The 72,089-nt window shown below is 39.4% G+C and overlaps 2 protein-coding genes across 5 annotated transcripts; one reads left to right on the top strand and one right to left on the bottom strand.

Moving 5' to 3' along the window:
* The first annotated feature begins 10,865 nt into the window (after positions 1-10,865).
* Positions 10,866-13,318, top strand: LOC140805485 (uncharacterized). Its single transcript, XM_073161758.1, has 4 exons — positions 10,866-11,126; positions 11,285-11,491; positions 11,852-12,183; positions 12,436-13,318. The coding sequence occupies exons 1-4, from the start codon at positions 10,866-10,868 to the stop codon at positions 13,316-13,318; spliced, it is 1,683 nt and encodes a 560-aa protein (XP_073017859.1).
* Positions 13,319-47,089: 33,771 nt separating this feature from the next.
* On the bottom strand, positions 47,090-53,307 carry LOC140828956 (uncharacterized). 4 transcript variants are annotated; one of them, XM_073191871.1, is made up of 4 exons: positions 52,898-53,307; positions 52,203-52,276; positions 50,803-51,910; positions 47,090-47,367 (listed from the first exon to the last, which is right to left on the bottom strand). In XM_073191871.1, exons 3-4 carry the CDS (start codon positions 51,908-51,910, stop codon positions 47,327-47,329), a joined length of 1,149 nt encoding a protein of 382 aa, XP_073047972.1. In that variant the 5' UTR covers positions 52,203-52,276; positions 52,898-53,307; the 3' UTR covers positions 47,090-47,326. The 4 variants fall into 4 exon arrangements, with proteins under 4 accessions (XP_073047972.1, XP_073047963.1, XP_073047956.1 ...); XM_073191862.1 differs by having other exon boundaries at positions 52,761-53,307; XM_073191855.1 differs by adding an exon at positions 52,761-52,793 and having other exon boundaries at positions 50,803-52,276; positions 52,898-53,302.
* Positions 53,308-72,089: the final 18,782 nt, after the last annotated feature.

Genomic DNA, 72,089 nt, shown 5'->3' on the forward strand with positions numbered 1-72,089 from the left:
ATCTTTTTGAGTTGGATTAACTGTTTTTTCTAAAATTTGTTTTATTTCTCTATTTACAAGTTCAACTTGACCATTACTTGAGGATGATATGGGGTAGATACTTTATGTGTAATGCCATATTTTCTTAACAAAGAAGAAAATGATTTATTTATAAAATGACTTCCCCCATCACTAATTATTGCTCTAGGTATTCCAAATCGGCTAAAAATATTTTCTTTTAAAAATTTTATAATAACTTTATGATCATTAGTTCTACATGCAATTGCTTCAATCCATTTTGAAACATAATCAACAGCGACTAAAATGTTAAATCCAAAAGATAATGGAAATGGACCCATAAAATTTATCCCCCCAACTATCAAATATTTCAATAATTATGATTGGATTTAAAGGCATCATGTTTCGTTTTGAAATTGATCCCATCTTTGACAGTTTTCACAAGATTTGCAAAATAAATGCGTATATTTGAATAAAGACGCCCAATAAAATCCACATTGTAAGATTTTTGTAGCTGTTTTATTGGATGAAAAATGAGCTCCACATGCTTTAGAATGACAAAATTTAATAACATTACTTACTTCATTGTCGGGTATGCATCGTCGAAAAATTTGGTCAGGACAATACTTAAACAAGTAAGGATCATCCCAATAAAATTTTTTAACTTCTATCAAGAATTTATTCTTATCCCGTGAATTCCAATGAGAAGGCATTTTATTTGTCACAAGAAAATTTACAATGTTGGCAAACCACGGCATAATAGTAGTATAAAACAATTGATCATCTGGAAAATTTTCATTTATTGGTAATTCATTATGATATGATTTAGTCATTATTCTAGATAAATGATCTGCTACGACATTTTCTTTTCCTTTTTATCTTTAATTATAATATCAAATTATTGTAATAATAAAATCCACCGTATTAATCTTGGCTTAACATCTTGTTTATTTGATAAATATTTTTGGGCAGAATGATCAATGTAAACAATAGTAGTAGAACTAATTAAATAAGATCGAAATTTATCTAATGCAAATACTACTGAAAGTAATTCTTTTTCTGTAGTTGAATAATTTATTTGAGCACTATTTAAGGTTCTACTAGCATAATAGATTGCATAAGGTTTTCCTTCTTTTCTTTGTCCTCACACAGCTCCTATAGTATAATCACTTGCATCACACATTAATTCAAATGGTAAAGACCAATCTGGAGGTTGTAAAATAGGTGATTTAATTAAAAGATTAATTATTTTTTTAAAATCATTTTCACATTTCTGAGTCCATTCAAATTGTGTATCTTTTGTTAAAAGATTTGAAATTGGTTTAGATATTACACTGAAGATTTTTATAAATCTTCTATAAAATCCTGCATGACCCAAGAATGATCGAACTTCTTTAACCGTTTTGGTGATGTTAAATTAGCAATAACATCAACTTTGGCTTTATCAACTTCAATTCCTTTTTCAGATATCACATGTCCTAAAACAATCCCAGATTTAACCATATAAGACAGTTTTCAAATGAGTTTCCAAAAACAGTTATATCATCCATAAAAACTTCTACAAATTCTTCAATCATATCACTGAAAATACTTAACATGCATCTTTGAAAAGTAGCCGGAGCAATACATAAACCAAATGAAATTCTTTTAAATGCAAAAGTTCCAAAAGAACAAGTGAAAGTAGTTTTTTCTTGATCTTATAATGATATAGGTATTTGATAATACCCTGGATACCCATCAAGAAAACAGTAATAAGAATTATCTGCTACTTTTTCTAGAATTTGATCTAAAAATGGTAGTAGGAAATGATCTTTTCTAGTTGCATCATTTAATTTTCTATAATCAATACACATACGCCAACTAGATGGAATCCTAGCTTGTAATAACTCTCCTTTTTCATTTTTTATTACAGTGATGCCTGACTTTTTAGGTACTACTTGTGTTTGACTTACTCATTTACTATCTGAGATTGGATAAATAATTCCAGCATCTAATAATTTTAATACTTCATTCTTAACAACTTCCTTCATATGTGGATTTAACTTTCTTTGTAGTTGTTGATATGTTTTAGCATTTTCTTCCAAGTGAATTCTATGTGTGCAAATTAAAGGATTTATACCTTTTATATCTTTCAAATTCCATCCAATTGCATTTTTATATTTTTTAAGTAAGATAATTAAATCTTCTTCTTGATTTGGTAAAAGAGTGGAAGAAATTACAACAGGGCATGTTTTATTTTTACCAAGAAATACATATTTCAATTCTAATGCTAAAATTTTTAATTCACGTTTTGTATTATCATCTTCTGTAAAATTATTTTCAGACTCAAAACTTTCAATTGAAAAAACTCAGATTTTTGATTTCTTTCTTGTATATTTTCTTCCACAATTGTTTCTATTTCATTATCATATTAATTTTCATTTTCATTTATACTTGGTTGTTTACATAAATTGAACACATTAAGTTCTAGAGTCATATTTCCAAAAGACAATTTCATTATTCCTTTTTGACAATTAATTAAAGTATTTGAAGTTGCTAGAAATGGTCGTCTCAATATTACTGGAGTTTCATTATGTACTTCTATTGGTTGTGTATCCAAGACAATAAAATCTACAGGATATATGAATTTATCAACTTGAACCAACACATCTTCTACAATACCTCTAGGTATTTTGATTGATCTATCCGCCAGTAAGAGAGTAACAGAAGTGAGTTTTAATTCACCTAAATTAAGTTTTTTCATAAACTGAATAAGGAAGTAAATTCACACTTGCTCCCAAATCTAACAAAGCTTTTTTAATTTTATTTTCTCCAATAAAACATGAAATTGTTGGACAATCAGGATCTTTATATTTTAAACTTGAATTATTTTGTAGAATAGAACTTACTTATTCAGCCAATAATGCTTTCTTTTTCACATGCAATTTTGTCTTCACAGTACATAAGTCTTCAAAAATTTTGCATAGGAAGGACTTGTTTAATAGCATCTAATAATGGAATACTATCTTTACTTGTTTAAAAACTTCATAGATATCAGAATCACTTTTTTTGTTTTTTATGATTTGTTAATGCTTGAGGAAATGGTGGAGGTTTATTTGACTCATTTACTATTTCAGATGATTTATCATTCACCATATTATTCTTACAATTTAAGGTATCATCATTTTCAAAAGCATCAGGATTATCATCCTTACTCTTTGATTTTAAATGATCCTTGTTTTCATTACTATATGGATCATTAACTATTTTACCACTTCTAAGGGTAATAACAGATTTTATTTGATCAATTTTTTCATTTTTTAATTCTTGATTTTGATTTTTAGGATTAGGTTGAGGTTGAGATGAAAATTTTCCTTTTTCATGAATATTAAGTGCAGATGCAAATTTTGCAAGAGTTTCTTTCAAATCACTCATAGATTGACTGTTTTGAATATTGATAGAATCTTGCTTTTGGATAAATGCATGAATTACATCTTCAAAGTTTTTTCTTGGAGGTGTAACATAAGGAATATAACCTTGATGATTTTGATTATTTTGAAAATATTTTTGTAAGGGTTGTGCATTATTATCATTCCTCCAACTAAAATTAGGATTTCATTCAAGATTATATGATTGTGAAAAATGATCTAATATTGGTTTTTTATAATTGTTAACATAATTTGCTTGTTCATGGAGACATTCTTTAAATGAAGGTAATGTTGGACAATCTTTTGTAGAATGATCATGTGTATCACATATATGACAAACAATTTCTTGAATACTTTTTAATTGACCACTCTTTTTCATTTCTAATGAATCAATTTTTCTTGCTAAAGATGCAAGTTTAGCTTGAATATCTATATCATTTTTAAGATTATAGATACCACCCCCATTTGTTGAATTATTGATTTTAGTTGTTGGTGGTTCTATTGTGCCTATATTATCCCAATTTTGAGCATTTTCTGCTAATGAATCCAAATAATCCATAGCTTCATTTGGGTTTTTATCTTCAAAAGTTCCATTACACATGAATTCTATCATTTGCCTATCTTTAGGTATAAGATCCTCATAAAAGTGAGAAATTATTCTCCATGTTTCAAAACCATGATGTGGGCATGTATTAAGTAATTCTTTATATCTATCCCAACATTGATAAAATGTTTCTCCTTTTTTTTGAGAAAAAAGTTGTAATTTGTCTTTTAAAAGAGTTTGTTCTATGGGAAGGGAAAAACTTTTTGAGAAATTGTTATTGCATTTCTTCCCATGATCTTATTGAACTTGATCTTAAATTTTGTAGCCATGTTTTAGCTTTATCTTTTAAAGAAAAAGGGAAAAGCTTTAATCGAACTATATCCATGCTACAATTTTGATCATTATAAGTGTTACAAACTTCCTCAAATTCTCTTAAATGTAAATATGGATTTTCAGAATCTAAGCCATGAAAATTTAGTAAAAGTTTAATAATTTGAGGTTTAAAGTTTAAATTAGATGCATCAAGAGGAAAAACTAAATAAGATGGGACACTAGTTCTAATAGGATTCATATGATGCCTAAGTGTTTTTAATTGATCATGTTCTTTATTATTATTATTATTATTATTATTATTATTATTATTATTATTATTATTATTATTATTATTATTATTATCTTGATTATTTGAATTATCATCCATGTTTAAATTATTTTCAGATACTCGAATAAGTCTACCACTTTTTTATGACTCCAAATACTCATACAAGTAAAAACAACACAATACTAATAAATAAAACATAAATAACAAATATAAACGTAATTTATACCTCCCCGGAAACGGCGCAAAAAACTTGCTACTACTTAAATTATAATTCACCCAAGTGTAGGTTGTCTGCAAGTAATATATTTCGTTAGTACGAGATTGATCCACGGAGAGGTTATTTTTAGTTTAAAATTATTAATTTATAAATTACCAAATTCATGAATGAAGTTTACAAATTATAAATTTTGTCAAGGCTCAAGAATTTATTCTTTGTTTATGTAATATTTTTTAACTAAAAGTAAAACAAAAGAAACCACCATAAATAATGGTTCCAAGAAAAATTAAATAATTAAACACACATAAAATATAATATAGTCCCCACTATAGAAAATACCGAATTAACCGATATTTTATATATGATACCTATGATTATATATATAACTATATAAATATATAACTGCAAAAAGTAAATGTTAAATTAAATCATTATATTTCATTTAGAACAACGGGCAGAGCCACGCTATTGCCTAAATGAAATATAGGATTTAATAAATTAGTTGCGATAAAGTAAAAGTTAGTTGCGATAAAGTAAAAGTTAGATGCAAAAAATAAAAATTAGTTGCGATAAAGTAAATGCTAGATTGTTAGATCATAATATTGCATTTAGAACAACCGGCAGAGCCACGCTATCGACTAAATGAAATATATGATATAATTATATAAATATACATATATATATATAATATAACAATAATAATAATTGATGAAATATTTATTGTATCAAAATTAAACAACAAATCAAGATAACCACCTCAATGGTATCAAGCATTTGATGTAAATTGATAACAACAAATAATTCATTTTTATACCTACAATAAAAAGAAGTTAGCTAAATGAAATGAAATAAAGAAAGACTATACAAAATATAAACAATCTTACTTCACCAAAAATTCATCCTCTTCACCTTGACATAATAGATTTAGCTTGTCATGAGCTTACTTTTGATTAATATTAAAATCATCACTCATAGATAAGAAAATGAAAGAAAAATATTGGAACTTAGATCTTTGATACTCACTCACACTATATTTTACAATTAGATAGAATGATTCTCAAGCTATCACAATGCCTCTATTTATAGGCTAAATGAGAGAAATGGTCAAAAACTTTAATAATGCTATGTTGTTGTAATAGTAGTTTTTGTCTCCTCCAACTTCAATTCCATGGCCCTTCTTTCAATGCTGTGTTCCACGACTTTAAGCACCGAATTTGACTTGGCTCTAAACGGCAATCTGTAGATGAATTTGGCCACTTGGTTCATCTCATTTGATTAATATTGAATTATTTATATTTTTTTACTATAAGCTGGTCATAGTAAAAGTAAATCTGTCCTCCTTTTGATATTTGCACAATTTGATCATCTTAATGAACTTTTTAGGCAATCATATCTTCTGCAAAGTTGTAGATAATTTCTCATGGATTCCAAACATATTTGAATCACCTCCATTTGAATTTTGTAGCTTGAGTTATCATTATTTTAGCAACACGTAGAAAACCTGAAAATAAAACATATTTAGTAAGACACTTAAATATAAACAAATAATACTAAAATAACATAATTTTATAATTTTAATGAAACTTAAATTTTAAAATATAGGTTTTAACATATAATAAATTATTAATTTTAAGTTTCATCAGGGTGATTAAATAATGAAATGATTAAGAGAGAAATGATAAAAAGAATGAATGAAGTAAATAAGGATAAAATAATATTATGTTTGGTATGATTTTTAAGAATGAGATAAATAATAATCTTTTGATAAATTGACAAAATTGTCCTTCAAGTTATGTGGCGATGGTCGGAGGCGGCGGTAGTCCGTCTATCGGCCGGCTGCGGCAACGGTGGTCGGCGACGGCGACGGTCGGCGGGCAACGGCGGTCGGCGGAGGTCGGTTTAGGGAAGTGGTGGTGAGTTTGGATTTAGGAGAAGGGTAAAATTGGAAAAATATGATGGATTAAGAGTGAGATAAATAATCTTAGGGGGTGAGGAGTGATTATTTTGTCACACCTAATATAACCTACTCATTCATAGGAGGGATAGACTTGGTTAAATAATCACCCCTACCAAACATGTGATTAGGTGGGTTAACAAAAATAAACCACCTAATCACCCGTACCAAACGCACTATAAGAGTACTAAGAATGAAATTGGACATAACCAAATTATTAAATATATATATATATATGTAGTTTGAATAAGTCTCCTATGAGATGGTCTTAGATATATATATCCGTGAAACGAATCAACCGTATACATACATGTATTGAGTAAAATTAAGCCCAATGTAAGACCGTGGATTTTCAAGCACAATTCCCACCTTTAAATTGTCTACAAATTAAATAGATTGCTCATCTGCACTTTGAGGTAGGTCCTCATTTAGCTATCAAAAGTTTTTTATTTTCTCTAGCTTTGGATAGTGCTTACTTGAGTGTAAGAGGATTTTCACCGGGTAATCTTCAGTGTCTCTAATGTTTTATCTGTGAAACAAATGATGATCTACTACATTATTCTTAAGGTTCGCAAGAGAGACATCTGCATATAGAGATCTAACATTATGGGTATTCCCTGAATTTTCCTAATGCATGTAACGATTTTATTTGATTACATCAAAAATGTTTTTAGCTATGTGTGGATATGGACCTGATACCCCAATAAGAATTTGGGTCTTCGTTAACCCGGTTTATTATTTGGATAGTCCGGATCAAAAGCCACTTGCTGGGTACTCACCTCAAACACCCGAATATTACGCCTCTTCTCGAGCAATCATCTTTCCAACCCGGGATCTCGAGCCAATAGCCGCGATCTCAAGCAAACACCAAGGTACCCTACTACCCGGGCCACCTCGAGAATTGCACCACACTTGAGTGTGATTGATACAGACCATCCAATCTGTTAGAACCACTTGGGCTTGGAGTGTCCTAGAAGTTATCAGAAGCTACAAGTATGTGTAGCCGACTTGCCATACTTAGTAGGTGGTACGAGGATCGAGGTACCTATCCCATTTTTTTACTATAAATAGCAGGTATTAATGTCATTTATAGATTCTAAAATATTTAAACTTTCAAGCACTTACATATTTCCTCTCGAATATTGCTTGTGTTCATCTAAAACTTGCTAACTTAAGCATCAGAGTGGCTACGTCGGATACCCCTCCGGCGCCCATTCATGAGTTCCTTTCTTAGTTGTAGGTTTTGCTGCATCCACTATCTTCAATCAAATTCCTAAACACTATAAATTACTGATTTGATCCGTTGGATTCCCTTACCCGGCTCATCCATTTCAACGAGTTCACATCATTGGCGCCGTCTGTGGGAAATTTGAGGCTAAGACGTTGATATGGCTCGTACAAGAAGAACTAACAAGATAATTCTCGGGCCCAGGAAGATAGAGGGGAGACTTCGAGAAAGGATGGTGTTCGTAACACCGGGCCAAATCTCATTACTATGACTCCGGAAGAGTTAAAAAAAATTGTATCCGATGCAATAAAGCAAGCTATGGCCAGGAAAAAAGTTTCTCAGCATGATACACAACCCGGAGATAGACAGGAGCATGAGCAGGAGCAGGAGTTGGGGAAGGAGGAGGTGAGAGGAGAAGACGAGGAATCCAGCGCTGGATCAAAATCTCCGACTATGGTAGAAGAATTGATGGAGCTGAGGCAGAAGATGAAGGTCCTGGAGAGACAGTTGGAGGGCCGGAGCACTTCCTGGGCAATCACCAGAGGTTGCCCATTTGCTGACATTATTGTTCGGGAACCTCTTCCCGGATATTTCAAGTCTGCTAAAGTGAAAGATTATGATGGTAACGCAGACCCGGAGGAGCACCTAGCCAGGTTTGAGAATATGATCATGCTACACTGTTACACTAATCGAATCAAGTGTAAGGTGTTCCTGACAAAATTGGTGGATTTAGCTCAAAGATGGTTTGAAGGTTTGGCTCCTCAAAGTATTAGTTCTTTCAAAGAATTCCAAAAGGTGTTTTCACACCATTTCAGCAGCTAAAAAAAATACAAGAAGACTACTTTCAGTCTCTTTGAAGTTAAGCAGAGCCCGGAAGAGAGTTTGAGGGCTTACATCAGAAGATTTAATAGAGTGGCTCTTGACGTTCCTACTTGTGCCACCGAGACAAAGACGACTGCATTCACCCAAGGCTTGAGAGAGGGTGAATTTTTCAAGTCATTGATCAAGAAAGTACCCGAAGACTTTGAGGATTTATTATCTCGGACAGAAAAATACATCAATATGGAGGAAGCCCAGAAGCAGAAGAGAGAGGCTGTAAGGAAGGAAAGAGGAGATCGGGTATCTAGGCCCGAGGAGAAGGGACAGAGAAGGGGTAATCCAGGGAATTTTTCTCACCATGTGCCCCTAATGATCGCCCCGGAGAGGGAGATACAGGAGTGAAGTAGAGATCTGGCCCCAGATTATCAACTATTCCGGCCCGAGAAGAGAGGATTCTGCACTCTCCACAAAGTGTGTTACCACAACACCGAGGACTGTAAAATATTGAAGGGAGACTATGCCCTGCCTCTCGCCACGGGACCCAGTCAAGCCAACAAAAGACCGAGATTGCTGCCTTGGACATCTCGGCAGCTAGGATCTAGTGCCCGGAAAGTAGATCTAAGGGGCAATGTAAGGAATGAGCACGGGAAAATGAGGGAGCCCGAGCCCGAGAGAAAGAAGAATTTTCCTCCTGCCATGGGGTTAATCAAAATGATTTCTGGAGGATCCACTGATGGTGATTCTAACCGGGCAAGGAATTCAAGGGATAGGAGCGATTGTATGGAGGTAGAAGGGGTGAGGAAGAATGAGGCGGTGATCAGTTTCGGTCGGAAGATTGAAAGGGGGTGAATCTACCCCCACGATGACGCCCTGGTTATCCAAGCCCGGGTGACAAATTATGACATTTTGAGGGTCTTTATTGACTCGGGAAGCTTTGTAAATGTAAATTTTAAAGATGTATTTGTACAGATGGATTTGCAGGGCTATCATTTGGAAGATGTGGAAACCGCACTTTTTGGTTTTGCTGGCCATGTGGTTTACCCGGAAGGAGAGATTATCTTGCCACTTACTCTAGGCTCCCAAGATCTCTAAAAGACAGTGACGACTTCTTTCACTATAGTGGACTCCCTATCCTCATATAATATAATTCTCGGTAGACCGGCTATGAATGAATTTAGAGCCGTGGCATCCACCTACCACAAAAAGATCAAATTTCCTATGGGAGCCCTGGTAGGAGAAGTCCGGGGAGATCAGCCATCTTCTCAGAAGTGCTATGTGGAGGCAGTCCAGGCTGATCAGAGCAAAACCAGGAGGGAAGGGAAGAAAGCGAGAGTTGATGAAGTAGGAGGAAGAGTACTGGAGAAGGGAGATGTTCATTTTGTGGCTGAAGAGGAGCAAGAGATGATAGAGGTCGGACCAGGGCAGCAAATTCGGGTGGCTCGGGACCTCAGTATATCCACCCGGGTTAGTCTGATCAATTGTTTAAAAGCTAATATTCATGTGTTTTCCTGGTCCCAACAGGAGTTGACAGAGATCTCACCCCTGATATCGGAGCATCAATTGAATATTCTCCCGGGCTCTCTCCCGGTAAAGTAGAAGAAGAGACACTTTGGTCCTGAAAAGGACAAATTTATTGATGAACAGGTGAAGGAGCTGCTGAAGGCCGGCCACATTCGAGAAATTCAATTTCCTACATGGCTTTCGAATGTGGTGCTGGTACCTAAGTCCACCGGGAAGTGGAGAATGTGTGTAGATTTTCGTGACCTCAATAAGGCTTGCCCTAAAGACCATTACCACCTTCCCAGGATTGACCAACTGGTGGATTCTACCTCGGGCTTTGAACTGTTGAGTTTCATGGATGCTTACCAGGGATATCATCAAATTCCCTTGGCAAAAAATTATCAAGATAAAGCCAGCTTCATCACCTCGGGAGGGACATTTTGCTATATTGTAATGCATTTCGGGTTAAAGAATGCAGGGGCTACTTACCAGCGTCTCATGAACAGAGTATTTGAGAAAAATCCTGGGTCGGAATGTGGAGGTATACGTGGATGATATCCTGGGAAAGACTAAAGAGGTGGCACATTTCATCATTGATATGGAGAAAACCTTTGCTACTCTAATGCATGACGGGATAAAGCTCAACCCTGCCAAATGCATTTTTGGTGTGAAGAGTGGCAAGTTTTTGGGTTTCATAGTGACCGACTGGGGAATTGAGGTCAATCAGGAAAAAGTCAAATCCATGTTGTGCAAGCCATCTCCCCGATCTGTCAAAGAAGTACAGAAGCTGACCAGGAGGATAGCTTCCATGTCTCGATTTATATCCCGGTCAGCACACATGAGTTATCCTTTCTTTCAGGTTCTAAGGAAGGCCCAACAATTCGGGTGGGATGAGAAATGTGAATAGGCTTTCCAAGACTTGAAGATTCACCTTGCAGAGCTCCCTGTATTGGTAAAGCCGGAGCCCGGGGAAAAACTATTTGTTATATATCTACTACGGAGTATGCTGTCAGCTAGGTTCTAATAAAAGAAGAAGGCTCTGATCAAAAGCCTGTCTACTATGTCAGCTATGCTCTAAGAGGCCCCGAGCTCCGTTACAATGAGATAGAGAAGATTGTTTTGGCCTTGATCATGACTCCCCAGAAACTACGACCTTACTTCTTGTCGCATCAAATAATTGTTCTTACCAATAGTCCTCTTGACAGGATCATGACTCATTCAGAAGTATCCGGGCGGATGATCAAGTAGACAGTAGAGTTGGGAGAATATGACATTGAATACAAGCCTTGGGTTGCCATCAAAGCCCAAGCCTTATCAGACATCTTATCCGAGATGATTCAACTCGAGGAAGAAAAAGTATGAAGAGTGTTTGTGGATGGGGCGTCTAGCCTTGCTGGTTGTGGAATAGGGATTGTAATAATATATCCCCCGGGAGAAAAGATTAAATTGACCTTAAAGATTGATTCCCGGATAACCAATAATGAGGCTGAGTATGAAGCTGTCCTTGCCGGTATCTGAGCTGCCCGGGAGGTTGGAGCTTCCCGAATTATTCTGTACTCTGATTCACAGCTAATCACTCAACAGATAAAGGGCATTTATGAAGCTAAGGAGGACATGATGATCAAATACCTACAGCTCATTCAAGCCCAAGCAAGAACCTTTGTGGATTGGAGTATTGAAAAAATACCCCGGGAGGAGAATGAAGAGGCTGATGCTCTGGCAAAAATGGCTTCTTCACAATCAGAAGTCAGTACCCGGGAAGTCTTGCATGTTTCCCGATTGGTCCTTCCTCTTGAAGAAGAAGCATTATCAACATTAGAGAATTCCTGGATGACACCTCTGATAAAGTTCATTATGAACAATGAATTACCCGAGGACAAAGCCCGAGCTCAAAAGATTAAGAGACAAGCTCCCAGGTTTGTTCTCTTAAATAATATCTTGTACAGGAGGTCATTCCAGGGACCCTTATTAAAATGCTTATCTAAGGGAGAAGTGGATTATGTCCTCTGAGAAATTCACGAAGGATGTTGTGCTGAGCACCTCAGAGGAATATCTTTGGCCCGAAAAACAATGCTTGCCGGGTTCTGGTGGCCAACTCTTAGCCCAGATTCTGTTCGAGTGGTTCAGGCTTGTGAGGGCTGTCAACGTCATTCAAATTTTTAACATAGCCCGGCCACTCTTATGAAGACTATTTGGGCATCTTGCCCCTTTGATCAGTGGGGAATGGATATTGTGGGCCCCTTTGCAATTGCCGGGGCTCAGAAAAAATTCTTGCTAATGGCTGTAGATTATTTATCTAAATGGGTGGAAGCTGAGCCTTTAGCCAAAATCACTGAGCAGGAAGTTTTAAAGTTCTTGTGGAAGAACATAGTATGCCGGTTTGGAGTACCCAGAAGACTGATATCAGATAATGGAAGGCAGTTTCAGGGCAAAGAGATTACATCATGGTGCCGGGAAATGAATATCACCCAGTCCTTTACCTCTGTTGCCTATCCTCAAGCTAATGGCCAAACAGAGGTTGTGAATAGAATTATCGTACAAGCATTGAAAACCAGGCTACACGGCAAAGGAAAGGATTGGGTGGAAGAACTGCCCAGTGTTCTGTGGGCATATAGAACCACTCCCCGGGAACCTACTCAAGAAACTTCTTTTAACTTGGTATATGGTTCGGAAGTAGTCCTTCCAGTGGAAATTGGGCAAACATCTTCCCGGGTAGAATCTTACCCGGAAGACAATGATCAAAGCTGGGCTATGGAGTTGGATTTGGTGGAAGAAAAGAGAGACAGAGCAGTCATTAAAATGGAAGCATATCGGAGCCGGGTTATGAAATCATATAACAGAAAGGTCCGGATCCGATATTTCCAAGTAGGGGATTTATTCATGAAGAAAGTCAATCCTGCCGGAGATGTTGGGAAGTTGGAAGCACGGTGGGAAGGACCCTATAAGATCACCCAAAGGGTCAGTACGGGATATTTTTATCTAGAAGATGCCCAGGGCCGTCTTCTTAAAAGGCCTTGGAATGTATTTAATTTGAAAAAGTACTATGCATGACATATGTAATTATTTGATGGAAGAAATAAATGAAAGATCTATTTTCTCAGAGAAAAAGTGTGATGAATGTTTCTTTTATCTTATCTCGAGAGGTATTAGGTCCCGGTTATTTATGAAAAGCCTAGGGCACTATACCCAAGCTCGGGGCACCACACCTCGACCATTCCCAAGTCCCGGGACATGCTCCCCGGCCCAAGGCTCCGTACCTTGGTTATTAAAAAGCCCAGGGCACCACACCCTGGCTCGGGGCACCACACCTTGACCATTCCCATGTCCCGGGACATGCTCCCCGGCCCAAGGCTCCGTACCTTGGTTCTTAAAAGCCCAGGGAACTAAACCTGGCTCGGGGCACCACACCTTGACCATTCCCAAGTCCCGGGACATGCTCCTCGGCCCAAGGCTCCGTACCATGGTTCTTAAAAGCCTAGGGAACTACACTCTGGCTCGGGGCACCACACCTCGACCATTCCCAAGTCTCGGGACATGCTCCCCGGCCCAAGGCTCCGTACCTTGGTTCTTAAAAAGCTCAGGGCACTAAACCCTGGCTCGGGGCACCACATCTCGACCATTCCTAAGTCTCGGGACATGCTCCCCAGCCCAAGGCTCCGTACCTTGATTCTTCAAAGCCCAGGGAACTACACCCTGGCTCGGGGCACCACACCTCGACCATTCCCAAGTCCTGGGACATGCTCCCCGGCCCAAGGCTCCATACCTTGGTTCTTAAAAGCCTAGGGAACTACACCCTGGCTCGGGGTACCACACCTCGACCATTCCCAAGTCACGGGACATGTTCCCCGGCCCAAAGATCCGTACCTTGGTTCTTAAAAAGCCCAGGGCATTACACCCTGGCACGGGGCACCACACCTCGACTATTCCCAAGTCCCGCGACATGCTCCCCGGCCCAAGGCTCCGTACCTTGGTTCTTAAAAGCCCAGGGAACTACACCCTGGCTCGGGGCACCACACCTCGACCATTCCCAAGTCCCGGGAGATGCTCCCCGGCCCAAGGCTCCGTACCTTGGTTCTTAAAAGCCCAGGGAACTACACCCTGGCTCGGGACTCCACACCTCGACCATTCCCAACACCCGGGGACATGTTCCCCGGCCCAAGGCTCCGAGCCTTGATTCTTACTCAAGAACATATTTCATTATCTTGATTAATTATTAAAAATACCGGTCAGTTCTCAACACTTAGAAGATTTTCTAAATTATTATACACAGTTAATTACCCGGGTTTCTTGAAGACTTATAAGAATATTATAAAGAACAAGTTAAGAAAATTGAAATTTCATTAATGAAAGCCCGGGGGCAAGATCTACAGAGAAATTTTTTTTTTACAATCATAGTCTATATCTACATGTTCTGGCCCTGGCTGCTCTTCTCGGGTCGCCTCCTTCTCCTCCTCACCATCCTTTGGAAGGGATGCAATAGCCAGGCCAAAATCAGGAAAGTTTTCCCTTTCTTGAGGTAAGAGTCCGGCTTTCTCAAATTGTTCACGGCATTTATCAAAGCCGATCTGGAAAAGAGGATAGGCCTTATCTACCACGGCCTTCTTAAACTCAGGAGATTGAAGGAAGGAGGCCTGCCACTTGTCTTTGTTGTACTCAGCCAGGGCCAGGGCATTCTCGGCTCTCTCGGCCCGATGAAATTGCACCTCTGCCTGTTCAGAAAGGGAATGGTTCCTCGATTCCGAGACAGACAGAGAGCCTCGCAGATTTTCTTCTAGGACAAGGACTTCATTGATGTCATCTCGGGCCTTGTCCAGGGCCGAGCGCAAGCTGGCCACTTCCTCCTCGTGAGTGGCTCGAGCCCGGGACAACTCCTCTTGTAGCTTTTCCTGAGTGTCTTGGAATTGTCGGGCTCATTTTCCAGAAACGGTGGCAGCCGCCGCAACCTCCTCAAAGGCCGAGATCAGCAATTGAGCAGCCTATTCAAAAACAAGTCAGTAAAAAAAAAAAGAGAAAGAGAGAAGAGAAGTATGATAACAGAGCAAGAAAGGTTAATGAAGAACTTAGCGCCAGGAGTTTGTTCGAGCCTTTGAAAAGTTTGGCAGAGGCTCGGAAGTTCTTCAAACAGGCCTCCTCGTCAGGAATAATTAGTTGTTTTAATATTTTGAGCCCCCTTGCCGAAGACCCCTCCTCAAGAATATTGGCTCGGGGAGGTTGCTCGAGGAGAAGGGGCCGTTGGTTGGATTGTTGCGGGGAGGGGGTGTTGATCGAGTTTCTTGAGATGAACTTTGGCCCACCTCCCGGTCATCCTCGACCAGAATATGCTCCGGGCTTGTGACAGCCTTTCGTTTCCTCTGGGTGAGAGGGACATGATCTTCAGAATCCTCCCGAGATTCATCTCGGATCGCCTCCTCCTCTCGTTGGGCCACGACCCGAGCCAATTCTGCTCGTTGGGCCGCCTCCTCGACCTATTTCTTCTCGGCAGCGGCTTTCCGGGCTGCCAATTTCTTCTCTTTGGCTGCCTTCTTGGCCGCCCATTTCTTAGCAAAGGCCTCCTGTATTTTTGAGTTATCTGCACAAAAAGAATAAAGGAAACGTTAGTACAAGTTGCAAATTTACACAAGGATAAAAGAACAAGTATAAAAGAACATGTACCAGGTTGAGAGCCCGAGCCAGCAACCTCGTCGATCACCCTGTCCAAAGGGTCCTCAGCCCGGGCACTCAACCCATAAGCGACCAAATTCTCGTTAGAGATAAGAACGGAGGAGGAGTATTTGTGGCCCTCCACCAGAGCTTGACTCATGAGGAAAGATTCCTCAGATTTATAAGCCTGGGGAAGGGCAGGTTGTGGTGTAAGAGATGGAAGAAACCCGATCAGACAAGGAAGAGGACCGGGGAGTTGAATAAAGAAAAATCGTCCTTTCCATCCTTTCTGAGAAGAAGAGATATCATCAAAGAATCGGGAATTAAGGCGCGCAGTCGGGGAAAATGCATTATCCCCGAGTCTGCAAAAAAAGAAATAATGAAGAATGAGGGGGTTGATAAGAAGATTGTTCATTTTAAATAGAACATAGGCCGAAGCCATGATGCGGAAAGAGTTTGAATGAAGTTGGTTGATAGGTACACCAAAGAATTTGGGAACCTCGATGTAAAAAAGAGGAAGGGGAAAACGGAGACCATTCCTAACTTGGTCCCGGAAGAAAGTAGTGTACCCGGCGGGGGCTTGTCAGCCCGATCAAAGGGACCGGGTACAAGGATAGAAAAAGTAGAAGGAATGGACCCAAAAGACCGGATTTCCTCATCTGCCCTCGAGCGCAAAGTGCTGCTCAAAGAGGAGAACCAGGGAGTTTCCGGGACATCGATGGGAGGAGGATTGGAAGCTCGGGCCTTGACCTTATCCTTTTTCAGATTTCGGGAAGTACCCGAGGAAGAAGGTTTTGAAAAGGAAAGTTTTGTTTGGTGAGCTATGGGTTTTTTAGAAGCTTGGGAAGTAATACGACGGCGAGGGGGAGAAGGGGAAGAATCGGAGCGCATCGTGGTGGACTCGTCACTAGAAGAGCCTCGTGCATTCGCTCCAGAGGTAGAAGATGTAGAATTCGACATGCTCAAATGAAGATTGAAGGGAAAGAACTTACTAATGTGGGGAAGAGAGAGGTGGAAAATCGCTGGAAGTAGATGATTTTGCACAAACAGAGCTTCGAGAAAAAATTTTGCAATAGCTTCGCCGAGAGTTTGAATTTGAAAGTGATTTTTGAAAAATAGGGGGGTAATATATATAAGCGGCGGGGGGAGATCTCGGCCATTGATCTAAAGCACACGTGGAAGATCAAGATGCACCTCGTAAATTAGACCGCTGTCATGCGAAAGGACGTGCACATATATCAAGGTGTCAGACTTATCGAATTCTCGGAATACAAAACGTGTTTCGGCGGGAGTTTAATGCTAAAGCATGCGTCATAATGACTTTCTTAGATTACCCGGGAGATTTAAGGCCCCGGCATCTTATTCAAACCCGGGAGATTTGACGCCCTGGAATATTATTTTAAACACGGGAGGTATCAGACCCTGGTATTTCATCCCATCTATGGAATCTTTGAAGCCCCCGATGCTCTTACACATTCAGAATTGTGTGCTAAACAAGAATGCAAGTACGACAGATTGGGACAGCGAGTCAAACTCTAGCTCGACTATTTTAGGGATGGGTGGTGATACCCCAATAAGGATTCGGGTCTTCGTTAACCCGGTTTATTACTTGGATAGTCCGGATCAAAAGCCACTTGCCGGGTACTCTCCTCAAACACCCTGGTATTACGCCTCTTCCCGGGCAATCATCTTTGCAACCCGGGCTCTCGAGCCAATAGCCGGGATCTCAAGCAAACACCAGGGTACCCTACTACCCGGGTCACCTCGAGAATTACACCATACTTGAGTGTGATTGATACATGTCGTCCAATCTGTCAGAACCACTTGGGCTTGGAGTGTCCTAGTAGTTATCAGAAGTTACAAGTATGGGTAGCCTACTTGCCATACTTAGTAGGTGGCACGAGGATCGAGGTACCTATCCCATTTTTCTACTATAAATAGCAGGTATTAATGTTATTTATAGATTCTAAAATCTTTGAACTTTCAAGCACTTACATATTTTCTCTCGAATATTGCTTGTGTTCATTTAAAATTTACTGACTTAAGTATCGGAGTGGCTACGCCGGATACCAGTCCGGCACCCATTCATGAGTTCTTTTCTTAGTTGCAGGTTTTGCTGCATCAACTATCTTCAATCAAATTCCTAAAAACTATAAATTACTGATTTGATCCGTTGGAGTCCCTTACCCGGCTCATCCATTTCAACGAGTTCACATCAGGACCCAACACATATCCATGCCAAATGCATGTATATTTTAGGATTTGAGTTATGAGGTAGAACACTCATGCCATGTATTTATCCATTAGCAATCACAAAGGGGGCCACGAACATGTTATGGAGAGTGTTAAGGCGTGTAGATGAGAGCATAGTGGTATGCATGTAGCGGAGGGAGTCCATGTGTAAAATTAAATTATATATCAAAAATTATATAATTAATCCCACCACATAAAATACATATCTATAATTTTTTTTATCACACATATTATAAATCAATATCATTCAATCATCTAATATCAGCATCAAACGACACTGAATTCTATACATATACACCTACACAACTTGAGTACTCATTAAGTTTTTCCATTCTTGAAAATTATCATTCAAAATGGCCTTAAAATTAAAATAATAAAAACACAAAATAAGCTTATTAAAAAAATTCAAAAATAAAAAAGGTGCTCAAATAAATAGAGACGTGTGTTAATATATATGGCCTTAAAATTAAAATAATAAAAACACAAAATAAGCTTATTAAAAAAATTCAAAAATAAAAAAGGTGCTCAAATAAATAGAGACGTGTGTTAATATATATATATATATATATATATATATATATATATATATATATATATATATATATATATATATTATAACCCAGAAATATTTTCATAATCCCATAATGAATTATTTGTACAGGTTGAAAATTACATACAATTAAGTTCATGCTTGGTGGATCATGCCATGCCTCTCTTTTACGGCATGATTGTTGATGCCGCGACCTATTAATTAGGTCTTGGACTTTAACGACTTAACATTATTTGTGGAAGATTAATAAAATTTAATTTAATTTTTTGTTTGGAATAAATTAATATTTGTCTCCTACATTCTCTTGAATATTATATAAAAAATAATATACAAAATTAAGATGAGTGGTGGTTGACGATATGGTCCCGGTAACTGAAATTCAATATTGAATTTTAAAATAAAATATGTTATTTAAATCTGAAGAATTTTATATATTCGGTGTATCAATTTCCCTACTTAAAAGTGTTTGACTTAGTTTATAACTCTTAAAATAATTTATGAGTTGATTATGGCTAACAATAATTTTTTAAAACATGGTTAAGTGGAATAAATGTGAAAAACAAATCTCTCCAAATCACTTTTGCTTGTGTTCCCACATCGAGTATTTGAAAAAATAATTTGTTCTTTATAAATCAGTTTCAATCGGTCTCGTTTGCCGGACTTGGTTGCGAGGGTATGTAACCTTAGAGGGGGCAATAAGGTCTAGGGGAGTTGACACGTGAACACTATCTTCTTAGAGTTTGGTTGAGACAATATCATTAGCCAGGGTCTGCCTTGGAGATGGCTTCGGCCATTTGAAGATAGCTTCTGTGGCGCCCCAGTGCATCACAGGGTTACGATTATTCGATGTCTATCCTTAACTGTTGGCTTGACAGAGCAGCAACGGCTATCTTAGTTTCGCCTACTCTCCGGTGTTTCACCACATCATTCCGACCTTGACCTTTTTATGATGTTTGCGCGGATTGTATGTTCTTTTTTCTTTAGTTTGGTGTGTATTATGAACATGATTCTTTGTTATTGTCCTTGTATAATTGTCAGATATTCATGTGATCTTCCTCGTCCATATGTCATCCACTGAAGTATTTGATCCAAATCGGTTCATGCATGCATCCATTTGGATTATTTTATTTATATTTGATGGTGATCCGAGCGAATCGGTTGAGCTGGGTTGAGGCAATTCACCGGATGATGATTTAAGTGTTGTGTTTAGAAAAGTAAGCAAGTAAATACAATTTGGGATCAAATTATTTCTCTGTAATATGGCTTCAACTATAACCTGCAGACAATGAAATGAACTCGTGAATTGACGTCTGAGCAGTGTCCGGCGTAGCCACTCCGAAGCTTAAGTCAGCAGGTGAAGAAGAGTAAAATGGTTGTATGTGGTGATATAAGTGAGTGCTTGAGAGTTCAAAATTTCAGAATCTATAAATGAGAAGTATACCTGCTATTTACAGGAGGAAATCCCATTATTAACTTGTTTTCATTGCCCACCTGCTAAGTATGGTAAGATCGCTACCCAGACCTTGCTTCTGATGACTTCTCTGACACGACAAATCCATGTAGTTCTGACAGTAATGATTGGCAAGCATAAAGTAGCTCATACTAATACACTTGAGAGTGGTACGCTTCTCGAGGTAACCCGGGTAGAAAGTTTCTTGAACTTGCATGAGTGCCTGCGCTCCTGATTGCCTGGAGGGAAAATATCCTGGGTAACTCCCTGCTCGGTTGCTAAAGAAAATACTATGCATATTGAATTCGATTTGGGCTATCCATTTAGTTTCCCGCGTCATCCATGACCGGGGCTTTTATGGGGTATCACCACCCATCTCTTAAATAGTCGGGCTAGAGTCTTACACCTGTCCCGATCAGTCACGCTTGGGCTTCAATAGAAAGTTAACTAATTCCAGATTATAAAAGCATCGGGGACTTCAAATATCTCAAAGATGGGATGAGGTGTCGGGAGCTTCAATCTCCCGAACTCTGAATAAGATGCTGGGGCCTCATGTCTCTCGGATTTTGAATATTTTGTCGTTTAGTATTCTCGGGCAGTTGAAGTGATGTCATGATGACCTTCGTCCTAGAATTCCTACGGTCCGAAACTTTTCGTACTCCGAGAATTTGATAAGTCTGACGCTTCGATATCCGTGCACGTCTTTTCATATACATGCACAATTTCCAAGATGCATCCTAACCGTCCGATTCAACTTCAAATCAACGGTTTAGATCAACTCCCTCTTTCTATATATAATAACACACCATCTTCATTTGTCACTTTTCAAAATTCAAATTCTCTCAAATCCTCTCCTACTTCCGCAGCGCAGTGCCTCCCTAGCTCTGGCGATCTTCAACCACTGTCACCTTCATCTCCGATCTATTTATGTAAGTCCCTTCTTTATTTTCTTAAAAAATGTCAAACTTTACCTTCTCCACCTCAGGAGCAAATGCGCGAGGCTCGCCTAGTGACGAGTCCACTACGATGCGCTTCGATTCAACCCCTTCTCCTCCCTCCGCACGTTTTCCAACCCAACCCCCTAAAAAACCCAAATCCCAACAATCCAAACCCTCCTCTTCTGGTCCTCCCCGAGCTCTGAAAAAGAGCAAAGGTAAGGATAAAGCCCGAGCTCCCTCCCCACCCCAATCTGAGACTCCATGAGTTCCCTAGTTCGCTTCAATGAGTAACACTCTATGCTCGGGAGCGGACGAGGAGCTTAGGACTCTCGAATCTATCCATTCTATTTTTCCAATTTTGATACCTGGCCCTTCTGATAGGGCAGACAGCCCCCCTCCCGGCTTTACCACTTTCTTCCGGGACCAAGTCAGAAATGGTCTCCGGTTCCCCATCCCCCTGTAACATCTACTCATTTAAAAAGTGCGTAAATTTTTTTAAAAAGCTCGCATTCCCGAAATAACATTTAAAATAATCGTATATTAGCTGAAAATAAAAATAACGCAGTTTAAAATAATCAACATCATCCAATGTCAAATGTAAACATGTACGAGTAAAAACGTAATATCATCAACGTATAAAAATGTTTAACTCCTCCAAAAACTCATAAATCAAATGCGGAAAAACACGCGGTCCTCTGGTCATGTCATCGCACCAAGGCTGCCTGCTCAGAGTTCAAAGCCACCAGTCCCCTCATCATCAAGCTCGCCTGCATCACACATGCCTAGTGAGTCTAAAGACTCAGCACACCTGTACCAGTAATAAGAAGTACATATATATGGCACACAACAGTGAAAAATATTATACTCAACATATCTTTCATGAATATAAAAGCATAACGTAAACGTGTCGTGTAAAATTATATCATGTCAAATCATTTCATCTCGTGTCATCATATACGTATAAATTTTCTTCTTAATTGAATTTCGGTTCATTAGTTGTGACTTTCGTATCAGCTCTATCGATGGTTCCATCTACGTATAACCACGGTACCCGGTGGCGGGGATATCAGCGACATCATTATCTGTCCACTGAGCCTTGGCCTCAGCTTATCATATCTCATGTCACAGTATACATATACATCGTCAATCACAACCAATTTCTGTCCTTCAAAAATAACATCATATTCACCACTTAATAAAAATGCATATACGTAACTTTTTCTTTAAATCAAGCATGCGACGTATTTATCATAATTGCATAAAAATCATAAAAATGATGTATAAACATTTAAAATATCATAAATTTGTGCTGAGGGCGCTATCTTGACCAAAATCTCATCCCAGTTCAAAAATGACCATTTTGCACCTGAATACCCGAAAATTATCGTTTCACCCCTGGACCTCTAAAAGTGACCCGAAGCTTACCAAACTCCTTAAAATGTCCCAAAACATTTTTAAAAGTGTCCCTAGACGTAATCTTGAGCCAATTCAGAACTTAACTGATTCGGTTTAAAACTTGGACAGGGGTCCCGGTTTTAACCCGAATCGAACCGAAACTCAACCAAATTTCTCCCAACTTTTTATCATACCTAAAAACACTATTACGCTCCTAAAACAATGTCACCAGGCCTCTAAAATAATGGCTGAAATTCCAGAAAGTAACATAATATTTCTGCCCTTCTTATTTGCACTCCATTACCCTCACCTTCCCAAAAACTCCCGTCCTAGCCTACCCCAATCGCACCAGACCTGAACTTGCCTACCATGGACCTATACCAGACGCTAAGCCACCCATCAGAAACAAGCCACCAGCCCCATGCACGTTACTAACAGCTAGGAACAGAGAAACACCAACAAGGCCCTACCGAGACCAACTCGTCTCTCTCTAGCTCGATCGCTAGTCCCCTAATTTCCAGCATGGTTTGAGACATTCTAGACCCTGAATCAAACCACCAGGTTCTGGTCCAGGGCTGGAGAAGTCCCTCGCACATCCGGAGTGGCAGGAAGGTGGATCGAATCTCCTCACACCTCACACCCGATCGACCATCATCGTTTTTCATCAAAACCCGGACAAGCTGCGCACACCAGCACCTAAACCTCTACAACCATGATCTGAACAGCCCCTTACCACCCTATTACAGCAGCCCCTTACACAAAAAACCAGACAAAAACATGAGCATCAACCAAAAGTTCAAAAGAAGCAAAGAAACCCGAAAACCTTGCAAGTTTATGATGGATCGAACAAGTTCATGCATACATTTAACACAACAGTAATATCAATGTATGTGATGCAAAAATAAAGGTAAATGCGTTCCTGATGATTTTTTTGCGCACAAACTCGAAGGAATGCACACCCGGGAAGAGATCTTGAGTTTGCGGAGAAAGAAACAACCGAATTGCCTTGATGATGCACCCACGAAGAGGCTGGTTAGTGGAGGGGTGGGTGGCTGAGTGAATAGGGAGTTACGTTTATGTTAAATGAGTTTTAGGTTTAATTAGTGTTAGTTAAATAGTTGGTAACTAGTTTAGAGGGGCCATAATTGCTAATTAAAAGTTAAAAAAAAAAAATTTAGGCCCAAAAAGCTTAAAATTAGGCCCAATACATCCAAACACATTCTCGAAAATTATTTCATGTTGGAAAATTTTTCAAAATATTAGTCGAATCCTCAAAAAGTTTTTCGATTCGATAAAATGTACGTACCGTTAAAAATTAAAATCATTCGGGTAAAAATACCCAATAAATCCCATTTTTGAAAGATAAACTTAAAAACATCTTAAAATTAATTAATAAAAATTAATCGTGTAGTAAAAATAATTTTCCTGAAAATTCTCCGGTCTCCGTTCCTCGTTTGAGCTTGAAATGCTCCTAGAAATCCTAATGCATGAACTTTTAAAATTTCATGAATTAAATCCTACCATGCAATAATTATGCATAAAATGCATAAAAATAATTAAACTCATAATTTAAATAAAAAATCTTAGATTGTATGTATTCAGGTTACGTGAATTAAATTCCTGAACCTTACAACTCTCCCCTCTTAAATAAAATTCCGTCCTTGAAATTTGGAACGTACCTAATAACTCCGGATAGCAACTCCTCATCTCGGTCTCGTTCTCCCAAGTAGCCTCCTCTCAGAATGATTCAGCCACTTGACCTTGACCATCTGGATCACCTTGTTCTGGAGCCTCTTCTCCTGCCTTTCCAAAATCTAAGTGGGTTTGCTCTTCGAATGATAGATGCGGTGTCAGCTGAAGTGGCTCATAGTTAAGTACATGTGAAGGATTCAACATGTACTTCCGCAGCATGGAGACGTGGAACACATTATGAACTCCTTCCAGATTCGGCGGTAAAGCAACTCTGTATGCGAGTGTCCCAAATCTCTCTAGGATCTCAAAGGATCCGATGACTTTAGGGCCGAGTTTACCCTTCTTCTCAAACCTAATCACACCCTTCATTGGTGCGACTTTCATAGAAACATGATCCCCTACAGCGAACTCGAGATCTGGCCGCCTCTGATCAGCATAACTCTTCTGACGGCTCTGTGCAGTCTTCATCCTGTCTCTAATCCTGGCCACTAGATCTGCTGTCTGTTTGACAATATCCAGACCAAACTCTGTTCTCTCTCCTGCCTCATCCCAATAAACTGGCGAACTACACTTTCTCCTATACAGTGCCTTGTATGGAGCCATACAGATCGATGCCTGATAACTGTTGTTGTATGTGAACTTCACAAGAGGTAACTTCGGCTCCCAGCTACCCTGGAAGTCGATCATGCAAGCTCGGAGTAGGTCCTATAGAATCTAAATCACCCTCTCTAACTGACCGTCTGTCTGAGGATAGAAGGCAGTGTTGAACAATAATTTAGTACCTAGCACCCGGTGGAGACTCTTCCAGAATGCAGACGTGAATATCGGGTCCCTGTCTGACACAATGGACACTGGAATCCCATGCAGTCTGACTATCTCTCTGATGTACAGCTCTGCATACTGAGTCATGGTGAATTTCTTCCTGTTCGGTAAGAAATGAGCTGATTTAGTGAGTCAATCAACAATCACCTAGATGGTATTGAATCCTCCAGTAGTACTCGGAAGCCCTGTCACAAAGTTCATAGTAATATTCTCCCATTTCCACTCGGGAATAGGGAGTGGTCTCTGCTTCCCTGCAGGTCTCTGATGCTCTGCCTTAACCTGCTGACAAGTCAAACACTCGGAGACGAATCACAGAATATCCCGTTTCATGCCCGGCCACAAATACAGAGTCTGTAAATCCTTATACATCTTCGTACACCCTAGATGGATGGAGTACGAGGTGTTGTTCGCCTCGCTCAAGATATCTGCTCGAAGGGAATCACTGTCAGGAACCCATAGGTGGTCCATATATCTGACTATGTTGTCCACAACTGTATAGAGTCTCTGGACCTTAGCCTCGTCCATCTGTCTCCACTTCTGTCACTGCTCGTCAGAAGTCTGCCCTGTCCGAATTCTGTCTCTCAGAGTTGGCTGTACTGTCAGAGTAGTTTCTGCACTGCTACATGGGCAATCACTGCGTGCTTCCCGCTCAAAGCGTCTGCGACAACATTAGCCTTACGCGGATGGTAGCTAATGTCGCAATCATAGTCCTTCACAAGCTCCAGCCACCTCCGCTCTCGTATATTCAGCTCCTTCTGTGCAAAGAATTACTTCAGACTCTTATGATCTGTGAAAATCATGTACTTCTCCCCTTAAAGATAGTGTCTCCAGATCTTCGAGGCAAACACCAATGCTGCTAGCTCGAGGTCATGAGTCAGATAGTTCTGCTCATGAACCTTCAGCTGTCTGGACGCATAGGCTATCACTATGTCTTGGTGCATCAGAACTGCGCCCAAACCAAGTTTAGATGCATCTGTATAGACTACAAACTCTCCCTGTCCTGATGGCATAGATAGTACTGGTGCAGTGGTCAACACTAGCTTCAGTCTATCAAAGCTCTCCTGACACTCTGGTACCCAGATAAACTTGGCATTCTTCTTCGTCAAGGCGGTCATGGGCACCGCAATAGAGGAGAAGCCCTGGATGAACTTCCTGTAGTACCCTGCCAATCCCAAAAAGCTACGGATCTATGTCACACTCTTAGGAACTGGTCAATATCTGACTGTCTCTACCTTGCTGGGGTCGACCTCTATGCCATCCTGAGATACAATGTGGCCCAAGAATGCCACCCTGTCGAGCCAGAACTCACACTTGCTGAACTTGGCATATAGTCGTCTATCCTATAGAGTCTGCAATACTGTCCTCAGATGCTGACTGTGCTCCTCCCTGCTCTTCGAATAGATCAGGATATCGTCAATAAAAACTACGACGAACTGATCCAAGTATGGCTGAAACACACGATTCATGAGATCCATGAAGATCGTTGGCGCGTTCATCAGACCGAAGGGCATCACCAAGAACTCATAGTTCCCGTAACGCATCCGGAAGGCTGTCTTATGCACATCTGACTCCCTCACTCTCAGCTGGTGGTATCCGGATCGAAGCTCTATCTTGGAGAACACAGATGCTCCCTAAAGCTGATCAAACAAATCATCGATCCTCGGTAACGGATACTTATTCGTGTAATAAGTGTGTGTGTGTATGTTAAAGTGTGTGTGCGTGAGTTATAAAGTAAATTAGGGAATTGATTTGCTTAATTGCACCATTAACAATATTAATTAAAATATTAATTAAAAATATTAATTAAAAATGTTAATTCTCACTACTAAGCAAAGTCCCCTAATTTGAAATAAAATGCAAACTTGCTAAACTTTAAAAGTTTTAAAATCCTAAAATCACTAAATAAATAAATTAGGATTTTAAAATGCTAAAACTAAGTAAATCATTTAAAATGCTCCAATATTAATTAAAAATCAAATACCACATTTTAAAATCGCCAAAATCGTCGCCGGTCTCTTTTCCTCGATCCCGCATCGAATAATCATCTGAAACATGAAACTTAAGAAAATATTTTAACGTGCATCACATAAACATAACTTATTTGAAATAATGCAATTACACAAATTATGCATCACTAAAATCATTTTAAACTTAAATAAATAATTTAACAATTAAATAAATGTATGGGATATACGTGTACTGATTTTTTGGCTCTACAATTGGTTGGGTACTATCAGACTTGAGTTCTGACGTTCTTATTACTAAGGAGTTGATATTAAGAATGTAGCAACTGGGGTATTCTCATATAAGAACATGTTTAGTCCTGAATCACATTGAGATGTGAATCCACTGCTAATCGTATCAATGAGCCATTGAGGGCCACACAAGTACTAGCTTTCTAGATCATATTGAGAAGTAAAATAGTTCAATATGTTGAACGACTAATAAAGGGGTTTATAAGCCCAAAGAAAATTAGAATTATGACTTCTATATAGGGAATGTAGCTTTTATTTTATGAAAGTGTTCCTAAATTAAAAGTTGGCTCAAATAAATAAGGTATTTGGAAATTGTAATTTTCATAAACTTTACTATGGACTAAATTAATTAATTCAAGTGTTGAATTAATTAAACACTAGTGGACCTAGTAGAGTCCAAATAATTAACTTAATTCAACTGTTGAATTAATTAAATAACATTGGGTCTTGAAGAGTCCAATAGGATATACTCATTCAACTAGTGGGCTTGAGTGAAATCAAGTAAAGTTTAAATGGTCTCAAATTTATTTCAGATATTTAAAACAAAAGTCAATGGACTTTGTAATTGTTACAAGCCCAAATAAAATGCATCCTTGGGAGGTGAAGGGTTGGAGGCAACTTTTTCAATAAACAAGGCATGACATGCACATGAAATTTTTTACTTTTCACACAACCAAGAAAATTTCCTCCCCTTCTCTCCTCACATGCTTTGGCCGAAATTCTCCCACATTTTCTCTACAATTTTTGCTTCTTCAATTGTTGAGGAAAGTATTCACTTCTCAAAGAAAAATCCTCTAATTTTTCTATTGTAAAATTAGAGGGGATCTTCCTAGTTGGTAGTGGGATTGATTTTGAACAAGGAGTGCTCAAAGGAGGCTAGTAGATTTGTCTACCTTTCAAGAGCTAACACCCTTAAGGTCCTCCAAGCCAAAACTGATAACTGCTTCGCTCCTCCTCATCCTTTCCACCTCCATGCAATCTCTTCTGCTCCTTGACTTTCGAGCCCGATTATAATCACCGTCAGTGGAACCTCCAGATATCATTTTTATCACCCCAAGGCAGGGGTGAGGACTTGTTCCTCTCGGGCTCCGGCTTTCTTCTCCCCCTCGGGGCACTTCTAGAATATTCCCTGGCACTGGGCCCTGGCTGCAGAGCTGCCCAGTGTGGTATTCTCAGCTTTTTTCTTGGTGGATTGTGTCCCTGATCAAAGGGTGAGACATAATCTCTCTTCATTGTTATGTAATCATCAGTGTTGTGATGACACACTTTGTGAAGTGTGCAAAATCCCTTCTTCTCGGGCCTGGTAAATTGTTGAGATGGAAGCAAATCCCTACTACACTCTTGGACCTCCCTGTCCCGGGTAATCTTCAGGGGAACGTGATGAAAAAAATGCCCCGGGTTACCCCTTCTCTGTCCTCTCTCCTCGGGCTTAGATACCCGGTCTCCCCTCTCTCTCCTCACCGCCTCCCTTTTCTGTTGTTGCGCCTCCTCCATATTAATATATTTTTTTGCCTGGACCAGCAAATCTTCAAAGTCCCCAGGCGTCTTCTTTGTTAGTGATCGGAAAAATTTGCCCACCCTCATCCCCTGGGTGAATGCAGTTGTCTTAGTCTCAGGGCACAAGAAGGGACATCCAAAGCAACTCTGTTAAATCTTCATATATAAGCCCTCGGACTCTCCTCCGGGCCTTTTTTAATTTCAAAAAGATTAAATGCAGTCTTTTTGTACCTCTTGCTACTATTAAAATGGTGTAGAAACACCTTCTGAAAATTCTCAAAAGAATGGATACTCTGAGGGGCCAATCCCTCAAACCACCTTTGAGCCGAGTCAACCAGAGTGGTCAACTAACTTTTTTTAGCAACGTTTTTTAGTGTACATATTTTTTATAATCAAAATATTATATCAATTAATATTATTATCTCTTACTATTTATTAAAGCTGAGTAGGTTAGAGTAACTTCTTTGGTCTGTTTTTTAAAATACCTAAAATACCCTTCACACCAACTCTCTACATTAGGTTAGAGTAACTTCCTTGGTCTGTTTTTTAAAATACCTAAAATACCCTTCACCCCACTCTCTACATTACTAATTATATATATTAATAAAGTGTTAAAAAATAAAAGCAAGTCATATAAATCAAATAAATTATAAAAACATATCGTACAAGCACGCAACGCGTGCGTCGTTGTACTAGTTGTTATTAAATTTTGTATGAAGCGTCAACGGCATGAGCGATATCGACATGAGCGAGACCCAATATCACGGGAGCTCTCTACATGCACACACAAAGGCACTGAGATGGAACGTTCATTGATAAGCGGTCATGACATGTCAATGTAATTTTTATGTTCGAAATTTACAATAACTTGACGAATTAATTTTTAAAATAATTATTATTTTTCAAATAAGGAATAAAGATTTTATTCTTCCTCACATAAATATAGAGACATATATGGTTGACTCGTTAACGTCATACGAGGATGGGACGATGTAGAATGCTCCTCATTCACATGAGGTCAACATCATGTTCAAGTTGGTGATAGGTGGGCCAAAAAAAATAGCAGATGCATGGTTGTGGTTTCATGGCTTCCACAATTTATCTCGAGGAGATGGCTCCACGTCGACGTTGAGGTTCTAGTAGCGCTGAGACTTCAAGGACAACTACGACTGAGGAGACAAAAAATTTGAGGAAGTATTTATCTGTGGAAAGAGCCGTCTAAGTCGAAGAAGGAGATCGAGTTGTTGAGGAATCGAATGTCCTCCTTGGAAGATCAGGTACATCTTTTGGTGGCTGGCATGTTTCAAGGAGCATCTATACAGCCACCCTTGAAGTCCTACGACCATTCCACCAACGCCTCATGTAACGGTCGCTTCATAGCAGGAGGATCACACAAAAACCGCTTTGCCTCCGGACCATCACATGAGCGTAGATCCTCAAATGGACGCGGATACTCACAGCAGTATATCGGGTCATCACACGACTTGAGTTATTGCAAAATTAAATTATATATCATCATTTCAAATTTTAGTTTATTTATCATTTTGATTTGAAATACTTATATATATAATATCAGTCGGATTTGAAACGTTTTTATTCATTACACAATCTCAACGTATTATTATGGGCAATGAAGTTTTATTTAGACAAATATAAATATTTTGTAATATTCAAATCAATAGAATTCAAATGTATTTTTCTAATTTTGGATAAGTAGGTCATAACCTTTAATTCACTTCTTGCGTGTTTATATATTGTTCCATATTAATTAGAATATATTTCAAGTTCAGTCAATATTGAAAGCATTTCAAATTCATTATATTTTATGTAATCAATGTGTAAAAAAGTAAGATATCGATTTAAGATTTTATATATTATTTAATTTTTAAAAATAAAATTATAATAAATATACGTTGATTTTAAATCCATCCAACCAAACACAATATAATTGAAAATATTTTTTAATATAAATACTTCTTAATTATTAAAAATCTAAATATAAAATATATATTCATTATTTATAGAAATTATTAATATTATTTTTCTTATTTAAAAAATTCCTTAAATAAGGAATACTAAACAGTCACAAATAGCGATGGTTAATTTTTATTAAAATTATCGCAAATCGCGATGATTTTGAAAGAAAAAAGTCGTAATTAGTTACTGTAAACTGACACGTACACAAAAATTAAATCTCATTCGGTTTGGTGACGGTATTTTTTCACAAATAGCGACGGTATTCTTCAAAAATCTGTCGCAAGATTAGCTAAGGTTTTTGAAAAACTGTTGTTATAAGTCAACGGCGACTGATTTAATGACAGAATTCATGACCATCGCTAGTCGCATTTTTTTTTGTAGTGAGAAGAACTACATATTTTATTAGATTTGTTTTGTTACACTTGTGTATTACTTGTATATTTTTATACTTAAATTTATTTATTCTATTTCTAATTTATATTAAAAGAAAAACTTTTTACAAAAAACTTCAAAAAAGTTATTATCATTCCCATTTTGCAAAAAGTGAATCTTCCGCGTCAACTAAAGTTTTCGAAATCATTTTTTGTTTTAATTTTTTCAAAAACTTTTTACAAAAAACTTCAAAAAAGTTATTATCATTCCCATTTTGCAAAAAGTGAATCTTCCGCGTCAACTAAAGTTTTCGAAATCATTTTTTGTTTTAATTTTTTCAATTGATAAAAAATAATAAAACTAAAAATAATAATAATAATAACAATAATAATAATAATAATAATAATAAAATGAAAATCATCACAAACCGTAAAAAAAAATGGTAATTATCAATAATGATGATGATGATGGCAAATATTATTATTTTATCTGAAATGCTCTTGATTATTTGTAAAGATCAAGCGGTCATCACTATGTCAAAAATTATAGCTGTTAATAAATGCGCAACTTTATTTTCTTAATACTTGTGTCAATGCAGAGTACATTTACTTGGGTGCTAATAGATCGGTCTGCTAGGCTCATGAGTTTGGGGTGATGCATGTCTATATGTTGGTGTTGTCTCATATCTCTTACAGACCAATCTTACTCTTTTTCTATCATCAGTAATATCCTCAGTATAGACAGTATTACCTGTTAATATCTGGCGTAACTCTTTTACGACCGACCAAGCCAACCAGATTAAGAGGCGCGACATCAACAGCTTGACGTAAGAGAACTTCATAGTATGTCATTCATCCCAATACTACTCACTCATGTACAGTTAACTCAACATCGGCCCCAAGAAACATATAAATATTCTTCTTGGGAGATTTGAACACATGACCTCTCTCTGATACCAATTATTAGCATCAAGCGCTTACCACGAGGCCAAAAATTATAGTTGTTAGCCAAGGTGCGACTTTATTTTCTTATGCATGTGGCAGAGTAAAGTGCACATACTTGGGTGCTAATGGGTCGGGATGTTAGGCTTGTGCGTCCGAGAAAATAAGTTTTTATATGCTGGTGTTGTCTCATATATATTAGAGATTAGTCTTACCTTATCTCTACCTCCGACATATCCCCATTAAAGACGATATTACTCGTTAAGATCCGGCGTCACTCTTTTATGATTCACATAGGCAACCAGATTAAGTGACGCAATGTCAGCAGTTTGACGCACAAGAACTTCTCAAGAGATAACTCATCTCAGTACTACTCTCACTCATGCGCGCTTAACATAATATTATTAATTGAATAAATTTATTTATTATTATTTTTATTCATATAAAATTTATTACTATTATCGATTATTTATTTAAAAAATCATTCTGAAAAATGAATATTCTTTCATTATGTTATAGTAATTATTTGATATGGGTAAAAAGAATAAAGAAGGGTATTTTAGGATTGTTGGATTGTAAAAGGCTATATTATATGATATTAAACGAAGAGGGTGTTTTTAGAAATTGGCAATTTGTTACAATTTCTTAAAAGGGGAAGAATATAATATTTATTTTTAAGGTATATGATTTTAATTAGATTTATTCCATTAATTGTTTAAGAATATAGGTAAATTGAATGAGTTATGATCTAGTCAAGAATCTCCAAATAAACAAAACAAGAATATAATACACACATTAATCGTGATAGTAAAATTATATAAGAACGTAATGTACCGAATAAAAAATATTCCACTTGCATAAAAACATTTTGTTACAACTTAAATGTTAGTGTCACAGCTCACAGGTCATGATCGACACTAACTAAATCTCATATTTTATGTGAAAGAAAAATAAATTCTCATAGCCTGCACAATTATCTACAAGAGTACTAAGAATGAAATTGGACATAACCAAATTATTAAAAGATATATATATATTTATATTTATACTATATTATTAAGTGTGAGGACATCATAATAACTACCTAGAGAGGACACCATCTTTTTTTCCAGTTTTACCCTTATATGATACTAATATTACACTTTTGTTTTTTGTTTTTTTGTTTTAAATTTCAACACACACTTTTTTTTTTATTTTTTTTATTTCAACCATTCAAATATCAATTTAGTCTCTTCTTAATTTGTCAAATTTCACTTTAATCCATCGATAATGATAAAAAAGATTGTACACACACAACGCGTGTGCAGAGTAATTAGTATATATATATATATATATATGATCAAAATTACAGACGTTGATGACTATACGTGTAGGTGAGAGCATATTGGTATGCATGTAGCGGACGGAGTCCATGTGTAAGTCCATGAATATACGTGTTTGATTTAGTTTATAAGCTGTTAAAATAATTTATAAGTTGATTATGGATAACAATAATTTTTTAAAACATGGTTAAGTGCAATAAATGCGGGGAAAAAATTAACCTCTCCCCAAATCACCTTTTGCTTGTGTTCCCACATCGAGTATTTGAAAAATAATTTGTTCTTTATAAATGAGTTTCCATCCATTTTGTTTGCCGGACTCGGTTGCGAGGGTCTGTAACCTAAGAGGGGGCAATAAGGTCTAGGGGAATGGACTCATGAACACTATCCTCTGAGAGTTTGGTTGAGACGCGATATCCATGGCCAGGGTCTGTCTTGGAGATGGCTTCGGCCATGTGAAGATAGTTTCTGTGGCGCCCCAGTGCATCACGGGTTACGATATTTGATGTCTATCCTTAACTGTTGACTTGTCAGAGCAGCACCGGCTATCTTCTTAGTTTCGCCAACTCTACCGTGTTTCACCACATCAATCCGACCTCGACCTTTTGATGATGTTTGCGAGGATTGTATGTTCTTTTTCCTTTTGTTTGGTGTGTATTGTGAATATGATTATTTGTTATTATCCTTGTATAATTGTCAGATATTCATATGATATTCCTCGTCTATATATAATTCACTGAAGTATTTAATTACCATTATTTGATCCAAATCGGCTCATCCATGCATCCATTTGGATTATTTTATTTATATTTACTTTACAATCTTGGTTAATAAGAAATTTTTATTAATTTGATTAACTCAATAGTTATAATCATCAAGCTCCCATAATATCACATGATTATAACATATTAATTCTTTCGTTATTTGTTTTATTTCGCATTGGAATGAAATATGCTTCAGTGTGTTTGGCAACCAAGATTTGAGAGGATTTCGTGGGATTTGGAATTGGATTTGGAAATTCAAGTATTTGAAATTCCATTTGGTATTTGGTTTAAAATTTAAAAATGGTATTTACAAATCCAATTCTTGTTTGGAGAAAAAAGGATTCGAATTTAGAATTTTAAAATTTTACTAAACTACCCTTAGAAATCATATAAACATAAATAACTAAAAAATGTTTAGAAATTAATAATTCTTCTCTATTATTTGTAAATGTAAATTCAAAATTTAATTATTATTTATTAATCATAGTGCACATAAAATAATAATTAAAAAATCATCAAACAACTTCAAACTTTAACATGAAATTAATTATTAAACGTAAAAAGAGGCTTTGTTAATTATTATAATTTTTATTATATTAATCATTAAATAACACGAGAAACTTTAAACGAAATATTTCAACTTCTAAAAAAAATTAAAAGGAAAAAAAGTCTAACTATTTAGAAACTTTTGGTGGAGAATGATGTGTTGGATAAAAAAATAATTTTATGTTTTTAAAATCCAAATCCCACCAAATCTTATCAAAGTTGATGAGATTTTGATATACTTGTTGAAATCCCATGAGATCCCATGAAATCCAAAGCAAATCCGAATCCTTTTTTTTTAACATCTTACCAAACAGTAAAAATAGGATTTTGAAATCCAAATCCCATGAAATTCTCCCAAATCCTGGTTGCCAAACACACTGTTAGGGTAGACATATGGATTCCAAAATATTGTAAGAACCCGACCATCGTTCCCAGAAACCAGAACTGGAATCATGTACGTACTGTTTGGTTCCGATTCCTAAGATTTATAAGGAACTAGAACATGAGGAACCGGAACCTGGGCCAGAGCATAGCTAGGGGGCAATTATCTATCATATATGCTGATTTATATTGATACATGCATTCGTGAAAATAAGTATATTGTTGGAAATGACGTACGGTCGAAATATGCTTCAAGGAACGTTTTAATTCCAATAATAATCATGATTCATGTATAGTTTGTTAGATCTCAGTTTCTCGTGCCCAAAACGCAGCGGAAGTTTAAATTTTTTTTAATTTATTTTGACAATCAAAATATATATATGTTTGAGCACTCATATGGTTTTATAAATAAACATTCATAGGGCGTTAGAATTTTATACCTTTGGTGAATTAAATCAAATGGCTCCAACTAATCCGGTATTAGCGGATCTAGCTCTTGATGAATCCCTACGAACGATCTTCAAAATTCTTTCTTTATTATTTTAATCAGGTCCACGACTAGAAGATTAGATTATCTTCCAAATTGCACTAAAAAATTTGGAAGAAGTTTTAACGTTGGAGATCAAAGTATGAGAGACGGCTCAAACTTTTCTCCAAAGAGAAGTGGCCGAAATTTGGAGAGGAGGAGGAGAAGAAATTTCGAAAACCCTCATAATATCATAATTTTCTATCCTGGCTTGAATTATCAGGGCATCATTGTGAGGAAGATTAACACCCTTAAGGTCCTCCGGGCCAAAACTGATAATTGCTTCCCTCCTCCTCACCCCTTCCACCTCCATGCAATCTCTTCTGCTTCTTGACTTCCGAGCCCGATTAAAATCACCGTCAGTGGAACCTCCAGATATCATTTTTATCACCCCCAAGGTAGGGGGTGAGGACTTCTTCCTCTCGGGCTCCGACTCTCTTCTCCCCCTCGGGGCACTTCTAGAATCTTTCTAGGCATTGGGCCCTGGCTGCCGAGCTGCCCAAGGTGGCATTCTCAGCTTCTTTCTTGGTGGATTGTGTCTCTGAACAAAGGGTGGGACATAATCTCTCTTCATTGTTATGAAATCCTCGGTTTTGTGATGACACACTTTGTGAAATGTTCAGAATCCCTTCTTCTCGGGCCTGGTAAATTTTTGAGGTGGAAGAAAATCCCTACTACACTCTTGGACCTCCCTGTCCGGGTAAACTTCAGGGGCACGTGATGAGAAAAATGCCTTGGGTTACCCCTTTTCTGTCCTCTCTCCTCGGGCTTAGATACCTAGTCTCCCCTCTCTCTTCTCACCACCTCCCTTTTCTGTTTTTGCGCCTCCTCCATATTAAAATACTTTTCTGCCTGAGCCAGCAAATCTTCAAAGTCCACAGGCATCTTCTTTGTTAGTGATCAAAAAAATTTGCCCTCCCTCAGCCCCTGGGTGAATTCAGTTGTCTTAGTCTCATGGGCACAAAAAGGGACATCCAAAGCAACTCTGTTAAATCTTCGAATATAAGCCCTGAGACTCTCTTTCGGGCTTTGTTTAACTTCAAAACGCTAAATGCAATCTTTTTGTACTTCTTTCTGCTACTAAAATGGTGTAGAAACACCTTCTGAAAATCCTCAAAAGAATGGATACTCTGAGGGGCCAATCCCTCAAACCATCTCTGAACCGAGTCAACCAGAGTGGTCAAAAATACCTTGCACTTGATTCTGTCAGCATAAGAGTGCAACATGGACATCTTCTCGAATCTGGCCAAATGTTCCTCGGGGTCTGCATTTCCATCATAATCCTTGACTTTGGAAAACTCCTTTTGGTTCATCTTCCTGAACCTCTCATACAATGCTTCCGGTTTGGGCCTCGCCCCTGTATCCACTGCTGCTTGGTTCCCCGCAAACTGTGCGAAGAACTGAGTCATGCCTGCAAGCATATGTGCCTGCATATATGGTGGTGGAGGTGGGGGATTGGCCCTCTCCTCATCTCGAGGCTCTTGGCCCTCTTCCCTTGCTATACGGTCAATCACACGTCTAGGAGGCATAATGTTCCAAAAATTCACCCAACACGTAAACCCAACATGCATGAACATGATATCAATGACATAAGATGAACGTACTTTGAGCTTAAAACATGGACATGCTGAAATCATGACTTAATACTTACTACATAACATAAATTTAAAACCTTAAAACTTACAGACTTGAGGTGTGACTTCGTGAGCTTCTTGCGACTGGCAATAGGCATAACCCTTTACAAGAACGCCTGGCTCTGATACCAACTGTAACGTACCGTACTTTTTACTACTAGAAATTTGCGGAAAAATTTAAATTTTTCTTAAATAAGAAGTTAACCTTCAAAATCTTGATATGTAAACCGTTCATCCCACAACCAATGAAACAAAAGATCTCAAAGTAAAGTTTATCAAAATATTTACTAAAAATCTCATAACCGATAACAAGAAATCAGAGTACTTTTAAACATTTCATAAAACTTAAAACTGGGCGGTCCTCGGGTCTAGCCTCCTGCTCAGTTCAAGCCTGCTCCTTGGTCTCCACCCCTAGTCTCCTCGAAATCATCCTCACCTGCATCGATCAAGTCTGGTAAGTATAAAGACTCAATATGTATAAACTGGGAGTAACAAGTTGTAGAGGCCCGTATTTCGTATTTGAAAATTTGTGGAATTATTTAAAATTTTACTTTTTAAAATAAATAACAAGCCTCATTCATAAAATAAACTGATAAAAATATTTAATGTTTAATGTAACAGCGGAAGCAAATATTGTTTTCAAACCACAACTTAAAAATAATACGTCAAAGTAAAAATTGAGTCTGAGCATAAATAGTAAATGATAAAAATGAGGTCCTCGGGTTCCTACTACTGCCGACCCAAGCTAGCTCACTGGTCCCCGCCATCAGTCCCGACCTCATCAGTACCTACAACAATCAAGTCTAGTGAGTCTAAATACTCAGCATGCATATATCGTGAATAACACGTAAATAAATCATAAAATTTCGCGTAGCATAAAAATATCGTATCGTAAGGCGTAAGGTGAAAATCGTGTCATTGATAATTATAAATACGTGCATGTCTCAAAATCATACGTAAAAGCTTTGCTCGATAGAGCTCTGTCATAACATATCATATCGTAATTTTTTTGTAGAGATAATGTTCTACGCAAGTGGCCCATAACATAACATAACATGCACATCTGATCAGACTAAACCACAATATACTGGGCGGTAGAGATCATCACAGCCCTTGGACTGGATATTCGTACCCATACATAATCGTAAACCGGTCGTAGGTCACCGGGTGAAGCAATCCCATAAGCGTAAGTTGGCCACAAGACATATCGCATATATCTCAAAAATAAACATTTTATATTTTATGCACGTAATATAATTATAACCCTGTTTTACCGAATGATTTGGATCGTTCCCAGGCTTGCTGCGACATAATTCTAACATGAGAAACATGCAAATAAACTTATCTTGACCAACACATCAAAATCGAACTAAAAACGAGACAATTACGCCCAACAAAATTAGTATTCCAACCATGACTCCGTACCAACCCAAACCAACATCGAAACATCGTTTTGTCATGGTAAAAATATTCCTAAAATACTGGAAAACATAACCATAGGGCTGTAATACGCGAAAATAGTGAATGGATGCCAAAATCGTGAAACGCTCTTTCGAGAGTCACTTTGGCACATTGCACCATAAGGGGAAAGTTGCTATCAAGCCTTCATCCAACGTGTAGGGGCTTGAACTAATGGACCCACATTGAGCACTTGGAACCGAGCCAATCCCTGAAATCACAAAAAACATACCAACCGTGAAGCACAAGGAAAGGCCGAAAAATTCTGTGCAGTTTTGTTTGAAAGTTGCTGTCATGATTTCGGTTTTATCATGAATCAAGGACATGTAATGGTTTAAAAAAATAGATTTATGACTTGATTGAAGAGCAAAGAAACCATATATACATGCCTGGAATTTGTTTACGAAAAGAAAACAAACTATGCGACGAACACGACGCGGCGGAGACGGAGTTCCTTCTCTTTTCTCTCTTATGTTTCTTGTTGATGGTTCACGCTTTCAGCAGCTACTCCTACTGATATTTTTGAATGTATGGTGGGGGAGAGTGTTGAGGGAATGAAGAGGAAGGTTCCCAATTAAATGGGGAGGTAGAATGGCAATTCAATTCATTCCATCCTAGTTTCTATTGAGATAAGGAAATGATATGCTATAATGATGGATTGAGAGGTGATTTGAGGGATGTGGTGGCCGATTTTCCTCATCCAAATAAAGGCAAGAATATTGCTTAATTATTAATTTTTGTTGATTAAAAGTGAGGGAATTATCTTACCAAGAAAGGATAAGGAAATGAATCAAAAAATGGAGAGTTGACAATCATGTTTAAATCTTTAAAGGGGTGGCCGAAATTTGCAATTAAAAATGGGGTAAAATATTGCTTAATTCTTGAATTTTAACTCTTTAAAGTTTTAAACACTCATTGTGTATTTTAGTGAAATAAAAAATTAATTTCGGATAGAAATTTTCTTGCATGCATGGCTAATTCTTAAAATAGATTTACTAACATGTTAAGTTACAATTTATTAAATAAAATATGCCTAGATTAATTTATTCCAATTGGTTACACCTTTTAATTTAGGCTATTAATTAATCATTAGACATAAAAGAACTTATTTACTACTTAATTCCAATTAATTAAATAAATCCATAAACATTCTTTTACATTAAAGTAAATTATTCCTGGGCTTAAATTAAATTTAGGGATATTTTCTTATTATTAAGTTTTATCTCAATACTCCAACTCCGGTCCGGCCTCGCGTATTTAACTGAAAAGATAAAGCTAAACTTCTACGATTTAAAAATAGATGATCATGACTTAAAAATTTTTAAAAAATGAAATAAACTCTCATGCATGTACGAAAATCATTTTAATTTAAATAATAGTAATTATGCATGACTTATACGTAGTCTGATTTATCGGGTTCTACAACTCTCCCCCCCTTAAAAGAAATTTCGTCCTCAAAATTAAAACTTACCGAGTAACTCGGGATATCGAATCCTCATTTCTGGCTCAGATTCCCATGTAGCCTCCTCCTCCGAATGATTAAGCCATTTGACTTTCACTAGCTTCACCACTTTGTTCCGAAGCTTCTTCTCCTGTCTGTCTAAGATTTGCACTAGTCTCTCTTCATAAGACAGGTTCGGAGTGAGCTGCAACGGTTCAAAGTTCAAGACATGCGAAGGATTCGACATATACTTCCTCAGCATAGAGACGTGGAACACATTGTGTACTCCGGCCAGATTCGACGGAAGAGCAACACGATAAGCTAACATCCCAACCCTGTCGAGGATCTCAAATGGTCCGATAAATCTCGGACTAAGCTTTCCTTTCTTCCCAAACAGCATGACACCTTTCATAAGTGCTATCTTCACGAAAACATGGTCGCCAACAAGAACTCTAGATCTCTCCTCCTCTGATCCGCATAACTCTTCTGTCGACTCTGAGCAGTCCTCATCCTATCACGGATCTTGACTACTACATCGGTAGTCTGCTGAATAATCTTCGGACCCAATTCTGCTCTTTCCCCTACTTCATCCCAATGAATAGGCGATCTGCACTTATGACCGTATAGTGCTTCATACGGAGCCATACATATAGACGACTGAAAACTGTTGTTATAGATGAACTCTACCAATGGCAACTTCGACTCCCAAATCCCTAAGAAATCGATGACACAAGCACGGAGAAGATCCTCCAAAAATCTGGATAACTCTCTCTGACTGCCCATCTGTCTGTGGGTGGAAATTTGTGCTAAACAACAACTTCGTACCCATAGCCACATGCAAACTCTTCCAAAATGAGGAAGTGAATCTAGGATCTCGGTCAGATACTATAGAAACGGGAATATCATGAAGTCGGACTATCTCTCGAATATACAACTCTGCATACTAAATCATGGTAAAAGTCGTCTTAATAGGCAAGAAGTGCGCTGATTTGGTAAGACGATCACCAATCACCCAGATAGCATTTGATCCTCTGACTGACTTCGGCAAACCGACAACGAAGTCCATGGTAACATTCTCCCACTTCCACTCAGGAATAGGAAGAGGCTTGAGCATACCGCTGGTCTCTGATGCTCCGCTTTCACTAGCTGGCACGTCAGACACTCGGATACAAAACGTCTGATATCCTTTTTAATTCCGGGCCACCAATACAACAACTTCAGATCTTTGTACATCTTTGTACTTCCAGGATGAATAGAGTACAGCGACATGTGGTCCTCGGATAAAATATCTGCTCAAATAGAATCACTGCCCACCCATATTCTATCTCGATATCTCACAATACCGTCGCTAACTGTATACAAGATACTGCCCTTGGCCTCATCTCTCTGCCTCCACTTCGCAAACTGCTCATCTGCTGACTGTCCACTGCGAATACGGTCTAGAAAAGAAGACTGCATATCAAACTGAAGAGGTCTCGGAATCGCTAAATGAGCCATTACTGCGACTTTCTTGCTCAATGCATCTGCCACTACATAAGCTTTGCCCAGGTGGTAGCTAATGACATAGTCATAGTCCTTCACTAGCTCCAACCAACGCCTCTGACGCATATTCAACTCTTTCTGCGTAAAGAAGTACTTGAGGCTCTTATGGTCGGTAAAGATCTGGCACTTCTCTCCGTACAAATAATGCCTCCAAATCTTCAAGGCAAATACTATGGCTGCCAACTCTAGATCATGGGTAGGGTAATTTTTCTCATGGATCTTCAACTGACGAGAAGCATACGCTATCACCTTCCCATGCTGCATCAACACTGCGCCAAAACTGAGCTTCGAAGCATCGGTATACAAAACAAAGTCTCCGAGCCCTGACGGCATTGCCAATATTGGTGATGAGATAAAAGCTTGCTTCAAAGTATCGAAACTCTTCTGACACTCATCGCTCCACACGAATTTTGCATTCTTCTTTGTCAACGACGTGAGTGGAAGTGCGATAAAGGAGAATCCCTGAATAAACTTCTGATAATATCCTGCTAGCCCAAGGAAACTACGGATCTCCGATGCATAATGCGGCACAACCTGTAAGGCCTGAGAATTTGATTATCATAATCTAAAATGATTTGTGGATAAATTGATGTGATTATAAATGGAAGGGATCAGACCGGAGATGCCGGAAAGAAGTTGGAAATAGGTGCGAGGAAAAGACCTTGTGCATATGCGCGACCCTGCCAGGCGCATATGCGCGAGGCAGTTAGAACACCTCGCGCATATGTGCGACCTGGATCCGCGCATGTGCGCGAGGGTACCCGAGAGTTGTGAAGAATGGAAAAAGGGCCTCGCGCATATGAGCGAGTTGCGGTGATGTTACGCGCCGAGGCATATTGTCTAGCGCATATGCGCCGAGATAGGTCGTGCATATGCGCGAGACTTGCAGTGCAAAGAACAAGCCACATTTTGTGAAACATGCAGGATATATATACATATAAGCACCTCAATTCTTCATAATTCAGGAGAGAAGAAAACGAAAATCCAGGAAGGCTTGAATTTCGTAAACTTAGAAGTTGAATTACGAACGTTCTATTTGTCCGAACTTCAATCCGACTTCGATACTGAGTTCCTAGCGATGATAGCTACAACTGGATGTAAGTTTTATCGAATTCTGATATCATTTGAAATTATGATATTGGGGGAGTTGTGATTTGACTTATATTATGTGTTCTGAGTATACTGATCAGTATATAGTTGAAGTCAGATCGAAGAACGGACTGTTTATATAATTGTTATGATTTTCTGAAGTAATATGATCGAGATTGTACAGATTTGATATCATGACCTGTTATTATTGAAGATTATGATTCTTATTGATATCGATTATGACTTGTGATATTATATCTGTGATCTTGAGATTGACGGGGTTATCAAGACTGTATTTTATGCCGTTGAAACATCAGTAGATTGATTTTGATCAGATTCAGTATTGATTGAGATTGTATCGTTGTATAGTTGACATTGATCAGATTATGTCTGGATTTGAGTATTGATCAGAATCGATCTAGAATTGAGTTATACATTGACACCGTATATTCGATATTGTCATTACCAGATTGAATATGGACAAAGTTGAATTAGAGACTTCGAATTTGTCAGACCGAGAAGAGAAATGTATAAATTGATGTTGATGCGGTATTGCACAACTCGAGTCCAATTTGACTTGAGTTTCCCAAAATCACATACTTCATCTTATTGCATTGATAATTGCAATTGATGTGATCGATATCTTTGGCCTATTGATTTATGTATTGAGTCATAGGCGGATGCGCCTAGTTGTAGACATATGATCTCGTGATAGAGGTATCAGATAGTGATGGAATCGTCACTGGGCCATTGCACATTGTCACAGAGGTTTGGCAAGATATGCCAGGGCGAATATGCCTAGATGATTGGCCGATATGTCAGGGCGGATGTGCCTAGTCTCTGGCTGATTTGCCAAGACGCCGGAGGTTTGGCTATATCGAAGTGGATAGAATTGAAGTTTCTTCTATTACTGATATTCGATATGGAAAGAGCCAAAGTTCGTGAATAAGAACGTACCACCACCCCAATCGGGAGTGTAGGTGGGTGTATGTTCTTATTCCGATCGGGATCCCTAGATTAGGATGAGTCGAGTCAGAGTCTAAGAGTCAAGGAGTGTGATTCAGAGTTTGTATTGATTAATGTTTCTGATTTTGATACATGTTATGAATATCTGTTTCATGGTATTATACTTGTTTTTATGAATTGTATGTATACATGATTTATACTGGGAATGTAATTCTCACCGGAGTTATCCGGCTGTTGTCTTGTTTGTATGTGTACATGACAACAGGTGGGACAGGATCAGGATCAGGAAGAGGATGAGAGATTATAGTTAGCGCGGAGATCCGGGCTTAGAATCAGAATAGGATTCAGCACTGGATGTATAGTCGTTGAACCTAGTTGAGATAGAGACATATAGTACATAATTTGTACTTTGATTTTGACATGTATATTAGATAGATTACTGTTACGTTTCCGCATTTATAATTTAAAAAGAAAAAATTTAGTCCCACTTTTCTTAATTGTTATATTTGACATTAATAATGATTAAGACATGAATTAGCGTCCGGGTCCCCATAGCAGGTGGTATCAGAGCAGTAGGTTCCAGAGCAGTAGGTACCTTAGACTGGAATAGGAGCTAGTGAGCGGGGAGAATGAGTTTTCCTTCCTTGCTTTTGAATGCTAGCATGTGTTACTGCTTTATATAATACATATTTACTTGATTATCTGATTTGTTTATAAACATGTGTTATTGAGAATGAATCAGAACCGATTCTTGATCAGCAGCAAGATGAACAGAGGAGGACTGAAACAGGTTTGTTGTATTTGATTACTAATTCTTTTGATAATCAGATATACCTCCTCGAAGAATTCCAGAATCAGGTGGTACTTCGGTTTATCAGATGGATGTGTCAGAAACTCCGATAGAAATAATGTTGAAGAGGTTTCAGTCATTTCAACCGCCGATTCTGAAGGGTACTGAGACATCTGATGACTGTGAGAGTTGGCTGAATGATATTGAAGTGATGTTTCATTCACTTGATTACCCAGATAAACGCAGAGTTAGATTTATTGGGCATCAGTTATACGAGGTCGCAAAGAATTGGTGGATCGCAACCAAAGAAGCCTTAGAACAGCAGGGTACCGTGATTACGTGGAAAATTTTTAAAGCTGAGTTTCATAAAATATTTCTCTCAGTATCGTACCGACAAGATAAAAGTACAGTGTTTGCCAACTTGAAACAAGGCCAGCTGAATATTGAAGAATATGTGGCAAAATTCTCTACTTTACTACGTTTTGCTCCTCAGGTGGCTGGGTATGATAAAGCTGTAGTTGATCAGTTCATCAGCGGATTGAATCCTGAAATATCTGCATTGGTAAATGTAGAACGACCACATTATTTTGCTGACGCCTTGAACCGGGAAAAGGGAGCTGAGGCAAGTTTGATTCAACAGCGAGGAATGTCGTATGTTGCTCGTGTAGAACCCGTAAATCAGTCTACGTATAAGCCATGCATAATTCTAGATTTTAAATTTAAATTGACTTCATTGCATGATTATTTTAATGTTTTCCTTTGAAGTTAATTATTTATTATTTAATTGTGGAGAGGCTTTGGTCTGTGGTTCAAGCCCCAATGGCCAAAAGTCTCGCAAACGACGCGATGCAAGAAAGGTTGCAGCTGCTGGAAATTTACAGCTATCTGTATGGAGAGAAATGCCAGATCTTTACCGACCACAAGAGCCTCAAGTATTTCTTTACGCAGAAGGAGCTGAAGATTGCGTCAGAGGCGTTGGTTGGAGCTTGTGAAAGACTACGATTGTGACATTAGCTACCACCCGGGTAAAGCTAATGTAGTTGCGGATGCTTTGAGCAGAAAAGTTGCAGTGATGGCTCATTTGACGACGCAGAAACCTCTTCAGCTTGAGATGCAGAAGTTCGATCTTGAGATTTATCCTAGAGGTAGAGTTCCTCGTTTATCTACCTTGACTATCCAGTCCTCTCTTATTGACCGTATTCGCAGTGGTCAGGCAGCAGATGAACAGTTGGCACAATGGAAGCAGAGGGATGAAGCCAAGGGCAGTGTCTTGTATGCAGTCAGCGACGGTATTGTGAGATACCAAGACAGGATATGGGTTCCTAGCAGTGATTCTATCCGAGCAGACATCTTATCAGAGGCCCATATGTCCCCGTACTCCATTCACCCTGGGAGTACGAAGATGTACAAAGATCAGCAGCTATTGTATTGGTGGCCTGGTATGAAGAAGAACATCAGACGGTTTGTATCCGAGTGTCTGACCTGTCAGTTAGTGAAGGCCGAGCATCAGAGACCAGCAGGTTTGCTTAAGCCTCTTCCTATTCCTGAGTGGAAGTGGGAGAACGTCACCATGGATTTTGTGACCGGTTTTCCGAGGTCAATCAGAGGATCGAATGCTATCTGGGTGATTGTAGATCGTCTTACAAAATCAGCGCACTTCTTGCCTATTAAGACGACATTCACCATGATTCAGTATGCAGATCTGTATATCCGAGAGATAGTCCGACTCCATGGCATTCCAGTTTCTATCGTATCTGACAGAGATCCCAGATTCACTTCCTCATTTTGGAAGAGATTGCATTCAACTTTGGGTACAAAGTTGCTGTTTAGCACAAATTTCTATCCGCAGACAGATGGACAGTCAGAGCGAGTTATTCAGATCTTATAGGATCTTCTTCGTGCTTGCGTCATTGATTTCTCAGGGAATTGGGAGTCGAACTTGCCATTGGTAGAGTTCACCTATAACAATAGCTTCCAGTCTTCCATTGGTATGGCTCCGTATGAAGCATTGTATGGCCGCAAGTGCAGATCTTCTGTTCATTGGGATGAAGTAGGAGAGAGAGCAGAGTTGGGTCCAGAGATTGTTCAGCAGGCAGCAGATGTAGTAGTCCAGATCCGTGATAGGATGAGGACTGCTCAGAGCCGACAGAAGAGTTATGCCGATCAGCGGAGGAGAGACTTAGAGTTTGCAGTGGGCGATCATGTCTTTGTGAAAGTGGCACCTATAAAGGGTGTCATGAGATTTGGGAAGAAAGGGAAGCTCAGTCCGAGATTCATTGGACCGTTTGAGATCCTCGACAGAGTTGGGACGCTAGCGTATCGTGTGGCTCTTCCGCCGAATCTGGCCGGAGTACACAATGTGTTCCACGTCTCCATGCTGAGGAAGTATATGGCAAATCCTTCGCATGTGCTGAATTTCGAGCCGTTGCAGCTTACTCCGAAGTTATCTTATGAGGAGAGACCCGTGCAGATCCTAGACAGGCAAGAGAAGAAGCTTCGGAACAAGCTGGTTAGGCGAGTCAAAGTCAAATGGCTCAACCATTCTGAGGAGGAAGCTACATGGGAGTCTGAGCCGGAGATGAGTGTAGCGCCCTTACCCGAGCCACTACTAAACAGACTAATAAACATACAACATTAAAGCTTAATAACAACAATTATACAGCGGAAACCAAATACTTAATCATCTTACAACCCAAATTAAAACAAAACAATAACGGCAGTCTTAAACATTAATACAACCATAACGAAACCATAACCCTGAACGAGAAAACGATAAACCACAGAAAACCTCCACTGGATCACCACTGAAAACCCAACTGCTCTAGCCACTGCCCTGGTCGTCCGAACCGTCCAACCTAAGACCTGCCCCGTGGAATGGGGTGCCCAAGATGAAAACAAGGACGTGAGCGACAATCGCCCAATACGAGAATGTACGAGTATACAAACTGATATGATGCATGCAAAATGCAATATGCTCGGATATCAAGGATCAAGTCAAGAATCTCATGCTCAGTCTAGAGGTGCCTGAGTGTGTAGTCTCTGATCTGCCCTAGGCATGTTTTGGCTCCCACACTCATCATCAAACAAGACGTGGACCTGCAATGTCCAGGTCATCAGAGCCCGTGGGTCCCGTCGGACACTGTAGCTCTCGATGCCCCATCGTCCACAATACATAATAGGGCTGAGCGGCCCCAACAAACAAGGTATATCTCAAAAGATATCAGGCTCAACATGATGTGTCATGCATAATATGCCAAAGCAGTAAAACATGTATCATGCAACAGATAAATATGCAGCATATAAGTGTGTATACTACGCTTGGATATCTCAGTCAGTACATCACGTACCTCACTAAAACAATCTGACAGAAAGCTCTGAACCTAGACAATACCAACATAATGAAATCACTATCAAACCAGAACAAACATGCTACAAGTTCTCCCTAATGATCCTTAAATCACTATCTAAGGATTTAGGATTATACCTGCGTCCGTCTTCAGCCCGTTGATGACGTCTCGATCTCAGTTCACCGACCCCTCCTCGAGTCGACACTAGCTCTGAAACTTCCCGACACCAAAGTGCCCTAGAAACTGGCTAGAAAACCTAAGATACAACTAGAGCTCTCTCTGAAGAATGCGGTGAAGAAAACAAAAGAATCGGCTTCCATTTATAGGCTGCATCCGCACTATTTCAGAAAATCCGAACCAATCTTATCTGCCACGTGTCAGAATCTCATTGGTCTAGTTAGATTTCTCGAGATAAGGCAATCTGAAGTGGATAGGTTTATCCCTTTTTAAATCCGGTGGATCCCAACAGCTTAATCCCGAATTATCAATTCCTTAATAATACTTAATTAACAACTCATTAATTATCTCTTAATTAATACTTAATTAAAAATAAGAATTCGGGTCATTACATCCTCCCCTCCTTACAAAGATTTCGTCCTCGAAATCAAAACTGAAGTACAATACAAATGAATTAAATACAACTCAAAACAAATGTGGATACTCTGAGCGCATACGACTCTCTAACTCCCAAGTCGCTTCTGCAGTACCTCGACGTTGCCATTGCACTAGAACAAGTGGAATGGTCTTGTTTCTGAGCTTTTTCTCTTTCCTACCAAGGATTAAAAGCGGCTACTCGACATAAGTCAAGTCTTCTTCAAGTTGAACATCTGTCGGACTAAGAACGTGCGATTCATCTGCTACATACCTTCGTAGCAACGATACATGAAAGACACTATGAATGCTGGATAGATACGGCGGTAAAGCCAATCGATACGCCAAATTCCCAACACATTCCAAGATCTCAAAAGGTCCGATGAATCTTGGGGCTAATTTTCCCTTGAGTCCAAATCTCATCACCCTGCGGAATGGTGAAACTTTAAGGAAAACTTTTTCCCCTGACTGAAACTGTAGAGGTCTACGCTTGGTATTTGCGTAACTCGATTGACGATCTTGTGCAGTTAATCTCACCTTGCGACTAAGAGCATCAGCTGTAAGATTAGCTGATCCTGGATGATACTTGATTTCGCAATCATAATCCTTTAACAAATCCATCCATCTTCTTTGGCGCATATTCAACTCTGCTTGAGTGAAGATATACTTCAAACTCTTGTGATCTGTAAAGATATCAAATCTCTCTCCGTAGAGATAATGTCGCCAGATCTTTAAAGCAAACACAATCGCTGCCAATTCCAGATCATGAACTGGATAATTCTCTTCATGCTTCTTCAACTGTCTAGATGCATATGCAATCACATGACCATTCTGGGTTAAAACACACCCAAGTCCTTGAAGTGATGCATCAGTGTATACAATGTACCCTCCTGATCCAGATGGCAGAGCTAAAACTTGTGCAGTTGTTAAACGTTGACGCAGTTCATTAAAACTATTTTCACAATCATGTGTCCATTCGAACTGCACATTCTTACACGTCAATTGAGTCAATGGTTTGGCAATCTGAGAAAATCCTGAAATGAATCTCCGGTGATAACCTGCCAAACCTAGAAAACTTCTTATCTCTTGAGATGATTCCGGTCGTGCCCAACTCAACACTGCTTCGATCTTGCTAGGATCCACTGATATCCCATCTTTGGATATAACATGTCCCAAGAAGACAACTCTGTCGAGCCAAAACTCGCACTTGTTCAACTTAGCAAACAGTTGGTGATTCCTTAAGGTTAGCAACACAATTCTTAAATCTTGTGCATGCTCTTCAAGGCTATGAGAGTATACCAGTATGTCATCAATAAAGACAATGACAAACTTGTCAAGATACTCCTGGAATACTCGGTTCATCAAATCCATAAATACTGCTGGAGCATTCGTCAAACCAAACGGCATCACTAGAAACTCGTAATGCCCATACCTTGTTCGAAATGCAGTCTTAGGGATATCACGTTGATGAACTAGAAGTTGATGATATCTAGACCGTAAATCGATCTTCGAATACACTGAAGTCCCTTGCAGTTGATCAAACAAATCATCAATCCGTGGTAACGGATATTTATTCTTGACTGTTACTCGGTTCAACTGCCGATAATCTATGCAAAGTCGCATAGACCCATCCTTCTTTTTAACGAACAACACTGGTGCTCCCCAAGGAGACACACTGGGTCTAATGTACCCTTGTCAAGAAGATCTTGTAACTGTTGTTTCAACTCTTTCATCTCTGTTGGTGCCAATCTATAAGGCGCTCTGGAGATAGGTGTGGTTCCTGATACCAACTCTATCTCCACTTCCACTTCCCTCTCTGGAGGAAATCCAGGAATTTCATCGGGGAAAACATCAGGAAATTCATCGACAACTGGAATGTTCTTCACGTCGATTACATCCTTCGCTACATCAACAGCATAAATGAGGTATCCTTCTCCTCCCTTCGCTAAAGCCCGTTGTGCCTTTACAGCAGACACTACTGGCATTGGAGGTCGAGCCCCCTCACCGAAGAAGAACCAATTCTCGTCTCCTTCTGGACGAAACTGAACGAGACGTTGATAACAATCTACCGTCGCTCTATACTTAGTCAATAGGTCAATTCCCATAATACAATCGAAATCTTCCATAGCCAATATCATCAAATTGGCAGACAAGTATTTTCCCTCAAACTCTAGCAAACAGTCTACCACAAGTCGCTTAGCTAAAACCTCTTGTCCCATCGGCGTAGACACCGACAACAAAACATCTAATGACACGTAGGGTAGTTTATGCTTCTTAACAAACATTGATGCTATGAATGAATGCGATGCCCCAGTGTCAATCAATACATATGCAGGAATACCACATAAAAGAAAATTACCTGCAATGACTCTCTCGTTATGCTCCTCAGCTTGTTCTTGGTTCAAGGCAAACACTTGCCCCTGAACTCGTGGGCGTTGCTGAGATCCTTGCGATATTCCTCCACGACGAGAACCTTGAGCAGGAAAACCCTTCTGTTGCACAGTGGCCTCAGACTGTTTTCCACTGTGAGACCCTGTCATAGAACCTCCGCCTCCACTCTGATTCTCCAAATTAGGGCAATCTCTCTTCATGTGACCAAAACCTCCACAATTGAAACAAGCACCTGTTGCTCTTCGACAATTCTCTGTCGGGTGATTACCTCCGCAGTGGCCACATTGCATCTTTTTCCTGCCAAAGCTGTGTACCCCTCCAGAACCGGAAGAAGAAGAAGATACAGACTTCATGAAAGACTGACCCCTTGGTCCCAACGAACTAGAACTTTTGCTAGCTTGCATAGCCTTCCTCCTAGCAATACTGATCTCGGCTTGACGACAACGATTCACTAATCCTTCGTACGAAGTAGGATCATCACAAACAGAAACCCGATAAAAAATCTCCTGGTTCAAACCATTCAAAAAGTGAGAATATTTTGCTACAGAATTCTCACTGATGTGAGGAGCATACGGCAACAGATCCGTAAAACGCTTCTGATAATCCTCAATGTTCGAATCTCCTTGCTTAATGGTCAACAGTTCCATCTCCTTTGCCTGACGAAGAGCTGGCGGAAAGTGATGATTGATGAAGGCCTGACGGAAATGTTCCCAACGAATCCGCCCATGCTGCTGAACTAGAATAGCAGAAACAGGTTTCCACCATTTCCGAGCTTTTCCTTGGATCATGAAATCAGCTACCTCCATCTTCTCATCCTCGTCATAGTGCAGCACTCGAAAACACTGCTCCATGATATCGACCCAAGCTTCTGCAACATCAGCATTCTCATCTCCGGTCAACGGTGGAGGTCCAATCTTCATGAAATCCATAATGTTGACACGGTTCCTACGTCTCCTTTCATCATGATCTCGGTGACGCCTTCCGTCACGATCTCTACGACGATGTTCTCGACCAGCATCATCGTCGCCATAACGGCCATGTCCCACACTTCCGTGACTGCTTCCATCTCCTGACATCTGAAAGGAAAAGAAAATCAACCTCTAAATCCTCAAAACAGAAATACTAATGTCCCAAAAATCTTTGTATGCTCTGATACCACCAAATGTAGCGCCCTTACCCGAGCCACTACTAAACAGACTAATAAACATACAACATTAAAGCTTAATAACAACAATTATACAGCGGAAACCAAATACTTAATCATCTTACAACCCAAATTAAAACAAAACAATAACGGCAGTCTTAAACATTAATACAACCATAACGAAACCATAACCCTGAACGAGAAAACGATAAACCACAGAAAACCTCCACTGGATCACCACTGAAAACCCAACTGCTCTAGCCACTGCCCTGGTCGTCCGAACCGTCCAACCTAAGACCTGCCCCGTGGAATGGGGTGCCCAAGATGAAAACAAGGACGTGGGCGACAATCGCCCAATACGAGAATGTACGAGTGTACAAACTGATATGATGCATGCAAAATGCAATATGCTCGGATATCAAGGATCAAGTCAAGAATCTCATGCTCAGTCTAGAGGCGCCTGAGTGTGTAGTCTCTGATCTGCCCTAGGCATGTTTTGGCTCCCACACTCATCATCAAACAAGACGTGGACCTGCAATGTCCAGGTCATCAGAGCCCGTGGGTCCCGTCGGACACTGTAGCTCTCGATGCCCCATCGTCCACAATACATAATAGGGCTGAGCGGCCCCAACAAACGAGGTATATCTCAAAAGATATCAGGCTCAACATGATTTGTCATGCATAATATGCCAAAGCAGTAAAACATGTATCATGCAACAGATAAATATGCAGCATATAAGTGTGTATACACGCTTGGATATCTCAGTCAGTACATCACGTACCTCACTAAAACAATCTGACAGAAAGCTCTGAACCTAGACAATACCAACATAATGAAATCACTATCAAACCAGAACAAACATGCTACAAGTTCTCCCTAATGATCCTTAAATCACTATCTAAGGATTTAGGATTATACCTGCGTCCGTCGTCAGCCCGCTGATGACGTCTCGATCTCAGTTCACCGACCCCTCCTCGAGTCGACACTAGCTCTGAAACTTCCCGACACCAAAGTGCCCTAGAAACTGGCTAGAAAACCTAAGATACAACTAGAGCTCTCTCTGAAGAATGCGGTGAAGAAAACAAAAGAATCGGCTTCCATTTATAGGCTGCATCCGCACTATTTCAGAAAATCCGAACCAATCTTATCTGCCACGTGTCAGAATCTCATTGGTCTAGTTAGATTTCTCGAGATAAGGCAATCTGAAGTGGATAGGTTTATCCCTTTTTAAATCCGGTGGATCCCAACAGCTTAATCCCGAATTATCAATTCCTTAATAATACTTAATTAACAACTCATTAATTATCTCTTTATTAATACTTAATTCAAAATAAGAATTTGGGTCATTACATCCTCCAACAGACTAATAAACATACAACATTAAAGCTTAATAACAACAATTATACAGCGGAAACCAAATACTTAATCATCTTACAACCCAAATTAAAACAAAACAATAACGGCAGTCTTAAACATTAATACAACCATAACGAAACCATAACCCTGAACGAGAAAACGATAAACCACAGAAAACCTCCACTGGATCACCACTGAAAACCCAACTGCTCTAGCCACTGCCCTGGTCGTCCGAACCGTCCAACCTAAGACCTGCCCCGTGGAATGGGGTGCCCAAGATGAAAACAAGGACGTGAGCGACAATCGCCCAATACGAGAATGTACGAGTATACAAACTGATATGATGCATGCAAAATGCAATATGCTCGGATATCAAGGATCAAGTCAAGAATCTCATGCTCAGTCTAGAGGCGCCTGAGTGTGTAGTCTCTGATCTGCCCTAGGCATGTTTTGGCTCCCACACTCATCATCAAACAAGACGTGGACCTGCAATGTCCAGGTCATCAGAGCCCGCGGGTCCCGTCGGACACTGTAGCTCTCGATGCCCCATCGTCCACAATACATAATAGGGCTGAGCGGCCCCAACAAACGAGGTATATCTCAAAATATATCAGGCTCAACATGATGTGTCATGCATAATATGCCAAAGCAGTAAAACATGTATCATGCAACAGATAAATATGCAGCATATAAGTGTGTATACTACGCTTGGATATCTCAGTCAGTACATCACTTACCTCACTAAAACAATCTGACAGAAAGCTCTGAACCTAGACAATACCAACATAATGAAATCACTATCAAACCAGAACAAACATGCTAGAAGTTCTCCCTAATGATCCTTAAATCACTATCTAAGGATTTAGGATTATACCTGCGTCCGTCGTTAGCCCGCTGATGACGTCTCGATCTCAGTTCACCGACCCCTTCTCGAGTCGACACTAGCTCTGAAACTTCTCGACACCAAAGTGCCCTAGAAACTGGCTAGAAAACCTAAGATGCAACTAGAGCTCTCTCTGAAGAATGCGGTGAAGAAAACAAAAGAATCGGCTTCCATTTATAGGCTGCATCCGCACTATTTCAGAAAATCCGAACCAATCTTATCTGCCACGTGTCAGAATCTCATTGGTCTAGTTAGATTTCTCGAGATAAGGCAATCTGAAGTGGATAGGTTTATCCCTTTTTAAATCCGGTGGATCCCAACAGCTTAATCCCGAATTATCAATTCCTTAATAATACTTAATTAACAACTCATTAATTATCTCTTAATTAATACTTAATTCAAAATAAGAATTCGGGTCATTACAATGAGAGAGCGTTACCCCGAGTTATTCGGTGAGTTCGAATTTCGAGGACAAAATTTCTTTTAACGGGGGGAGGATTGTAGAACTCGTAAATCAGTCTACGTATAAGCCATGCATAATTCTAGATTTTTAAATTTAAATTGACTTCATTGCATGATTATTTTAATGCTTTCCTTTGAAGTTAATTATTTATTATTTCAGTTCAGTAGTTTGATTTTTAGCATTTCAGTTATTTCAGTGAGGCCGGACTGGAGTTGGAGTTTTGAGATAGAATTTAAGATTCGAGAAATATTTCCAGAAGATAATTTAGCTAGCAAGTAAGTTCATTTAAGTTAAAAAGGAGGTTTGAGGAATTATTTATGCAACTTGAGGTGAGTAGAAAATAAGCTCATTTGAGTTACTTAATTAAGGGGTTAGCTCGCTAAATTAATTAAAGGATTAGTGAGGCTTTTAAGAGTTATTAATTTAGTAAATAAACAACACTCCCCATTCATTTTATTAGTAGATTTCGGCCACCCCTTGGTTACTAGAGGATTCAATTGCCAACTCATCAACTTTGACCATTTCTTTGCATGTAATTAGTAGGATAATTCTAGGATTTTTGGGAGCACCATGTAATTAATTAATGGACATATCCTAGTCTAGAAAACAAGAGAGAAATCGGCCACCCCTTCTAGATACATCCACCAACTCATTTGATAACAAACTAGAATTCAAATTTCAAAAAGGGGAGACTTGGTCTTGCATGCATCCCACCTATTTTGCACCCCTTCTCCTCACCTTCATAACCACTTATTCTACCCCTCCCTTCCACCGAATTCAGATCCAATTCAGTCTAAAAAGTCGTGAGTTTCATAGCCAAAGAAAGGAAAGAAAATCGAGAACAAGGAAAGGTAGAGAAGCAACTCAGTCTCCTCCACGCCGCGTCGTCGTCGTTACGTTCGTTTTCTTTCGAAACGAAACCAGGCATGTCTAGATTTCTTTCAAACATCAATCAAGTCATATTATAAATTATTTTTCAGTATATGATCATGTTTTATCAAGAAAAAATCGAGATGCATGTCAAAATATTTTCGAAACCATGATGCAGATTTTTCGACTTTCCTTGGCAAGCTTCACGGTTTCTTTTGGTTTGTGAGTTTCATGTATTGGATCGACTCCAGGCTCCCAAAGCTGATCCTAGGCATGTACTAGGGCATGTTAGGAATACATTTGTCCAGTGGTTTGAGCCCCATGAAAGCCGAGACCAAGAAATTATAGCAACACCATTTGTGTTCCTTTATGAGTTCGAAAATTCAGATTTTTGTCCAAGGGTAAGGATCTGATCATGGCTGCCCTAGGGGCCTATAGCCATGGTTGGATCACTCCCCTAGTAAGTCTAATACGTGACTAAGTCGTCCTTTTGGTGGCTTGGTCCATGGCTCCTCGGTTTTCAATCAAAACAACAAGAACAGCCCCTTTCCCCATTCGACTTCTTCATTGGTTCAGCTTATGGTTTCGGTTTTTGGTTGCTTGGTATGGGTCTTGGATGGCCTATGGCCCTTAGCCACGGTTCATACCATACTCCTAGATGTCTAGATCATGCCATGGTCAATCAAATGGCCACTTGAATGACGCAAGACATCGATCTAAGCAAGACACTACACACGTATGCACGCAAGTCTCGGTTGGATCCTTCGGTTGAGTTATGGTGTGATGCGGATTGTGGATGGCCTAGGGCCCTTAGCCATGGTTAGAATCATTCCTTGGGACGTTTTGGAGAGGCTTTGGTCGGTGGTTCAAGCCCCAATGGCCAAAAGTCTCGCAAACGACGCGATGCAAGCAAGGTTGCAGCTGCTGGAAATTTACAGCAAGTTGCTGTGTCGGTTCGGAGGCTCGTTTGAGTTCTCGGTTGGCTTTTAGCCTATGGCCTTGGACTGGACAGTGCCCCTTTGAGTTGGGAAGGTCATGTTTTTTACCGTTATTTTGTTATTTGGGAAGGTCATGTTTTCGACCGTTAGTTGGGAAGGTCATGTTTTCGACCGTTAAATTGTTATTGTTGGCAAACTTTATTTTCTTCCGCTTCTATTTTTTTTTAAACATTGAACTTGATTCATCAGTTGATTTATGAATGAGGCCATTTAAGTTCTTTTAAACAGAAAATTTTTAATTTTCAGCAAATTTTCAAGCAAGGAGTTTTAGGGAGTTTTAGGGCCTTTACAGCTCGCCCACAGAAACAAAAACTTCCAGCTCAATTATTGACAGCACCGTCTTGATTTGATAATGGCAGTAGTAGTAAGGGAAAAGACGATTTCCTAAAAGCTCGCAAGAAACAGTTTAAGAAGTTAGGGAGTGGTTCCTCTAGCTCCAGCAGTTCTAGCCCGAGTTATACGGGAGTTTATTGTAGCACTTGTGGAGAAAGACATTCCACAGAGAAATGCCAAGGTGTGTTTGGTAGTTGCAACGTCTGTCGTCAGCCAGGACACTTTGCTAGAGTTTGTCCACATAGAGGTTCCCGAAAATCTCAGGGAGCAGAACCAACTGGATCAGTGACACCGTTTGATAGACAATCACCAGTTGTTCACTCCTCCCAACCACCGACGACTCCTCAATCACAACCAAGGCCAGGACACACCTGACGAGGTAGTGGCAGGTAATCGTTTCCTGTATGGTTATTTTGCATATGTGTTGATAGATACTAATGCATTACATATGATTATCTTTAAATGAATTCCATTGATATATGCTTTGTCTATTGAGTTATTATATGATGTAGTATTGATATCTTTTCTGTTGGGGAGAGGTTTTATATCAGTGACATCTATTAGATCTTGTATGCTACAGTATGACAGATATGAGATTAAGTTAGATTATATTGTACTTGGGTTGTCCGATTTCGATTTTATTATCGGTACCGGTATGTTGACCAAGTACAGAACTACCGCTGATTATTTCCAGAAGATTGTGAGATTCAGACCGGATATGGCTGATGAACAGAAATTTTACGGTCAAGATTCCTTAGATATGGATGATGTTGAGGACTCGATTATTACAGAAAAGAACGGAGAGATTTCTTATGTATTCAGTTGACATACTGAAATCGAGTTTATCATTGGCAGATTTGCCCGTGATATATGAAATTGCTGATGTTTTCTCAGATGGGATTTCAGAATTGCTTCTAGTCAGAAAGATAGATTTCAGCATTGATTTCATATCAGGTACAGTTCTTATTTTTTGAAATACTGGACCGATAGTATTGATTGAATTGAAAGATTAGAAAGACCAGGTAGAAGATTTACTAGTCAAGAGTTACATCAGATTGAGTGTTTCTCTTTGGGATGAATCAGCTATGGTTGTGAATTGATAAACTCTGTGTTCAGAATATTTTGATTATTCTCTGATTATTTGATCTATGATATTCTGGGATATTCGAAGAATATGGCTGATTTTGTTGAATATTTGAGTATTGTATTGAATATTCTGAGAATTGGAAAGTTGTATACAGAAACTGTTGAATTGTGAATCTTGATTAAGACAGATTATATTCAGGGTTTGTCATATCTGAAGATGATATACCTGTTGATCCTAGCACAGTGAAGCCGTGATTAGTTGGCTTAGATTAATATCAGTGTCAGAAATTTGTAATGGCATGAGTTTAGCAGGCTACTGTACATGATTGTTATTTTGAATTGCTTGAGAATGATTATTTCTGGAGAATTATTTGATACAGATTGTATACATTTGAGACTCGATATCGTTCAAGCCGAACCAGAGCTGATTTTGAGAGTTAAAACAGTTCAGAAAGTTGATCAGAATGTTCAGAACTCGATATCGATAGTCAGAACAGAGCATCGATCAGAATAACAGTTTTGTAACCGTGTGTTATACGTAAATAATCGTTTTGTGTGCCGAATATTTCGGATTTGAGATGACAGATGTTGTCAGAAGCACATAGAAATCGATTCAGTATTCATCCTAATGGCAGAAAATGTACATTGATCTGAAAAGTCAGTTTTTGATAAAAACAGATGAAATCAAATATTGCAGAGTTTGTATCGAAATGTCTGAATTGCCAACAGGTAAATATAGAAAAATAGAAACCAGGGGAATTATTACAGAGTTTGTTTCTTTTTGAAGGGAAATGGGATCACATTTCCATGAATTTTGTGACGAAGCTACCGAGATCCTCCCGAGTGTATGATGCGATTTGGGTCGTGGTTGATAGATTGACCGAATCCGCATGTTTTATTCTGTACAGGATGACGTACAGATATGATCAGATGACTGGGATTTATATCAGAGAGGTAGTTAGATTACAGAAAGTGCCGAAGTCGATTGTTTTAGACCGTGATTTTTGGCTTACTTCACACGTTGGATGGAGTTATAGCCAACTCTAGGCACGAAGGATATTTTAGTACTGCATATCCTTCACCGACTGACGGACAGTCAGAGTAGATTATCCAGATCTTGGAAGATATACGTAGAGCTGTAGTGCTTGATTTTAGCACTAATTGGCAGGATTCATTGCCATATGGTGAATTTTCGTACAACCACAATTATCAGACGAGTATAGAGATGACACCATTTAATTGTACGATAAGAAGTATGGATCCCCTCTTGATTTGAAATGATATCTCGAAGATTTCGGACATTGAACCTGATATGATTAGAGATATGACTGAGAAACTGAGGCTGATTCAGGAAAGAATGAAGGCAGCTCAAGAGAGACATGCCAAATATGACAAGGTTTGATGTAGACTATTGGTATTTGAGGCAGGAGACTGAAAATTCTTGAAGATTTCTCCTTTCAGAGGTGTTGTTAGATTTGGCAAGGAAGGGAAAGTTGTCTCCACGATATATTGGGCCGTACGAGATTCTCAAGAAGATAGAGGATCGTACCTATCGATTCATGTTATCACCTTCTTTATCAGGGATACCTGATATTTTCATGTATTGTTATTGAAGAAATACCTGGGTGATGCTTCACATATTATTCAGCCGAACGAGGCAGAACTTGACAAGACATTTAGTTATTTCGAGAAGTCGATTCAGATTCTCGTTCGTACAGAAAAGCAGCTCAGAACGAAAACTATTCCCCTTGTGAGAATTCAGTGGAGTTGTTATAGCATTGAAGAAGTTATCTGGGAGACTTGGTCCGATATGAGACAGAGATTCCTAGAATTGTTTTATCAATGTGAGTATTCTCATTTCACTTCTATTCTCCATTCCTTATTGTATCTGGTGGATATTGGATTTCATACCTGATTGAATTGCCTGTGATTTCGAGGACGAAATTAGATCTTAGGGGGGGAGAAATGTAAGGCCCGAGAATTTGATTATCATAATCTGAAATGATTTGTGGATAAATTGATGTGATTATAGACGGAAGGGATTAGACCGAGGATGCCGGAAAGAAGTTGGAAATATGTGCGAGGAAAAGACCTCGCGCATAGGCAGAACACCTCGCGCATATGCGCGACCTATATTCGCGCATGTGCGCAAGGGTACCCAAGAGTTGTGAAGAATGGAAAAAGGGCCTCGCGCATATGCGCCAAGTGAGGGCGCGCATATGCGCGAGTTGCGGGGATGTTACGCGCCGAGGCATATTGTCTCGCGCATATGCGCCGAGATAGGTCGCGCATATGCACGAGACGTGCAGTGCAAAGAACAAGCCACGTTTTGTGAAACATGCAGGATATATATACATATAAGCACCTCAATTCTTCAGAATTCAGGAGAGAAGAAAACAAAAATCCAGGAAGGCTTGAATTTCGTAAACTTAGAAGTTGAATTACGAACGTTCTATTCGTCCGAACTTCAATCCGACTTCGACACCGAGTTCCTAGTGACGATAGCTACAACTGGATGTAAGTTTTATCAAATTCTGATATCATTTGAAATTATGATATTGGGGGAATTGTGATTTGACTGATATTATGTGTTCTGGGTATACTGATCAATATATAATTGAAGTCAGATCGAAGAACGGATTGTTTATATAATTGTTATGATTTTCTGAAGTAATATGATAGGGATTGTCCATATTTGATATCATGACCTGTTATTATTGAAGATTATGATTCGTATTGATATCGATTATGACTTGTGATATTATATCTGTGATGTTGAGATTGAAGGGGTTATCAAGACTGTATTGTTATGCCGTCGAAACATCAGTAGATTGATTTTGATCAGATTCAGTATTGATTGAGATTGTATCCTTGTATAGTTGATATTGATCAGATTATGTCTGGATTTGAGTATTGATCAGAACTGGTCTTCAATTGAGTTATAAATTGACACCGTATATTCGATATTATCATTACCAGATTGAATATGGACAGAGTTGAATTAGAGACTTTGACTTCGTCAGACCGAGAAGAGAAATGTATAAATTGATGTTGATGCGGGATTGCACAACTCAAGTCCAATTTGACTTGAGTTTCCCAAAATCACATATTTCATCTTATTGCATTGATAATTGCAATTGATGTAATTGATATCTTTGGCCTATTGATTTATGTTTTGAGTCATAGGCGGATGCGCCTAGTCGTAGACAATTGATCTCGTGACAGAGGTACCAGATAGTGATGGAATCGTCATTGGGCCATTGCACATTGTCACAGAGGTTTGGCAGGATATGCCAAGGCAGATATGCCTAGATGATTGGCCGATATGCCAGGGCGGATGTGCCTAGTTTGTGGCTGATTCGCCAAGATGCCGGAGGTTTGGCTATATCGAAGTGGATAGAATTAGAGTTTTTTCTATTACTGATATTCGATATGGAAAGAGCCAAAGTCCGTGAATAAGAACGTACCACCACCCCGATGGGAGTGTAGGTGGGTGTATGTTCTTATTCCGATCGGGATTCCTAGATTAGGATGAGTCGAGTCAGAGTCTAAGAGTCATGGAGTGTGATTCAGAGTTTGTATTGATTAATGTTTCTGATTTTGATACATGTTATGAATATTTGTTTCATGTTGTTATACTTGTTTTTATGAATTGTATGTATACATGATTTATACTGGGAATGTAATTCTCACCGGAGTTATCCGGCTGTTGTCTTGTTTGTATATGTGCATGAAAACAGGTGGGACAGGATCAGGATCAGGAAGAGGATGAGATATTATAGTTAGCGCGGAGATCCGAGCCCAGAAGCAGAATAGGATTCAGCACTGGATGTATAGTCGTTGAACCTAGTTGAGATAGAGACATGTAGTACATAATTTGTACTTTGATTTTGACATGTATATTAGATAGATTACTGTTACGTTTCCGCATTTATAAATTAAAAAGAAAAAATTTAGTCCATTTTTCTTAATTGTTATATTTGATATTAATAATGATTAAGACATGAATTAGCGTCCGGGTCCCCACACAACCCAATCTCTGACTACTGCAACTTTCGCTGGGTCTACCTCGATACCGCTTCTAGAAACAATGTGGCCTAAGAACGCCACATTCTCTAACCAGAATTCGCACTTACTGAACTTTGCGAATAACTTATCCTTCAGCAAGGTCTGCAAAACTGCGGTCAGATGTCTATTGTGATCCTCTTGATTCTTTGAGTAAACGAGAATGTCGTCTATCAATACTATCAAGAACTGATCAAGATACGGCTGAAATACGCGATTCATGAGATCCATGAAGATCACTGGCGCATTCGTCAAACCGAACAGCATCACAAGGAACAAAAAGTGTCAATAACAAATCCTAAAAGCAGTTTTGAGAACATCGGCATCTTTCACCCTCAAATGGTGATAGCCAGAACGCAGATCAATCTTTGAGAATACGGAGGCTCCCTGTAACTGGTCAAATAAATCTTCAATCCTCGGAAGTGAGTATTTATTCTTCACTGTAACCCTGTTCAACTCCCGGTAATCAATGCAGAGCCTCATCGAACCATCTTTCTTCTTCACAAACAAGACTGGCGCGCCCCATGGTGAAAAAATCGGGCGAATGAACTCCTTGTCAAGAAGTTCCTGAATCTGCTTCTTGAGTTCTGCCATCTCTGTCGGTGCTAATCGGTACGGTTCTTTTGATATCGGTGTCGTACCAGGCATAAGCTCAATAGAAAACTCCACTTTCTACACAGGTGGCATACCAGAGACGTCATCAGGAAACACGTCTAGAAAGTCCCTAACAATTGGGACATCGGAGGCTGACTGACTGGGTGTTTCGGGAATAGATACAAAAGTCGCTAAAAACGCTCGACACCCTCTACGCATAAGATTCCTAGCCTGGACACAAGGTTTAACGCTCGGTAAAGGAAAGTACCTGTCAGGTTCAAATAAGAACTGCTCTCTCCCAAGCGGTCGGACTAGAACAGATCTCCTCTGGAAGTCAATCAAAACTTTGTTCCTTAATAGCCTATCCATACCCAGAATGATATCAAACTCTGGCATCGGCAGTACGATCAGATCCGCATAAATGAGATTACCATGAAGTTTGAGGTCTATGTCTCGGATCACATTATTAGCTGCTAGCTCCTCTCCAGAAGGCAATGCTACTGAATACGCCACATCTAGCCCAATGGTCTTGATCTGGAGAAAATTCGCAAAGGTCTCCGAAATTAATGAATGAGTAGCCCCTAAATCTATCAAGGCATTCGTAGCTTAACCAGCTATAAAAATTCTCCCTGAAAGGCTGGAACATCAAGTTGAGCCCAATAGTTACGAGAATTAACTTATAGACATGCGAAGGTCAAAGTTCTTCTAACCTAAATTCCCAAAAGTAACACTGATTAGAGCATGCAATCCTATCATCAATTATATGTTCAAAATCTCAACCCAAACCCTCGAAACATTAACTTTCAAATATAAACTTAAAGCTTTAAGATACCTGTCAAGAGCATAGTCTCTGGATTCGTCTCCGCTGCATGGAGAGCAAAAACTCTGTCCTGGGTAGGCAGATTCCCCTGCGAGCAATACTTCAGCAAGTGGTCAGGACTACCACACTTGTAGTACTTCCCTGAGACATACATACAAGCTCCAGCATGACGGGCGTGTGCACTTAGCACAGACTAGATAATCCGTGGCCCTCGGGACTACATGTCCCTGCTGCTGCTGTCCTCTATTCCTGGGTGGGCCATGGAAAGGCCTCTTACTCCGATGCTGCTGCTGAGGAGGGCGGTGCGGCACTTGGACTGGTCGCTTGCCCTGGCGGTCTCTCTCAATATCAATCATATCCTGCTCTGCAGCTAGATCTCTGGAGACAGCGACGTCATAGGTAGTAGGGCCAGCCACCCTAACATCACGGCGTAAGATCGGCCGTAGAGCATCCATAAATTGCCTCAACTTGGCTCCAACATCGTTTGCAATCAGGGGTACAAAATGGTAACCCCTCTCAAACTTACGGATAAATTCCGTAACAGTCATATCTCCCTGCCTCAGGGTCATGAACTCCCTGGTCAACGTGGAACGCACCTCGTCAGTAAAATATTTAGAGTAGAATACCTCTGTGAAGCGCATCCAGCTCAGAGTAGCCAAATTCAAGGCTACGGATGCTCCTTCCCACCATAAGCGGGCGTCTCCTCCAAACAGATAGGTCGCACAACGGACCCTATCCTCGTCTCCAAGCCCCATGAACTCGAAAAAAACCTCGAGGGACTTAATCCAGTCCTCGGCAATCATGGGATATGTCGTCCCTGAGAAATCCTTCGGTCTCATCTTCATGAACCACTCATAGGTAGCCTCAGGCCCCGTCTGCCTGGCTACCCCATTATTGTTCCCCGCAAACTGTGCGAAGAACTGCGCATGCCAGCTAGCATCTGGGCGTTCATGTCCGGTGGAGGAGGTGGAGGTAAATCTCTCTCCTGGCTATGATCCTCACCGTCTTCATGACGAAGCTCATCATCTCTCATGCGTTCAGGAATGCGTCTAGGAGGCATACTGTTCCATAAATATAACCCATACGTAACCAACATGCATAATTCAACTATTTTTTTAAATTTAAATAAATACTGCATAATCATAATCTTGACATAAATCATTTCATGGAAACATGCTGTAAAAATATTTCATGCTTTAAATGAAGTGCGTCAATGAAAAACTTACAGATCGAAGACGTGACTTCATGAACTTCTCGAGGTCAGTTGTAGTACAACCCTTTACAAGAACATAGGCTCTTATACAAACTGTAGAGGCCCGTATTTCGTATTTGAAAATTTGCGGAATTATTTAAAAAATTTCTTTTTAAAATAAATAACATGCCTCATTCATAAAATAAACTGATAAAAAGATTTAATGTTTAATGTAACAGCGGAAGAAAATATTGTTTTCAAACCACAACTTAAAAATAATATGTCAAAGTAAAAACTGAGTTTGAGCATAAATAGTAAATTATAAAAATGAGGTCCTCGGGTTCCTACTACTGCCGACCCAAGCTAGCTCACTGGTCCCCGCCCTCAGTCCCGACCTCATCAGTTCCTACAACAATCAAGTGTAGTGAGTCTAAAGACTCAGCATGCATATATCGTGAATAACAAGTAAATAAATCATAAAATTTTTCATAGCATAAAAATATCGTATCGTAAGGCGTAAGGTGAAAATCGTGTCGTGGATAATTATAAATACGTGCATGTTATGTTATGTTATGGGCCACTTGCGTAGAACATTATCTGTACAAAAAAATTACGATATGATATGTTATGTCAAAGCTATATCGAGCAAAGTTTTTATGTATGATTTTCTGACATGCACGTATTTATAATTATCCATGACACGATTTTCACCTTACGCCTTACGATTCGATATTTTTATGCTACGCGAAATTTTATGATTTATTTACTTGTTATTCACGATATATGCATACTGAGTCTTTAGACTCACTAGAATTGATTGTTGTAGGTACTGATGAGGTCGGGAGTGAGGGCGGGGACCAGTGAGCTAGCTTGGGTCGGCAGTAGTAGGAACCCAAGGACCTCATTTTTATCATTTACTATTTATGCTCAAACTCAGTTTTTACTTTGACGTTTTATTTTTAAGTTGTGGTTTGAAAAAAAATATTTTCTTCCGCTGTTACATTAAACATTAAATCTTTTTATCAGTTTATTTTATGAATGAGACATGTTATTTATTTATAAAAGAAAAAATTTAAATAATTCCGCAAATTTTCAAATACGAAATACGGGCCTCTACACAAGTACTACATAATAAAACCACATGCAACTTTAAAATAGAGCATACATAACTTGAAACTTAAACTTGCACTTAAACTTGAACTTACATACGTACATTCGTAGACGTGCCATAAACATAAACTTTTCTTAAACGTGCTTGCGTACTTGTACATACATGAACATACATAAACTTCATTATTTTGCGTATAGGCATGTTTCAAAGCAAGTGACCCATAACATAAATCGCCTAATCAGACTAAACAACAATACTGGGCTGACAGGAAAGAATCCACTGCCACATACATGAGATCCTCGCTCATGATTTAACGGGTGGATTGTTCCCCGTTAATGCTTTAACACTTTTCAATCCTGATCTAGACCCGTTCATGCTTTAACAGGGTGGATTGGTCCCCGGTCATGCTTTACCGCTTTCCAATCCCATACATAATTGATCACAAGACATTTAGCATACCTCAAAAACATGAAATCCTTTCTTTTGCACGTCAAACATACTTACTTGGCGTTGAGGGATTCGTTATGTAGTGACCCGTTCCAGAATCACCTACTAAACAGAACTTAAGCATGCAAAATTTAACATATAAAACTGAATCAGGTAAACAGCGAAAAACAGTAATACAACCCAATCGAATCTGCAAGTACAAAATACTTAAACAACCAGATCGAACTAAATTCCAAGAACAAATACCAACAACTACAGGTCAACCTCTGCCAGCTCCCTGTCCACTCCCTCCTGGACCGTCCAACCTGAGACCTGCCCCATCGAATAGGGTGTCCAAAACAGAGATAAACCGAGGACGTGAGCATAAAACGCTCAGTACCGAAAGCATGAGTATACAAGACTATGACATGCATGTATGCAAAATGTACTGGATACCAGGATCTGGGTATAACGAAATACTGCTCAGGCAAATGACGTCAAGGTATGTAGCACTCTGCGCCGTCGCACCAGGAGGTGGCTCCCATACCAAAATAAACCTGTAGATATACCGGTGACCTGACCACCGTCGGCCAACGGGGTCCAACCATCCACAACAAACGAGGGCTGAGCACCCTCTCAACAGGCTATCTCAAAGATAATCAGGCCCAATATGATTATGCAAATGCCGCATAATAAACCATGCATCATATGACAGATAATAATGCAACATATAAACATGCAACACATAGTAAAGCATACTCAATCCTGCTATCTCGGATAGTACTTTCGTACCTCAAACCAGTAGATCCTAGCAATCAGCCCTAGAATCAAGCCTGCGTCCGTAGTCAGCCCACTGATGCCGCTAGCTCCCAACTAGAGCACAGCTCCGCTACAAAACCAGTAGCTCCCCGCTAGTGCCTGAACCTCGGGAAAAGACTAGGAACCCATCAGAAATGACTAAAACGCTCTGGAACACTCGGAATTGGCGAGTAAAAAGTGAAGCCTCGCGCCTCTATTTATAGACAACGATCGGAAGATCCGATCCACTTCGGACGATCCGATCCGGTACACTTCGGACGATCCGAACCCTGATCGGACGATCCGAACTCTGCATGTCTTCCACGTGTCCAGCCACCTGTCTCGGACGATCCGAACCCTGATCGGACGATCCGAACCCTGATCGGTCCTTCCGATCCCACCGGAATATAATTAATCCAATAATTAACTCAAATTAGGTATCGGGATACTACACGTTAGATCTCACTTGGGGCCATTGCTGCAACATACTAACATGAGTTTAAAATACTTAACTTGCATAACTTAGACGTAGGTACTCGAGCTCACCACCGAAGTGAATAAGTAGCTTATGACATTCCAGTTCGCTCTGGACTTGACCTCGTTTAATCATCGTACTAGTCCATGACATAAAACCCCAAAACAATCATTAAAGTATTTCCCAAAAACTGGAGTACACGGACCCCGTGCACCCCTCCGGGTCCGGGTCCGTGTAGGTATTGTATCTGTATACTCGAAGAAAAGGGAGGACACGGACCCCGTCTAAGGGTTCGTGTAGACTTTGTAAAAAGGTACTTCGAAGAAAACAAAGGCACGGACCCCGTGTAAGGGTCCGTGTAGGGGTCCGTGTACCCACGGTAGTAGAAAACCCACGAAATTTCAGGACATGTGCTGCTTAACGTTCTAGACCCGATTGGACGGACTATGAACCGACACCACGAGACATATCCTAGGATGCTACCACATTGACACAACCTGTACGAACACCCCAAAACCCGACGCCCATCCAAACACAACACAAATCTCAAAATCACGGAAATTGACACCAAATCGTTTCCTACGACTTCTAATGAATTCAAATGCCTATCGACACTAACCGGCATACTAACAACCAACCCAACATCATACTAAACATACCTAAATGCATCAACGATCACCCGTTGATCCCAACGAAGCCTGCAACAATAAAACTTCGAGAACACATCAATACAAAATTTTCTGTAAAAATACAGTTTGTGCAGTCCCACGAAAAACACCATAACTCACTCAATTTTTATTCAAATAATATGAATTTACTGTCAAATCGAAGGTATCAAAAAGTTCTACGTTTTATTGGTATAAAGTTTTCTCAAAATCATGACCAAAAAATCTCAATTTTAAATATGACATCAAAAATCGAGATTGGTGATCCAAAACCGTTTCAAATGCGATCTAAACAATTTCTGCTCAAAACTTACACTTCACACATATATTTTCATGCATAAAGCAACGCAACACTTACTATGACATGATCGACGCAGGAAAAATAGTATATACATGCTTTTTGATATGAAAAACTCATGATATGGCGATACCGAAACGGGAACGGAACGAGGCTTGATCCGGGACGAACCTGGCGCTAAAATCCTTGAAGAAAACCAACAAAAAGGTGCTGGAAAAAGGAGGGGAGGGGCGGCTGCTCTCTTTGGAAAAGAACCCTAGGTTTATCTCCTCTCAAAAATATTAAAAATCTGAAAGTGATTATGTGTGTGTGTTACGTGAGTGTGTGTGTGTGAAAATGGGTGTGTGCGTGAGTTTGCTAGGTAATTAGGGAAAAGTTTTGCTTAATTACACCATTAACCATGCTAAACAAGATACTAATTAAAAATGTTAACTGAATTAAAAAATTAATTAAAATACAATCCCTACTAATCTTTAAATATAATCCCCTAATTAAAAATAAAGAGCACTAGCACTAAATCTTTAAAGGTTATAAAATCTTAAAATCACCTAATAAATAAATTAGGCTTTAGAAGACTAACACTTCATAAATTAATTAAAATGTCTCATCCTTAACTTAAAATAAAATATCGCATTAAAAATTTTCGCCAAAAGTCGTCGCCGGTCTTTTCCTCGATCCCGCCTCGACTAATCGCCTGAAATATAAAACTCGTGAAATATTTTAACGTGCATCACATAAACATAAATAATTTAAAATAATGCATTTAATTAAATCATGCATCACTAAGGCTCATTTTAAAATTATATAAATGCTTTAATAATTAAATAATTGCATGGGTTTTACGTGTACTGAATTTGGACACTACAGTTCCTCCCCCACTTATATAAATTTCGCCCTCGAAATTAAATCTTACCAAACAACTCCGGATAGCAAATTCTCATATCTGCTTCTGACTCTCAAGTGGCCTCCTCCACTGATTGGTTCAGCCACCGGACAGTTCGGACTTTGACCAACTTGGTCACTTTGTTCCGAAGTCTACACTCATGTCTGTCTAGGATTTGAACAGGTCTTACCTCATACGACAGATCTGGAGCAAGCTGTAATGGTTCATAGCTCAACACATGCGAAGGATTAGCTAGGTACTTCCTCAACATCAAGACGTGGAACACATTGTGTACCCCGACCAGATTCGGCGGGAGGGCAACACGATAAGCTAGTGTCCCAACTCTGTCAAGAATCTCAATCGGTCCGATAAACCTCGGACTAAGTTTGCCTCTCTTCCCAAATCTCATAACAGCCTTCATGGATGCTATCTTTATAAAAACTTGATCACCTACGGCAAACTCTAGATCCCTTCTCCTCTTGTCAGCATAACTATTTTGGCGACTCTAGGAAGTCTTCATCCTGTCTCGAATCTTGACCACCACATCTGCAGTCTGCTGGACTATCTCGGGACCAAGTTCTGCTCTTTCACCGACTTCATCCCAATTAATCGAAGATCTGCACTTCCTCCCATACAATGCCTCGTAGGGAGCCATACCAATGGATGATTGAAAACTGTTGTTGTAGGTAAACTCTACTAGAGGTAGCTTCGATTCCCAAGTCCCCTGGAAATCGATCATACAAGCTCGCAATAGATCCTCCAAAATCTGAATCACTCGCTCAAACTGGCCATCTGTCTACGGGTGAAAAGCTGTACTGAAAAGCAACTTCGTCCCCATGGTTGCATGCAAACTCTTCCAAAAAGACGATGTAAACCTTGGGCCCCGGTCGGACACAATAGAAACTGGGATCCCGTGCAATCGAACGATCTCCCTGATATAAAGCTCCGCATACTGCGTCATAGAGAAAGTCGTCTTCACTGGCAGGAAATGCGCTGACTTGGTGTGTCGGTCCACTATGACCCAAATAACATTAAATCCTCTGTCTGACCTCGCTAAACCAACTACAAAGTCCATGGTGATATTCTCCCATTTCCACTTTGGGATGAGGAGTGGCTTAAGCATTCTTGCAGGCCTCTGATGCTCTGCCTTCACCTGCTGAAAAGTGAGGCATTGAGACACAAATCATCGGATGTCTCGCTTCATCCCTGGCCACCAATACAAAACCTGCAAGTCTTTGTACATCTTAGTACCTCCTAGGTGGATTGAATACGGAGATGCATGTGCCTCTGTCAGAATATCCTCTCAGATCGAATCAACACTAGGCACCAACGTTCTACCTCTGTATCTCACCAGACCATCTGAAACTGTGTAGAGTACATTGCTCTTGGCCTCATCCTTCAGCCTCCATTTCTGCAACTGCTTGTCTGAAGGCTGGCCCGCACGAATACGGTCTAGCAAGGAAGATTGGACTGTCAGATTAGACAGCCTCGGAGCTTGGCCCTTGCGATAAACTTCTAAACCAAACCTTTGAATCTCAGAGTGAAGGGGTCTGTGCACTGACAACTGTGCTACAACGGTGACTTTTCTGCTCAAAGCGTCTGCAACAACATTAGCTTTCCCCGGGTGGTAGCTAATTTCGCAGTCGTAGTCCTTCACTAACTCTAACCACCGTCTCTGTCTCATATTCAGTTCTTTCTGCGTGAAGAAATACTTGAGACTCTTGTGAAGTAAATATCTGACATTTCTTGCCATACAAGTAGTGTCTCCAAATCTTCAACGCAAAGACAACAGCGGCTAATTCCAGATCGTGAGTCGGGTAGTTCTTCTCATGCACCTTCAACTGCCTGGAAGTATAAGCTATTACCCGACCCTGCTGCATCAAGACTGCGCCTACACCGAGCTTAGATGCATAGGTGTATAACACAAAATCTCCTTGCCCTGATGGCATGGCTAACACCGGCGCTGAAATAAGAGCTTGCTTCAAAGTATCGAAGCTCTTCTAACATTCATCACTCCAAACGAATTTAGCATTCTTCTTGGTCAGTGAAGTAAGTGTCACTGCTATTTAAGAAAACCCCTGAATAAACTGACGGTAGTAACCGGCTAAACCCAAAAAACTTCGGATTTCTTATGCATTCTTCGACTCAACCCATTCCTTAACGGTTTCTACCTTCGTTGGATCCACCTCAATGCCACTGCTAGAAATTATATGACCCAAAAATGCTACCTTCTCCAACCAAAATACACACTTACTGAACTTCGCAAATAACTTACAACTCTGCTAGGTCTGTAGAACTGTCCTCATGTGCTGACTGTGCTCTTCGTGGCTCTTAGAGTATATAAGAATGTCGTCAATGAACACTATGACGAACTGGTCTAAGTAGGGCTAGAATACTCGGTTCTTGAGGTCCATGAAAATTTCTGGAGCATTCTTCTGTCAAAACGGCATAATCAAGAACTCGTAATGTCCATATCTGGTTCTGAAGGCTGTCTTGTGAACATCTGCGTCTTTCACTTTCAGCTGATGATACCCTGATTGAAGATCTATCTTTGAGAACACTGTATCTCCCTGTAACTAATCGAACAGGTCCTCGATCCTAGGTAATTGGTATTTATTCTTGATCGTTATCTTGTTCAATTCTCGTTAATCGATACACAGTCTCATGCTCCCATCTTTCTTTTTCAGAAAAAGCAGTGGTGCGCCCCATGGTGAGAAACTAGGGCGAATGAATTCCTTGTCCAGAAGCTCCTGTGTCTGCTACTTGAGCTCTAACATCTCAGCTGGAGCTAATC

The sequence above is a fragment of the Primulina eburnea genome, chromosome 1, assembly GCF_022965805.1.
Source record: "Primulina eburnea isolate SZY01 chromosome 1, ASM2296580v1, whole genome shotgun sequence".
NCBI lineage: Eukaryota > Viridiplantae > Streptophyta > Magnoliopsida > Lamiales > Gesneriaceae > Primulina > Primulina eburnea.

Coding starts and splice junctions, on each gene's coding strand:
- LOC140805485 (XM_073161758.1), top strand. CDS start 10,866: ATGGAGAAAACCTTTGCTACTCTAATGCATGACGGGATAAAGCTCAAC. Junction 11,127..11,284: donor TGAGTTATCCTTTCTTTCAG/GTTCTAAGGAAG, acceptor GCTGTCAGCTAG/GTTCTAATAAAAGAAGAAGG. Junction 12,184..12,435: donor ATTAAGAGACAAGCTCCCAG/GTTTGTTCTCTT, acceptor TTTTTAACATAG/CCCGGCCACTCTTATGAAGA.
- LOC140828956 (XM_073191880.1), bottom strand. CDS start 51,910: ATGTCAGGAGATGGAAGCAGTCACGGAAGTGTGGGACATGGCCGTTAT. Junction 47,368..50,802: donor TAACGAGAGAGTCATTGCAG/GTAATTTTCTTT, acceptor TCCACGGGGCAG/GTCTTAGGTTGGACGGTTCG.